Consider the following 72,089-nt stretch of genomic DNA (forward strand, 5'->3'; position numbering starts at 1 on the left):
CATAACTCATAGAGAATGAACTCCAACACTTAAGCCCTGAACTTAGATATTTAGATGAATTGTATGTTTTTAATCAGTTTCTCATATTCCAACTTTGCCCTGAGAGTCAGTTTTTTACTTAGTTCTTAACCCGTCCGCTGCGATTATCACGGACTTGGCTTTCACTGGTAGCCTGGTTACATAATATAGTCCCAGGTCCACCTTTACCCTCCTCCTCGCCTCACCCAGTGTCCTGTGGCTGAGAAGTGTGTATTTACCCACAGGGAGTGCTCGTGGGGGTAAGAAGCTCTCACATCATACCCTGGAGATGGACTGAGGGTGCTGGCCTGCTGCTGCCGATGATGCCATCAGGGGAGTCTGAACCCTTGTACCCCCTCAAGATAAGCCCAGATTGATTTTCCTGTTGGCGTGAAAGATTTGCATAGGCTATATATATATTAAAAAACAAAAAAATGAACTAAATCAATGATGATGATGCATGTGGATGTGCATCATGATCAGTGTGCATGAGTGAGCAGATGCAGCCCACTAGTGATGAGGGTGGCAGGGCGTACAGGTAACTCTCGATTTACGCGAGTATTGTGTCCTTGAAGAGGTCATTGCGTAGATCAAAAACAATTTAGTATATCAAACAAGAGGTAGGTTTGTACCTTTATTGCCTACTGTATCACTCTGACTCCTCTCCCTCGCGTGGTTCCTCCTCTGGCTGTCCTTCCCCTCGTGGTAGCTCAGCAGCGAGGGTGTTGTTGTTGTTGTTGTTGAGTAGCGTGGGTACTGTATTGTTGTTCAAGTGGCGCGGGAAGAACTGAGCTCAGCTGTGTGGCCGCGGCGCCATGTGAGTCCAGTTGCGTGAGACATCTGGTGGCCAATCCATAAAATATCGCGTATAAGTGAAAAAAAAGCGTGTAAATTAAACATTTATTTGGATTTTGGGCCATGCGTTATTTCAAGAATGCGTAAACCAAACTCGCATAAATTGAGAGTTACCTGTATAGCATATTATTTGCCCTTAATGGCCATCAGGAAGGGAAGATTGAAGCTGTGTTCATGGTGCAGCAGCTGTCTGGTGGCCTCCCAAATGAACACCACTGAGTGCCTGGATGTTTTCACTGTGTTAATACAGTTTCTCTAATGTCTGGTGGCCATACTGTTTTTAGCCAGAAGTGCTCCAGAATTTTTTTTATAAAGCTTGTCACTGATTTTTCATTTAGTTTAAAATTTACTGTTGAATTTTAAGCTGGCAATGTAGCTGTTCTTGTGTTATATTTCATTTTAATTGCCTTTTTTTGAGTTGTTTCAGTGATTATTTTTCATCCAGTGGACATCAGCAGACTTTGCTTTACTATGCTGTAGTGAAGAATACATTGTGATATGTATGATATTGTCTCTTTTCCTATTCAGCCTCAGTTGAAAAAATGTCATTTTGGCAGATTAACCCGGCAGTGTCGGCGGACCCATTTTTGGGCTCCCGCGAATCGGTCCGCTGAAACAGCGGACCCCGTATGAGGCTCGGCTCAAAATGCCTAATTCAAGCTAATTGTAGGCGGTTGCGGCATAGAGCAACCCACCATGCATGCCCTGGGTCATTGTGGTGGGTGATTGATCTTGAGGTGGGCTTATTTGTCATAGGTGGTGCTGTAAGGTCATGGCAGACTGAATTAGCTATCCACACAGTAATCACTTGTCAAATTATCTAAGGTAGACAACAAGCGACTCTCGGCTAGGTGCCGTGCGTCACGAGACTGTTTATTTTGTAACAAACACCACCCAACAAGAATGGAGTTTGAGTAAAAGTAAACATTTTAACGGCCTTATGGTTATGAGAGGAGCACTCTGATGTACGTTCCTTGCTCTTTTCTTAGTCTCAAAATGCAGTGTAATGTTGACGTTTCTCGGCCACTTCTCGGCTTTCCCGCAGCCCAAGCCCACGGGTTAACAATTACTGTTATTATTACTGCTCTTCAAGGCTTGCAGTGACCTGAGACCTAGAGTGACATAAGCACCAAAGTGTCTTCAAATGCTCAGTAATAACTGCATGGTGTCAGCATTCTGAGATGCAGGTTTTCCTACTTTGAAGACTTATTTATTTATTTATTTATTTATTTATATAATTTTACAGCAAAGGAGACAGCACAAGGGCACACAAAAAAGGAAACTAAAAAAGAAGCCCGCTACACGTATTTTTTTATTTTTACTCATTTTTCTTGCTTAGAAGGACCATTAAGAAATATGATCCCCGCTGCTACCGGGTTAAGGCCCTCCCCCACCCAGGCCCTCCTTGGCCCATTTCACCAAGGCATTTATCTCTCCTCATGTATAAATCCAGGATCAATTCATTTCCAAACTGCATACACTCACATTTGCACACAGCTCATGATCCACTGAAGCCTGTTTAGTGTAGTGTGGCGACTATGCCTGATGAACGAGCCCCCCATAACCCACTTAGCCAGGGGGGTAGCTCTTTGGCCGACTCGGTAGGGAGTGGCTCTCCTGTCATGCTGGTCGCGGGTTCAGTCCCAGGCAGCCGGGGAATACCCTCTCCTTGCCGTGATTAATTTCTCGTGTGTTTCGAGATACAGACATGTGGGGCCGAGAGAGTAATAGAAAAAGAGATAGAAAATCTCTTTATTAAATTAGGACCTCTTGGGAAATATACTAATTAAGTCCTTGATATTATTATCATTTCTATGAGAATTTTCCTTTTCACTTTTCTTGTTCATGCGTTTTTTTATTTAAACATTAACATTGGTAATGGCTTGCTCCATCATTTGTTTCTCACACGCCCGGTATCTCAGGGGTAGAGCGTCTGGCTCACAACCAGAAGGACCAGGGTTCTAATCCCTGGCTGGGTGAAGATAAGTTGGGTTTATCTTCTTTCACGTGTAGCCCCTGTTCACCCAGCAGTGAGTAGGTACGCAAGGAGTTGTGACCTCGTTGTGGCGGTGTGTTATGTATGAGTGGTCTCAGTCCACCCAAAGATCGGCACTATGAGCTCTGTGCTCTCCCGTAGGGGAACGGCTGGCTGTCTGACCCGCAGCAGACCAAGAGCTGATTACACTGGAGAGCACAGTGGTCACCCAGCAGACCCGCAGCAAACACCAGAAAATGAGAAAAATTGTCCCTCAATGCTTGAAGGACGGTTACTCTGGGCTGCTCCACGTGGCTGCTCCATCTGCCGGGGCCGACGATGCAAGTCTCCCTTTCAGGTTGGTGAGCCTCTGCCTGTCTTGCCCCCCTCATGAGAATGATGCAAAGAAAACAGTGCCCTTATATTGGCTCGGGTGTCTACAGCCATGTGATACCAGTGTTGTAAATATTTTCAGCTGAGAGGAAAAACGATGGTTCAAGCTACAACAACAAAAAAAGGTGACAAATAAACATTATATATATATCACTAGTTACATGGTGAAGATGATGTGCCAGCCACTGGAGTGCCCCCCACACATGCCTCCTCAGCTTGACTGGTGGTGGGCTTTGATCAAGGAGCCTCGAGTTAGTGAAAACATAAAGTAGGCCGCATACACCGTAGCATCATGCATATTTTAAAGTGTCTGATCTTACTAAACTCTCAGTGTTCTGTACTCATGATTTCCCCGTGACAACTCATCTTGGGTAGGCGGTGGCTGAGTGGTAGCATGCTGGGCCCACATTCACCGCGTGATGGACGACGCGGGTTCGAATCCCCACGCTACCACCTCGCATTTTTCAGTCACCGCCGAGTGGCTTAAAACTACCCACATGCTGTCCTGAAGACCACCCATCAACCCGGACTCTAGAGGAAACCGTCCAAGTGAATCAAGAACGAGTTCCGGGGGGCAGCATGAGCCAAGAGAAGATGGCGCCACTATAAACACTTGCCTGCGCCATGACGGGCTGGGGCCGACCACCATCCAGGCCCCGCAAGCAAGCCTGCCGGCGCCATAGACGTAGACATGTAAAAAAACAACAACTATGACCTCATTTGACATTGCCAAAGTTTCTCCGTAGAAAATGTCCTCACAAACTTGAATCATATATTACACAGATACCCAAAAAATTATCATTTGAATAAAAAGTCAAATTAGATTTAAAAAAAACGGATTTAAATCAAATAAATCTATTTTTTAATTTCTCCAAACCTGTAAGATGCACTGTGGGCATATCTGCATCATTATATACACGGTTACTTCAGGTCTTGAGGGAGCTCAGAGCCTGTATCCTTGGGATAAAGTCTTTTTTTTTTTTTTTTTTTTTTTATTATTTTTTTTTTTAATCACGTCTACGCCTATGTCGCCGGCAGGCTTGCTTGAGGGGCCTGGATGGTGGTCGGCCCCAGCCCGTCATGGCGCAGGCAAGTGTTTATAGTGGCGCCATCTTCTCTTGGCTCATGCTGCCCCCCGGAACTCGTTCTTGATTCACTTGGACGGTTTCCTCTAGAGTCCGGGTTGATGGGTGGTCTTCAGGACAGCATGTGGGTAGTTTTAAGCCACTCGGCGGTGACTGAAAAATCCCAGGTGGTAGCATACGTGGGGATTCGAGCCCGCGTCGTCCATCACGCTGTGAATGTGGGCCCAGCACGCTACCACTCAGCCACCGCCTACCCATGTAGTGCAAGAACTTTGATCTCTTCCTTCTCTTGCAGAATTCACCACAACCAAGTGTTACCAAGTGAGGCGAGGATGGCCCAGGGCACCACCACCACCATCGCCACAGTCACCTCCAGAAAGCAACACCGCATCAATTTTTTTTTTTTTTCACAGCTAAGGAATCGGCTCAAGGGCAACAAAAAAGGTGTGAAATAAAAAGCCCGCTAATCGCTGTTCCCACAAAGACAATAGTGAAAGGTGGCCAAAAGAGAGGTCAGTTTCCTTGGTTTGATCTCTCCTTATACAGTAATGTTTTGTTAGGTTATTTTTATTTAACCCGGTGGTAGCAGCGAGGATCATGTTTCTTAATGGTCCCTCTAAGCGAGAAAAATGAGAAAAAATCATCACTCACACAAACCATTTCATAATATATATCAAAGCATTTGTGATCAGATTATGTATCATCTATTTTTGGGGGCTTATATCATGGCACAAGTTTGGCCTGTTGCTGCTACACGGCAAAACCACAAATCTGGCCCGTCGCTGCAACCGGATTAAGTTGAGGGTATCATCAAACACATGATGGCCAGCGCTTTGCAGTATAAATCAACAAAGAATTATCTCACTTAGTTGTATAGAAAGTCTCATTAGTAAGGAAGCATATATGAATTTTCTGAGTCAAGACCTGTAGTAACTGTCTTGTTTTTGTTATGTTATGTTAGGCTAAGTTTAGGGTATCTTCAAACACATGATAGCCAGCACTTTACAGTATAAATCAACAAAGAATGACCTCACTTAGCTGTATAGAAAGTCTCATTAGTAAGGAAGCATATAAGAATTTTCTGAGTCAATCCATATAATAACTTTGGGGTTTTGATAGGTTATGTTAGGTTAAGTTTAGGGTATCTTCAAACACATGATAGCCAGCACTTTACAGTATAAATCAACAAAGAATGACCTCACTTTGCTGTATAGAAAGTCTCATTAGTAAGGAAGCATATATGAATTTTCTGAGTCAATCCATATAATAACTGGTTTGGGTTTTGATAGGTTATGTTAGGTTAAGTTTAGGGTATCTTCAAACACATGATAGCCAGCACTTTACAGTATAAATCAACAAAGAATGACCTCACTTAGTTGTATAGAAAGTCTCATTACTAAGGAAACAGATATGAATTTTCTGAGTCAAGACCTATAGTAACTGTTTGGAGTTTTGATAGTTTATGTTAGGTTAAGTTTAGGGTATCTTCAAACACATGATAGCCAGCACTTTACAGTATAAATCAACAAAGAATGAACTCACTTAGTTGTATAGAAAGTCTCATTAGTAAGGAAGCATATATGAATTTTCTGAGTCAATCCATATAGTAACTGTTTTGGGTTTTGATAGGTTATGTTAGGTTAAGTTTAGGGTATCTTGAAACATGATGGCCAGCACCTAATAATATAAATCAACAAAGAATGACCTCACTTAGTTGTATTGAAAGTGTGATTACTAAGGAAGCATATATGAATTTTCTGAGTCAGGACCTAGAGTAACTGTTTGGGGTTTTGATAGGTTATGTTAGGTTAAGTTCAGGGTATCTTCAAACTCCCTTCCTTGTCCATTCCCTTGAGGTCAGTTCCAGCAGTATTTATTTAGCCAGAGAGCTTGTAATATGGCCATAGATAAGTGCTTGCTTGTGCTTGTAAATTGTATGCCTTTCATTTTTTCTTCCTTCTTTTCTGTTTAATCTCTTTCCCCTCCTCCTCTTCCTTATCTCTTTTCCTCTTCCTCCTCCTCTCCCTTCCTTCCTCCTCCTCCTCCTCCTCCTCCTCCTCCTCCTCCTCCTGAGAGAGCCCGGGTTCGATTCCCGGGCAGAGCGGAAAAATTTGGGCGGCTTTTCTGATACCCTACGCCCCTGTCCACCCAGCAGTGAATGGGTACCAGGTATAAATCGGGGGTTGTGTCCCGTCTCCTGGGGTCTGTTCCCTTCTCCTATAATTCCTTCCCCTTCTGTCTCTCGCCGGCATATGACCACAGATGTTGTGTCCCGTATCCTGGGGTCTGTTCCCTTCTCCTATAATTCCTTCCCCTTCTGTCTCTCTCAGGCATATGACCACAGATGTTGTGTCCCGTCTCCTGGGGTCTGTTCCCTTCTCCTATAGTTCCTTCCCCTTCTGTCTCTCTCAGGCATATGACCACAGATGTTGTGTCCCGTCTCCTGGGGTCTGTTCCCTTCTCCTATAGTTCCTTCCCCTTCTTTCTCACTCAGGCATATGACCACAGATGTTGCGTCCCGTCTCCTGGGGTCTGTTCCCTTCTCCTATAGTTCCTTCCCCTTCTGTCTCACTCAGGCATATGACCACAGATGTTGTGTCCCGTCTCCTGGGGTCTGTTCCCTTCTCCTATAATTCCTTCCCCTTCTGTCTCTCTCAGGCATATGACCACAGATGTTGTGTCCCGTCTCCTGGGGTCTGTTCCCTTCTCCTTTAGTTCCTTCTCCTTCTGTCTCTCTCAGGCATATGACCACAGATGTTGTGTCCCGTCTCCTGGGGTCTGTTCCCTCCTCCTATAATTCCTTCCCCTTCTGTCTCTCTCCGGCACATGACCACAGATGTTGCGCTGCCACTAAACAAAACTTTCCAACTGTTCCCTTCTCCTATAATTCCTTCCCCTTCTGTCTCTCTCCGGCATATGACCACAGATGTTGCGCTGCCCACTAAACCAAACTTTCCAACTGTTCCCTTCTCCTATAATTCCTTCCCCTTCTGTCTCTGTCCGGCATATGACCACAGATGTTGTGCCGACTAAACCAAACTTTCCAACTGTTCCCTTCTCCTATAACTCCTTCCCCTTTCTCTCTCTCTCTCTCTCTCTCTCTCTCTCTCTCTCTCTCTCTCTCTCTCTCTCTCTCTCTCTCTCTCTCTCTCTCTCTCTCTCTCTCTCTCTCTCTCTCTCTCTCTCTCTCTCTCTCTCTCTCTCTCTCTCTCTCTCTCTCTCTCTCTCTCTCTCTCTCTCTCTCTCTCTCTCTCTCTCTCTCTCTCTCTCTCTCTCTCTCTCTCTCTCTCTCTCTCTCTCTCTCTCTCTCTCTCAAAACTATTACTCAACCTCATCCTTCTACTACTACTACTACTACTACTACTATTATTAGTACCACTACTACTACTGCTACTACTACTACTACTACTACTACTACTACTACTACTACTACTACTACTACTACTACTACCACTACTAGGAAAATTCAAATGAGGATCTTCTTTTTTCTCATACAAGTGCTACTTTTTCAGCTATAACTCAACGGCTACTCCACTTAGAGTAACCCCCTTTTACCCACACCTGGCCACACCCTTCCCCTAACACCACACCAAGGCACAAGCTTCTAACTTTTATACTTTTAGGAATATAGGGAAAAAAGTAATGATATATACCTAACACATATTTCATATCAAACCACTTTTTTTCTACAACTGCTACTTTTTTTAACTATAACTCAACTGCTACTCCACTTAGAGTAACCCCCTTTTACCCACACCTGACCACACCCTTGTCCTAACACCACACCAAGTTATAGTCTCCTAACTTGTAGACTTTTAGCAGGAGAAGCAAAAAAGTAGACATATATTACTAGGAAAATTCAAATCAGGATCTTCTTTTTTTCTCATACAAGTGGTACTTTTTCAACTATAACTCAATGGCTACTCCACTTAAGAGTAACCCCCTTTTACCCACACCTGGCCACACCCTTGTCCTAACACCACACCAAGTTATAGTCTCCTTAATTGTATAGTTTTAGCAGAGGCAGCAAAAAGGTCGACATATATCACTCAAAAATACTAAAATCCCACCAAATTTTTTCATCACTATCTCGAACATAAACCATTTGAACACCACCACTACTACTACACCCCCATTGACCACCCTTCACCCTCCTCCTCCTCCTCCTCTCTTTCTCTTCCTCCTCCTTTCCTCCTCCTTCCCTCCAGGACTTACCAGCCCTGCATCGTGCCATCTCCCAAATGGTGCCTTTCCTTTGTTTATTATAAATGTTAGGAAATGTTACACTCATTGAGGAATATACCATTACAAATGATATTATACAAATACAATACAGGAATAATACCAAACATATAAAAATAGACCTCCCCCCAAAATAGGCCACTACACAAGATGAACATGTGTTAGGCATTGCACTGAAGAACATAGGATACATTAGGCCATTCATTGCCTCCACACAAAAGATCAACTTATAAAAACATGTATTAGGCATTGCAGTAAAGAACATAGGATGCATTAGGCCATTCATTGCATCCACACAAAAGATCAACTTATAAAAACATGTGTTAGGCATTGCAGTAAAGAACATAGGATGCATTAGGCCATTCATTGCCTCCACACAAAAGAGCAACTTATAAAAACATGTGTTAGGCATTGCAGTAAAGAACATTGGATGCATTAGGCCATTCATTGCCTCCACACAAAAGAGCAACTTATAAAAAGAGAAACCAGTAAGACACTTGTTGTTGTTGGTACGGTGAATGTGGACCTCTGGTAACACAGTGAGCCCCTTCATGTGTGTGTGTGTGTGTGTGTGTGTGTGTGTGTGTGTGTGTGTGAGGTGATCCTTCATGGTCACAGCGTCACTGCCCTCAAAACTCCTGCCTTCTGGCTTTTTTAGAAGCAAAGCCGTCAATGACATGGTCGTGTGATGGCAGCTGTTTGCCAGTCTCCTGATTGATGCTGATTATTGCAAGTCCACTGAGGCCATCTTGTCCCATGGGTGGCAGGGCTTTATGAGCTTTAGCTCTGAAAAGCTCCTCTCTGTTGAGACCACGGGCACTGGGAGAGTGCCGGCAGTCTGTAGAGCAATCCACAGATTGGCGTAAAGTTCTTTTAGCTGATTTTTGTGGATGTTGGAGAGAAGCCACAGTGCAGCCAAGTCATCCGAAGGCACGGGCGACAAGTTGTTGACTTCAAGAGCCCGTGCCTTTCCATCAGTGTGGTTTTTATTCCCAGTGCTTAGAGTGGTACAGAGCTGCTAGTGGCATTGCTTGGACAACGCCTCACCAGCCAGTCTTATAAAGTTGAGCAGCAGCACTCCAAATTTGTCTCTGATTTCTGCCAGTGTTTGAAAGCTTTCCTTTAATGAGTCAATGGTGGTGTCCACAACCACGTTAAGGAATTCAGTTGGTAACCTCTTGATAGCCTGGGGCCTCGTAGGCAAAGTGTGTCTCTGTGCCTCTTAAGCACAGCATTCATCTGGTCACATACAGCAGTAAAGCTCTGTATCTTCTCACTGAGGTTGTTGTTGCCTTCATGAGGAGGTCAAGTGCTGCATCAGGCTGCCTTGTGGCAGGAGCTTGCTCCTTGCTTGGCCCCATTGTCATATGGCTGTCCTCTGCAGTTGTCAAAAGGAATATTCAGCTCCTCAGGCCTGTTCAAATCAAAGATGATAAACAAAGACCTGTGTTGTTTGGGAAGCCACAAGAAATCCTAGAAAGTGTTCCTTGATTTCCAGCGCTTCATCACTGTTGACAGTCCTTGTGACAACCAACATCTGGCTTGCGTCAGGAGTACCATGACTCAACAATACTTGGACCGTTTAATCTCAGCCACCACGGAGTCCAACATTTTCCTAGTGATTGAAGCAGTCAGCCCATTTTGTATCACATTTCCAAGGTAGCCGGAATGACTGGACTGCCCACGATGCTGCTTCATGGCAGGATCAAATTTGGCGAGCAGCTCCACTTCTTTTAAGGCATTTCCATTGTGTTGTTGGTACAGTGTGTTAGTAGACAATGCAAGATTTCTCTTTGCTAGAGATTGTACGATAGAGATCAGGCAGGTCAGGACATCCCTCCAGTGCCTCTTCTCTGCCTCTGTCCTTTGGCCTTGATCTATGGTTGTGTAGAGGCAGTTCCAAATCCTTCCATGTTGTCATGTGGCTGTGTTCTGGACTGCCTTCGTGACTTTTCAGAAGTGTGCCTATGTTTGTCCAGTAAGAAAGTCCCTCTGTCATTAATTTAACGTCCTTTCTGCAGCAAAGTACATGTTTTTTCTCAGTAGGTTAGCCAAGTCCACTTTCTCTTTTCCCCATTCACAGGAAATCAACACTTTGCTCTGTGAGCGTTTATCTTCTCCAGCTTTCTTCTTTTTTCTTTGCTGGGCACCAGAAGGGTGTATTATCCTTTTCCACGCCATGTCGCCGCCACTCCTCAGTCCACGCTGAGCCTGACACGGTGACGCTGCGCACAGCTTGCTGGAGGCAAAGCACTACATGTACGTTCTGGAGGCCTGATCCAAATTTCAGGAGAATATGGCAAAATACTTGAAAATATCTGAATTTCTGGATTAATAAAAAAAATTAAGTAAATCTATTGATACACAACACACATTTTAGTAATAATAATAAAAAAAAATAAGAAGAATGGCAGCTTGGGGGTCCCTATGCAACTGTTTGCACATAACAAGAAACATCCCTGAGTCTAGGCCATCTTGAGACACATGATAGCCAGCCCCTCATGGTATAAATCAACACAGAATGACCTCACTGTGTTGTATAGAAAGTCTCTTTAGTAAGGCAGCATATACGTATGAGTTTTATGAGTCAACAAGACCTGTAGTGAGTGTTTTGTGAGGACAAGTTTCTGGTACAGCCAGCACCTTATTAGTCTTTGACAGTCAGAGCTGTGTTTGGACGAGAAATAGAAGAACTGACAGCTGCAGTGCCTTCTGTAGAATAGATTGTAATGAAGAACCCAAACTTGGCAATAGATTTAACACATTGCAATTATCAGCTGTAGTGAACCTTCATACAATAGACTGATAGATACATAGATTGTTACATGGCTTATTCAACAACTTCATGGCTTGCAGTAATAGATACATCTGACATAGATATTATTATTAGTATTTTTTTATTTATTTATTTATTTATTTATTTATTTATTTTTCAGCATACAAGGACAATGAGGAAGAGGAGGAGGAGGATAAATAATTAGTGAGAAAAAAATATCAATGAAAAATAAGAGAAAATGAGAGAAAATGAAAGATAGTGATGAAAAAGACTGAATTAAATATTTACTACATATCTAGTACTACTGAAAAAAAGAGAGATACAGAATAAAGGGAGAAAGTGACTGGATTACTACTACTACTACTACTACTACTACTACTACTACTACTACTACTACTGCTACATCTGGTTATGGTAAGTGTCAACTGTTTTGTATTGTTATTATCATTATTATTGTTATTCTCTCTCTCTCTCTCTCTCTCTCTCTCTCTCTCTCTCTCTCTCTCTCTCTCTCTCTCTCTCTCTCTCTCTCTCTCTCTCTCTCTCTCTCTCATATTCTCAACTCGCCGATAATTCTCTTTATTTTGTGTCTTGATTTTGTTATAATGTTTCTGGTGACTGTTATTGTTGTTGTTGTTGTTGTTGGTGGTGGTGGTGGTGGTGGTGGTATATGTATGGCTATTATTTTTATTATTATTATTAGTGCTACTACCGGTGTTGCTGCTGCTACTACTACTACTACTTCTACTACTACTACTACTTCTATTACTACTAATAATAATGATATTACTACTACTACTGCTAATAATAATAATAATAATAATAATAATAATAATAATAATAATAATAATGATATTACTACTACTACTACTACTACTACTACTAAAACCATTCTATCAAAATCATGTAATTATTTGTGGCCTCAAATATTTATCTCTGTAATTCTATATTCTTGTTTCTGAAGCGTATAGTAACCGTACATTGCATTCCCTAGTCCTCCTCCTCCTAATCTCTCTCTTCCATTGTTGTGTTCGGGCAAAATTTTCAGGCTGTTCTGGGTCGTGAGGCAGGTCAGGTTGTGGACATGGTTCAGTGGCAGTTGCCAGGTCACTTGTAACGTCCAGGTCATGGCGGGGTGACGTGTCAGGTGACCCGGGAGAGAGTGTTGAGGGCGGCCGTGGGGCGGGAAGGCTTGCCGACTATATAGTATTTCCACGAGAAACTGGCGGGTAGGGCAGTGGCCCGCACCCTGCCACACACTCAACACCTCTCGCTCCCTCTCATGTGTCAGCTGTTTACTACCGTTAAATGAATTTAATTAATTAACTGGATAACCCAATAAGGTCATATAGTTTTAAGATTGTTTCATTTTTAGGATAATAACAAAGGTTTTGTATGAATTCCACGACACTTGACGTCATCACCGCCATCACCAGGGCCGTTTGCATCAACAATTACTACACCACTGTTGAACCTCCACTTTTTTGTAACTGACTTTGGCGGTGCCTCAGTATTTACCCGCAGGCATAGCAGGAGGCAAGCATGAAGGCCTTGTTGTCCTTCCCTCTGCATCTCTTCCATTCAATTCTGTTTTTGCGAGAGAATAAGAGGAGAACAGTTTAGGAAGAGAAGAGGAGGAGCAGGAATATTTAAGAATGGACAGACAAGAGGAAACGGAAAGAAATAGGAGACTGAAAGAGGCTGGGAAGGACGGGACACTTTCAAGAGGGACAGAAGGAGGCAAGGAAAGAAGAGGGAGGGAAAAGAGTAAAGGACACTACGAAGGGAGAGAGAGAAGAAGGCAGGGAGGGAGAGAGGAAGGAAGAAGGAGAGAGGAAGAAGAGAAAGGGAGGGAGAAGGGAAGGAGGCAGGAAAAGGGAGAGAGGGAGGAGGAGGAGGATTTCTGCCTAGTATTTTGTGGGGTCCTGCTTATATATAACTTGACCTCCTTTAAGAAGCGTGTATCAAGACACCTCTCCACCCGAAATTGACCTCTCTTTGGGTCCAGTGTTGTTTGTAAGCTTGTAAAAATGCACTTTTAAATGATTCCTCCGTTTTGACTCAAGTATTCGCTCGTGACGGGCTGTCTTTGTCTGATACTAAATTTTTATGAGGAGACTTACTGAATGATATAACTCTAAGGGTGCGGCCACACTGCACGCTGGGAGGGCAGAGGGTAGCGGGATGCCTAGCGGGTGGAGGCGAGCGATGCCGTGTCCACATCGGAAGAGGGAAAATCGCGTTGTTTAGGTTTTGGTGACGCCCACTCGGTGCAATGTCATTGTCAAAATTCTCAAGAAAATTCCTTTTTAAGTGAGACTGTCTCTGAAAATAGATGACCTGGGTGTCGGCAGATCTTGCTGGGTTCTAACAAGCAGCGAGAAAGACGCGGTGAATTCCACAATATGTGCTGCCAAGCTGGCGTGTACGACGATGAGTTTTTTGAATGACTCCCGGAACACTGGACTGTTTGCTGAATAAACTGGAAGTGCGGCTGACCAAAATGATAACCATCTGCAGAAAATGAGTTAGTGCCGAACAGTGACTGGTCACAACACTGAGGTTAGGAAATGTTTGAAGTAAATCACAGCCACTCATATACAGGGCGTACTGTACATCAAATTTATTAAAGAAAGTAAACAAACCTGTTAGTGCAATGTAACAGTACTGCTGAATAACACCTCAAAAATAACTAACAAAAAGAAAAATAGCACTTATTATATCTTCACTGCTCATGACTGAGCTGGTGGCGTCCCGCAAGCCACTGAGCGGTTTTAACCGACGTGTGGGTTCACATAGCTGGGAGGGCAGCGGGTAAGCTTGGAGGGAACCCACTACCCGCGTCCGGTATGGCCACTCGTGTTAGATAACATGTGTTTGTTCTTGCCGCTGACCCGCTACCATAGCTGGGCACGATAACAGAAAACCTTATAACCGATAACTGATAATGGAAAACCTTATTGGTGATAACCGATATTCGTTAACTGGAAACACAAATATAGGCGATAACCGATACCCGATATTAATCCACAATTCTGATACTAGCTAGCGATAAGTCCGACAGGCGAAAACAATACTATAGTATTGATATTTCAAATGAAAAACATAGATGAATTCAAATTTTCATTATCTGTATTTTATAAAACTTACAAAACCTGAAAACCACGCGCTGATACGTACCTATGGACGGTAATACTAGAAACGCCTCAACCGTGTTGTGTTATATGGCGTCCCCACCATCGATGCTTTTGTTTACAAACACTGGTCTCTCGTGAGCTGCGCATGTTCAGACCAGCAAGCGCAGACCTGTACAGTCTCACAAAGCTTTTTAACCGTAATTAAGAGTTGCTGGAAGGCTGAATCAGACATACAGTACCACTACCACCATCCCCGCTGTTTCTAGAACGACACTCTGTACGAGTTGTATTTATATATATTGTTACGCCACCCCCCCTACCACACCATCCATGGGCAGGCAAGCGGCGTAATCCCCACCAGAACAACCACAAGGGCACCAGTCACTCACAGCGGCCCACACCGAACACAGAGGGGAGGGGGGAACGAGGCAGGGCACAAAGGATACACGTTCAACACTAAGTTCTAGTTTAGTGACAGGTTCCTCACACAGTACAGCAACTTTCAAGGGCACAGAACAGTTAATCAGGCACAGTACAGGCCGGGGCACGGCAGACACGCACACCGGAAGCACACAGCTCGCGAGCGGAGCAGCTCAACACTCTCTCAGCCCAGACACGCGTCTTCTCAACTGCCCCTCAGCCACCCTTGCTCCCAACTGCCCACTCAGCACTTCCTGCCCGGCGGCCGGTGGCCCCGGGCTCCCCTCTGTCTCTCTTGTCCCAACAAGTAGAGTTGCACCATGCTGAGCTAACATTGCATCATGCTACAATTTCATCACATTACACATACAATCATTCACATACAGCACATTCGTAACAATATGTACAGAGTACAGAGTGTCGTTCTAGAAACAGCCAGGATAGTGATTCTGTATGTCTGATTCAGCCTTCCAGCAACTGCTCTTAATGTGTTAAAAAGCTTTGTGAGACTGTACAGGGCTACGCTTACTGGTCTGAGCATGCATAGTTCACGAGAGTTCGACGAGTTTGTAAATAAAAAAGCGCCAGCTTTTGACGATGGGACACCAAATAACACAACACCGGGTGACTTCAATACCATGGCATGCTCACAAAGGAATATGGAATATCAAATTTGAGGCAGTGAATAATCATTTTGGAGACAAAGTTAAATGATTTTTCTCTTTGATATATTGATTTTTGTGTCTAACAAAAAAAAAAAAGCTAGTGTTGACGTTGATGTTGATGATCTAAGTATGAAATCTCTTCACCGAAGATATTTCATACCCTGAAGTTTTTTCATACAACACCGGGCGCCCGGACCACGTGTAGGGAGGAGACAACATTTTTTTTTATCTGAGAGGTGAAAAAAAGTAGCGATTATCACTAGTTTGGTTACAAAAGTAACACAGAGACCGATATATATATATATATATATATATATATATATATATATATATATATATATATATATATATATATATATATATATATATATATATTTAAATAAGTAGTGGATGACCGATAACCCGATTTTGTTATCAGCGATAAAGTATCGCGATAACTTATCGCGATAACGCCCAGCTATGCCTGCTACCCTCCACCCTCCTGGCAAACCACCGCGTGCAGTGTGGCCGCACCCTTTAGGCCAGTATTGTTTGTAACAATTCACGTGATATTCTCAAGTGATTCATTGGGCTTAATTCAAGAAATTTGTTTCTGACAGGCTGAAAATCGCTTTATCTAATACCAAATATTCACAAAGTCTTGCAGAAATTATAAAACTCTTGAGCCAGTAAAAAGTTTGTAAGCTGGCAACAATTAATACACCACACCTTGGTTTTAGTTCAAGAAATTCACTCGATGGGATGAAAGATTCTTTATCTAATACGAAATACGCACGAGAAGTCTTTAGCAACATAGGAATAGGTTTGACGGACGTAGAATGACTCGTCAGCACTCTGAATGATTCTTTGGGTTATTAAATCCTGCAAACTATCCGTTAATACGAAGATAATATTTGGGTTATCAGAACAAACAAACTTGAGGCCTTTGGTGCAGCGCTGGCGTGCGGCGGGGCGGGGCCAACTAGTTGGCAGAATGTCTGCAACATGCTGCCGACTAGTCTCAAGATGAGTCTCAACGGTCAATTTTTGAAATGGCGCCATGTCTACGACAACCACGAATCTGCCGACCGATTGGCCGACAGTCTTGACGGTCTTGACGACAGTCTTCCAGATTATTTGTCAACTGGTTGGCCAAATAACTGGCCGACAGTTGCTAAGGAGTTGGCCGACTGTCTTGGTGGCAGCATTGCCATTCCATAAAATAGGGAGTCACTTTGTATTCGAGAATGAAATGTATCGTTCCGTTTTGAAGCAATACAGAACGCCATTTGTTCCATACGGTATTTTGTTATCTGAATGGTAAAGCAGATAAATCTCAGTATCTTAAAATTGTAGTGAGCGCATTTTTCGGTTAATCACAAAACCAGTCCGTAAAATTTGTCAAGGTTCGTCCTAAATTACGTGTAAAATACACGACGTAACGTCCCTCCCTCTTGCCTCCACCAGCAGCGTGCTGCGGCTGTCACTCATTGCATGCTCGAGAAATTTTAGGGTTGGCAGCCGTTCCTTTAAATATGGATCCATTCCGTATTGGAGTGAGATGTTGCATTCCACATTTTTCTGACCTCAGGGTGGCAACCCTAGTTTGTCATTCAGCACAAGAGAGAGGCAGCAGGAGTGCGTGCGTGCTGTGCGGCTCCCAAGTTTGTGCCAGCGAAACGTAACCACGCCCAGTTGTTATTGTGCTTGTGATTGCAAAATAAAAATATAAATTTCTTGATGGCGGCAGTGTTAGCCAATATTTCTGAGCCGACAGTCGTCACAAACGTCCTTCATTAGGTGAAGACTGTCGTCACGACAGCCCTCACCATTCTTAAGTAGTCGGCACAGACGACTGTGCTGACAGGAAACTATAAAAATTTGAAAAATGGCCCAGACAGTCGTCACGACTGTCACAACTGTCTCAAGACAAGCTAACGACTGCCCCCCAACCACTCTCAGACCTCAACCGGAAGTGACGGTTGGTCCAGACTCTTGCTGACTCTTGTCGTGAAAGTTTAGCATGGAATACTTTTTTTGCGCTAACCCTCACGACTCCACACCCTTCCTGACGTCCGCTCACCATTCGGCGACCATTTCTAGACCTCTTTCAAGACATGGCCGACCCTTCCACATCAACACCTAAGCCCTCGTGTACCCTAGAGTCCTGGGTAGTCGTGGCCCAGAGTCGGCACAGTGTGAATGGGGCTTTAGGTTCAGAGAAAGGGTCACACAGCCACCAGGGCCATAAAACTGCTCCTGGAAATCCCCACAACTCTTACAAAAGCCTTGTCAACTATGTGTACTTTGGTGACAAAATCTTTAGTAATAGTGTGTGGAGTGGGAGAGAAAGGCGACGAGAGTGAGGTGCCTGCTCCACACCCAGAAAAATGTCACGTCACACCTGTGTTATGTAAGCATTGTGGGAGTGAAAAAGTTAAAAATGTTGGGTTTGGGCCGGAATTAATGCACCCGCGCCTCAGCTCCCGCACTCCTCAAAACACACTAACGCCTCTGGATATGCTCAAGGCAGCCCATACTCGCCTATTATCAGCCTAAAGTCATCTTGAATTGTGCACAACAAAGTACAGAAGCTCAGTGTTACCCATAATTAGGACAACCATGATTCCTTTATTCTACTGTACGTACGCAAACCCTGAAAAAAACTGTGCCCACGTAAAGTAGTAAATACTGCACCTTTGCCTGTCCCAGCAAGTTGGTGGAAGATGGGCACCAACACACATTTGGCAGAAAAGTCTTTGGGGAATTTAGCGAAAGTGTCGCCACCCTGTCAAAAATTTCTGAGCCCTAATTTCACCTGACAATGTCCAAGGCGATACTTTTTGTATGTACGAGACCTGTTTTGTCAATCTTCCCAATAGATTAAGCCAAGAATAAAAAAAAAAAACTGCACTGATGGTAAGTTTTGATTTAAATGATTTGGCACTTCATGGGTTAAAGAGAGAGAGAGAGAGAGAGAGAGAGAGAGAGAGAGAGAGAGAGAGAGAGAGAGAGAGAGTAAAATTTTAATTTCATAATTTTTTATAGATAAAGAAATAGAGAGAGGAGGAGGAGGAGAGACATTTTATTTCCCAAGGCCAGTAAAGCTACATGTTAATATCTCTATGATCTTGCCTGTGACTTGAACTCTTTGATGGCAGGGCAGAGGGATTTTGTCTGCAGGCATGTGTCGTGCTGGTAAAGTTAAGTGCAACATATATATATTTTTTTTTGTATAGGAAAGACAAAAACAACAAAAAAGGTGAGTTGCGTTCTGGTCTGACAACAAGAAGTCAATTAGGGGAGGAGAGGCGTCTCCATGCTGAAAGAGTTCAAGTCGGAGGCAGGAGGAAATGCAGACCAAGGAAGGCTGCTCCAGAGTTTACCAGTGGAAGGGATGAAAGTGCTGGTTAACTCTTGCATGAGGGATTTGGAAACACAGGGATGAAAGAATGAAGGTGCTGGTTAACTCTTGCATAAGAGATTTGGAAACACAGGGATGAAAGAATGAAAGTGCTGGTTAACTCTTGCATGAGGGATTTGGAAACACAGGGATGAAAGAATGAAAGTGCTGGTTAACTCTTGCATGAGGGATTTGGAAACACAGGGATGAAAGAATGAAGATGCTGGTTAACTCTTGCATGAGGGATTTGGAAACACAGGGATGAAAGAATGAAGATGCTGGTTAACTCTTGCATGAGGGATTTGGAAACACAGGGATGAAAGAATGAAGGTGCTGGTTAACTCTTGCATAAGGGATTTGGAAACTCAGGGATGAAAGAATGAAGGTGCTGGTTAACTCTTGCATGAGGGATTTGGAAACACGGGGATGAAAGAATGAAGGTGCTGGTTAACTCTTGCATAAGGGATTAGGAAACACAGGGATGAAAGAATGAAAGTGCTGGTTAACTCTTGCATGAGGGATGTGGAAACACAGGGATGAAAGAATGAAAGTGCTGGTTAACTCTTGCATAAGGGATTAGGAAACACAGGGATGAAAGAATGAAGGTGCTGGTTAACTCTTGCATAAGGGATTAGGAAACACAGGGATGAAAGAATGAAGGTGCTGGTTAACTCTTGCATGAGGGATTTGGAAACAGGGATGAAAGAATGAAGGTGCTGGTTAACTCTTGCATAAGGGATTTGGAAACACAGGGATGAAAGAATGAAGGTGCTGGTTAACTCTTGCATAAGGGATTTGGAAACACTGGGATGAAAGAATGAAGATGCTGGTTAACTCTTGCATAAGGAATTCAGACCCCCCCCCCCCTCTCCCTCTCTCACACTCACACACACACACACACACACACACACACACACACACATATTGTCGGGTAATCAGTGGAATATTTTCCATGATCATGTATGTGTCCTTCCCTTCCCTCTCCTCCACAAATGTATTTCTTTATCACAACTATTATAAGGAAATACAATTCAGCAGACACACGTCATCTACACAACTCTGTATGTTTATGCAAACATCTCAAAACTATCAATTGATTTATGTTTCTTTATGTGCACCATTTAATTCTGCGTATTCTTATATAATATAATACACGATAATTTGTGGCTTAAATATTCTGTAGTGACGTAGTGTTACCAAGAGAGAGAGGAGAGAGAGAGAGGAGAGAGAGAGAGAGAGAGAGAGAGAGAGAGAGAGAGAGAGAGAGAGAGAGAGAGAGAGAGAGAGAGAGAGAGAGAGAGAGAGAGAGAGAGAGAGAGAGAGAGAGAGAGAGAGAGAGAGAGAGAGAGAGAGAGAGAGAGAGAGAGAGAGAGAGAGAGAGAAGAACAGTGTACCATCTTCCATTACCATCTTGAAATAACTAATAAAATAACTAATAAAATAAATAATAGAATGTGTATCCAGTGTTGTTTCTTTATCGGCAGGACAGTCTTATAGGTGGAAGATGAAAGTTGGGGGTGTGGGGGGATTGGGAAGTCTGGGAAATTGGGGAAAAGTTAAAAAGTATGAAGGGTGAGTGGATGTGTTGGCCTCAGTGGTGTTGTGATGTCCAGGCTTTGTACAGCTGTTACTATTGAGTCAACCTATTGATATATATATTATTCACTGGCAGGAGGGACCAACCAGAACAAGAGGAACAACAACAACAACAACAACACAAAGGAAGGAATTTTGGATTTAAGGTAAAGCTGATTAATTTTTTATTCCTTACTTTATTTATTTATTTGTTAATGTATTCCACAGTTATTACCATAGCTGGGCACGATAACAGAAAACCTTATTCCCGATAACTGATAACTGATAATGGAAAACCTAATTGGTGATAACCGATATTCATTAACTGGAGACACAAATATAGGCGATAACCGATACCCGATATAAATCCACAATTCCGATACTAGCTAGCGATAAGTCTGATAGGCGAAAACGATACTATATTGATATTTCAAATAAAAAACATAGATGAATTCAAATTTTCATTATCTGTATTTTAGAAAACTTACAAAACCTGAAAACCACACATTGACACGTACCTATGGACGGTAATAGTACTAGAAACGCCTCAACAGTGTTGTGTTATGTGGCGTCCCCGCCGTCAACACTTTTGTTTACAAGCATTGCTCTCGTGAACTGCGCATGCCTAGACCAGCAAGCATAGACCTGTACAGTCTCACAAAGCTTTTTAACCGTAATTAAGAGTTGCTGGAAGGCTGAATCAGACATACAGTACCACCATCCTCGCTGTTTCTAGAACGACACTCTGTACGAGTTGTATTTATATGTACAGAGTGTCGTTCTAGAAACAGCGAGGATGGTGGTACTGTATGTCTGATTCAGCCTTCCAGCAACTACTCTTAATGTGTTAAAAAGCTTTGTGAGACTGTACAGGGCTACACTTACTGGTCTGAACATGCGCAGTTCATGAGAGACCAGTGTTTGTAAACAAAAGCGCCAGCTGTTGACGATGGGACACCAAATAACACAATACCGGGTGCCTTCAATACCATGGCATGCTCACAAAGGAATATGAAATACCAAATTTGAGGCAGTGAATAATCATTTTTTAGGCAAAGTTAAATTATTTTTCTCTTTGATATATTGATTTTTGAGTAACATAAAAAATAACCTAGTGTTTTAATGTTGATGATCTAAGTATGAAATCTCTTCACCGAAGATATTTCATACCCTGAAGTTTTTTCATACAACACCGAGCGCCCGGGACACGTGTAGGGAGGAGACAACGCTTTTTTTTTGAGAGGTGGAAAAAAGTATCGATTATTGCTAGTTTGCTTACAAAAGTATCGAAGATACCGATATATATTTAAATAAGTAGCGGATGGCCGATAACCCGATTTTGTTATCAGCGATAAAGTATCGCGATAACGCCCAGCTGTGGTTATTATTACTACTACTACTACTACTACTATTATTACTACTATTACTATTACTACTACTATTACTACTTCTATTACTACTACTACTACTACTACTACTACTACTACTACTACTGCTACTTACTAGAAAGGGAGTTGAGGGGAGGAAGGAAGGAATCTAATGAATGATTTATTGTGTACAAATGCTGTGACTACCAACACAAGTCATCATATGTACACATTCATGTCATTTGGTATTTATATGTTTTTGCTGAGTTAGGAACAGTGGCTGTCTTCATTAGTGCTAAAAACCTATAGTATTTAATGCCGTAGAGGCACATAATCATATCAAGTGTTGTAAAAGCCTGCAAAATTTCCTGCCTTAGAAGCTGTGCACCGGAGGGGCCGGCAGCATCTCCCCCGTGTCATCTGGTACAGTGAACAGTCAAACCACGTCCACACTCGGCCTCACGACTCATGAGGCGACTCGTGCCCCGCCTCACCTTGTCCACACTGTGAGGCGGGGCACGAGTCGCCTCATTTTTATCCTTTCATTGTTTATTTTTTACCTGTCAGAGGCTGCTTCACGAGAGTGTTCCCCACTCCACGCTGTCCTCAAAGTCTTCAGACACGGCTGATGTTCCCCGTCTGAGGCAAGTCCACGACTGATGACTCCTGCCCCCAAAATGCCTTTTGACAGACTCTCCGGCAGTGGACTCATGCCCCTCCGTTTTCTATTGTTTTTGTGAGTCCGGGGGCACGAGTCAACTCATGAATCGTGCCCCCTTGTGTGGACGCAGCTTAAGGTGCCAGTAACCAATACTACATACGCATTTGTGGGCACAGTCGTGTTGCTCCTTCTGGTCGGACAAGGTGCGTGAGATGTCTTGGTAACAACGGCGTGTTTCCCTTCTCACCTCACTGCTGTCCCTCCATGCATGCTCACACCAGAGGGCAGAGTCACCATTTGACTCATCTCGGCCGTGTCGTATCACCGCTGTCTCCGCCGTGAACATCTGGCGCCACCGCTTGACTATCCCGACATAATCCATATAATCCCTACATCATTAACCCTGTCCCTGCATAGTCCACATAATCCCCACGTACATATCCACCACATCAATCCACCATTCGCCGTGGAGCCGGGACTGTGGCTACCAATTGAATTAGTGCTCCACTCCCTCCGACATGCCCGGGCGCTTCCCTCGTCCTCTCCCTTGTCTTCCTCCGCCCGGTGTGAGTGCCTGTCTCCTTCTTCACTGGAGGCACCAGAGGTGTTAACGGCGGCCCTTCTCGTCTTGTCGGGCGGGCTAGAGACTTGTTTCTCTTGACGCGTCTGACGTATACCACGGCATCACTTGTTGAGGACCCAGTTTCTACCCTGCTGGTCGCACGGCCAGTCTGCGGGTGCCTACACTTCTTCTTTTTCTTAGCGCGCCTTCTTCCTCAGCGCTTGAGGTCCCAGTATCCTCTCCACCTGTTGCCCAGCAGGTCTGTAGACCCCCATGGTCTGTCCTGGTGAGAAGACCCAACCTTTTTCTTGCGCGCCCAGTGCCTACGTCTTCATCTGGGGATTCAGCCTCTTCCCCGTCTGCCTCAAGGAGGTGCACTGAGCCGCCCTGATGGGAAGTGGCCTTTTCCTTGCGAGTTTCATCATTCGAGGCCCGAGTCCTTGACTTTTGTTTTTGTGCAATGTGCCCAAGATCACGTCCAATGTGTATTTCCTCACCAGTGGAGGACCCTGCGTCTCCTCCGTCTGCCTCGTGGTGGTGTGGTCCGCCCCGCCGTGAAGTGTTTTCCTCGCGCTCACAACGTGTTTCCTCATTGGCGGCCAGATGAGTGTTGTTGCTCGTCGTGGCTGGTGATCACGTTCATCCCTTGGCCACAGCTTCATGGCATCCTCTGCCATTGTTGTGACCCAGCGTGTTAACTCTCCAGTCCCAGCCACAGGGCTGACGACCCCGCAGGGTGTGTCGGCTCTGGTGCCGCTGCCACGCCAGGCGGCTCGGAGGTGTCGTCCGTTAGGTTTAGCGGCAGCGGAGCCGGGTAACCTTCCGAGGGTTGGAGGCTCCCCGGTGGACTGCGAGTATCGGTCGCTTCTGCCGAGTGCATGCCGCTAGACTCACCGTCGTGGGCACCGGTTGACTCAGCCAAATGTGCTCCGCCGGATTCATCACCCTCGCCCCGTTTGTGGGTGAGTGGGCTGGACGGCCCGTAAGAACCTGTTCTCTGAGGTGTTCAGGAACACTTACCCTTGATCCACGCAATATGCAGTCTTGTTCCACTCTGAGCTGTGACCACACTGCCACATAGGGTTTACATTCTTCACCTGTCAGTAATGAATCTAAAGTATAGTTGTACGCTGAAGTGTGACTGCCCAGCGTTGAGTCTTGCACCAGTAAAGTTGGCAGACCTGACTAATGCTGCCAGTGTGACAGCCCAGCGTTGAGTCTTGCACCAGTAAAGTTGGCAGACCTGACTAATGCTGCCAGTGTGACAGCCCAGTGTTGAGTCTTGCACCAGTAAAGTTGGCAGACCTGACTAATGCTGCCAGTGTGACAGCCCAGCGTTGAGTCTTGCACCAGTAAAGTTGGCAGACCTGACTAATGCTGCCAGTGTGACAGCCCAGCGTTGAGTCTTGCACCAGTAAAGTTGACAGACCTGACTAATGCTGCCAGTGTGACTGCCCAGCGTTGAGTCTTGCACCAGTAAAGTTGGCAGACCTGACTAATGCTGCCAGTGTGACTGCCCAGCGTTGAGTCTTGCACCAGTAAAGTTGGCAGACCTGACTTGGGACCAGCACTAGCTAGTAATGACTTGTGATCTGTGACTTGTTTGAATTCTTTCATGCCATAGAAGTACATGTGGAATTTTTTGACACCATACACAAGACCTTCCTTCTCAATTTGGGAGTAATTCCTTTCTGCCTTGTTAAGCAATCTTGATGCATATGCAGTTGGTTTTTCTGTACCATCGGGCATTCCTGAGCTAAAACTGCCCCTGCTCCTTCCCCTGTGAGGCGTCACAGACTAGTTGGTCTGCCAAATGCATTCTGAAATGTGTCAAGAAATTTGGTGAAGTTATTTCTGTTTTGATTTTCTCCAAGGACTTCTGACAGTCTTCCGTCCAGTTCCATTGTACATCTTTGTTGAGCAGCTGACACAAGGGTTCTGCAATGGTAGCTAAGTGAACCTTCCATAAAATGTTACAAGTCCCAAGAGTGAGGTAGTCCACTGAATATTTTGTCCATGGCCATATTGCAGGACTACACCATGGCAGTCTCTGGACGAAACAAACCTAAATGTGTGTTTATTGTGCTGTTGTGCAGTACTCCTGTGATTTGTCATCCATGGTTAATTGCTGAAAAGCTTGCATTTTCCCAGGGTTGTCTGTGGGGCTAGGCAGAGGATGTTGGGCTATTTGCAGAAGGGGATTTAATGTGACTTTGTAATCTCCACATCGGCAAATGCTGCCTGTAGAGTTTTACTACACTCTCCCCCCCCCACACACTTGACACATCCCGAGCAACTTCCGAAGGTTTCCCACCACACCAGCACAAACACTAGTGAACTGGAGCGTCTTCTCCCTGCGCCCGGAGGTGACATCTTTACCCGCCGGGCTTCTGGAGGTGACACCTTCAACTGGCCCAAGACACCGCCGGCTTGGGTCAGCCCACTGGATCCGGCTCCAGTTGTCAACAGTCAACCAGCCCCGAGTCTGTGTCAGCCCTGGTGTCAGCAGCCTCCCTAATGTCTTATCTCTGTCTCATTCACCCTTTGCCGCCCAATGTCTCCTCTCCAACCAATACCCGAGCCGGTAAGCCCTATTTCCTCCACACACCAGTCTCACGTTGGTAACCAAAATGGTGCTTATATTCCGTCTACTTTTCCACCACCCTGTGTGCCCCCAAAGCACACTGAAGTATATTGCACATGTCACGGTCCACACGCACTCCGAAGGCCATGTAACGCCACCGTGAACTGCTCACGGCACACACACGTATGAAAGTTCCATTCTCACGGCCACGACTCTTTTCATGGTTTACATGGCATGTATGAAAGCTTGATTTTCACAGCTATGACTCTGTGCACGGCACGGCTCACGCTGCGCTCAAAACGAAAGCTCAGTTTTCACAACTGTGACACACTGCCCAATCTCGTCAATCAAATCTTTCATTCACGTCAACCGACTTTGTTGGCTGTCCACTGCCTGCAACAGTGTGTACCCATCCTGCAACGGTGCCTACCTGTCCCGCTCCATTCTGCTGCCCCGTCCAAATCCAAATCTAACTTGGGTTTGCACAGTAAAGGAATTATATCTAATGTGAGCTGGGTCAAGGCGTGGCTAAGCAATAGGAAGCAAAGAGTGCAAATCAATGGTAAAAGATCTGACTGGGGATGTGTTACGAGTGGGGTCCCACAAGGTTCGGTATTAGGTCCACTTTTGTTTATTATTTATATCAATGACTTAGATACAGGAATTAGTAGTGATGTTAGTAAATTTGCAGATGATACCAAGATCGGTAGAGTAATTGAGTCGGATCAGGACACTAGTATTCTCCAAGGTGAACTCAACAGATTGTATGACTGGGCGGATAAATGGCAGATGGAGTTCAATGTAGGGAAGTGCAGTATTCTGAGTGTAGGTAGGAACAACCCCTCACATAACTATTGCTTAAATGACACTCTCATAAGTAGGTCTGGGTGCGAGAGGGATTTAGTGAGCTCTGATCTCCGTCCAAGGGCACAATGCATTCAAGCTAGAAATCGAGCTAATAGGGTACTGGGATTTATTTCAAGGAGCGAAAGCAACTATATTTAGCATTAGTTAGACCTCATCTTGACTATGCGGTTCAGTTCTGGTCACCTTACTATAGAATGGATATCAAAGTGTTAGAATCGGTGCAGAGGAGGATGACTAAGATGATTCAGGGGTTGAGAAACTTGCCATACGAGGGAAGACTCAAACAGTTAAACTTGCATTCTCTAGAAAGGCGAAGGGTGCGTGGAGACATGATCGAAGTTTATAAATGGATGAAGGGCTTTAATAAGGGAGACATTCATAAGGTTTTGTTGGTAAGAGAACCGGGTAGGACACGAAGTAATGGGTTTAAACTGGGTAAATTCAGATTCAACAGGGACATAGGCAAAAATTGGTTTACTAACAGGGTGGTGGATGAATGGAATAGGCTTAGCAGTCATGTGGTGAGTGCCAATACAATTGTCACATTCAAAAATAGACTAGATAAATTCATGGACAGCGATATTAGGTGGGGTTAGATACACGGGAGCTTAGGGTCAAAGGAGCTGCCTCGTACAGACCTACCGGCCTCTTGTAGACTCCTGCGTTTTTATGTTCTTATGTTCTTATGTGGGCGAAATGACTCCACCGAGTGGTCGAACTGACATGTGAGCGAAATGACCTTTTGGTGTGGGTGAAATGATCTTTTGGTGTGCGTGAACTGACATGTGGGTGAAATGACCTTTTGGTGTGGGTCAAATGACCTTTTGGTGTAGGTGAAATGACCTTTTGGTGTGGGTGAACTGACATGTGGGTGAAATGACCTTTTGGTGTGGGTGAACTGACATGTGGGTGAAATGACCTTTTGGTGTGGGTGAGCTGACATGTGGGTGAAATGACCTTTTGGTGTGGTCGAACTGACATGTGGGTGAAATGACCTTTTGGTGTGGGTGAAATGACCTTTTGGTGTGGGTGAACTGACTGTGGGTGAAATGACCGGATACCAATACAGCTACAGAATCACACCCAAAATAGCCACTTCCTCTCTGCCACCCCTAACTTTGACCTGCTGTGACGGCTGCCACACTGGGTCATGGTGTGAGGGAAGGTCAACTGCTTCTCTAACTGCCACTTGAGTTATGACCACCTGTAACTTACACAGGCTGAGTTATGTGCAAAAATGTGAAGTGTTACGACCATGAGAAACTACACCGGCATAATCTTCCTGACACCCCTGACTGCTGCCACACTGGGTCATGGTGTGAGGGAAGGTCAACTGCTGCCTTCTAACTGCCACTTGAGGTACAGGTGGTCATAACTCAAGTGGCAGTTGTAGTAGTTGACCTTCCCTCACACCATGACCCAGTGTGGCAGCACTTGACCTTCCCTCACACCATGACCCAGTGTGGCAGCACTTGACCTTCCCTCACACCATGACCCAGTGTGGCAGGAGTTACTAGGGGCAGGAAGATTTTTGTTACTACTGCTGGTGTATGTATTTACCTAGTTGTAGTTTTACAGGGCCTGGGCTTACGCTCGTGTGGTCCCGTCTCCGTATCTATAATTATCCAACTTTTCCTTGAAACTTTGCACACTCTTCGCCGATACTATTTCTTCACTTAATCTGTTCCAAACCTCTATATTTCTTTGTGGGAAGCTATATTTCTTTATGTCTCTTGAGCATCTTCCCCTCCTCAACTTTTTACTATGTCCTCTAGTATTCCTGCTGGAAGGTTCCTCTCTTAGTAGCAATTTTTCGTTATCTACTTCTTCCATTTTACTCAATAGCCTATATATTTGTATTAGGTCTCCTCTTTCTCTTCTTTGTTCTAGTGTTGGCAAGTCCATTTCCTTTAGTCTCTCTTCATATGTGTGTGTGTGTGTGTGTGTGTGTGTGTGTGTGTGTGTGTGTGTGTAGCTGACTAACCTAACACTTTCTACCGTCACACTTTCTACCATACTAATTCCACCACGGTCTCAATCACATTCTACCGGCAGGGCTCCACACCACCGCCAGTCTACCGGCTCCACCAAAGGACTGCTACCAGGTTCTCGGGTGCCCAGAAGCGCCTCGGAGAAGGAGATGAAGAAGGCGTACTAGTACCAGGGAGTGGCCGGAGGACGGCTGACCCACAAGGCTGACCTACAAGGCTGACCTACAAGAGGCTTGCTTGGATTTAAACCAATTGAAATCAGAGGAAAAAAATCATGATCATGACGATGATACAAAAACTATCACCAAAATGCCGTGGTTTACTAGCGGTGACTTGGTGGACGAGCATCCTGTTTTTTTTTATATATATTATTTTTAGTTTATTTATTTATTTTTTTATTTTATTTGTGGCCTCACCCGGGTGGGGGGACAGGCTCTATGGAGGCCGTCAGGGTCAAGCGTGTACGTCCCTTCAAGGAGGGAGCACAAACCCTTGCTGGCCCGTGATGGGGAGGGAGGATGCCGATAGACTGACTCTACAAGCTTACGTCAGCCTAAGCGATCAGTCGGTCTGTCAAGGAGGACTGGCGTGTCTCTGGAAGGCGTGAGCGTGGGCTCCCTTGGTTGGCTGCAGGACCAGAGTGCTCGGAGCAGAAAACAATAGGAAGAGAGCCTCAGGGCGGCCACCTTGATCTAAAGAAAAAACACAACCCCCAGTACAGAACCAATACATATTTTAAGGAATGGCTGGGAAAAAAAAAAAAGGCATCGTTTCAATTTTTTTGTTCCTAACGATGGCGCTGATGTTTTCATGCCGGGAAATTCTTGCCTATCCTGCAGTGATGCGTTAAAATGGTCTGGGGTGCAACAGTGACACAACAGTAACACAACAGTAACACAACAGTAAGGCATTTCCCAGTGAACCACAAAACCAGTACATAAACATTATGTTTGTCAAGGGTCGTCCTGCAGTACGTGTACAATATGCGTCGTAACGTTCCCCCCCTCCCTTCTGCCTTCACCATCAGGGGCCGTCAGTCACGCCGGGCCAGAGACATTTTAGGGTTGCCAGCTGTTCCTTAAAATATGTATTGGTTCTGTAGTGGAGGTTGTGTTCCTTACTTTTCTTAGCTCAAGGTGGCCGCCCTGAGGCTCTCTTCCCACTGTCTTTCACTCAGCACTCTCGTCCTGCGGCGAACACAGGGAACCTGCGCTCACTTGTACACAGAGACGTGCCAGTCCTGTCCAAAGACTGACTTGGTCGGCCAGCGGTCGTCAGCTGATGGTCGGTCTATCGGCATCCTCCCCTCCCCGCCATGAGCCATCACCGGCAAGGGTCTGTGGCCGCTCGTAAACCACGGCATTTTTTGAGATTTTTTGTTGCTCGTGAATCAAATCGTGTGTAAAGTAAGGCACTGGTAAGGCCAGGTATGACTGTGTCACCCAGCCCTGGGGGGGGGGGGGGTTAGCATGGGGTAATTACAGCTAACAGTTGTTTTTATTATACGCCAGAATCTCAATCTCTCTCTCATTCCTCCCGAGACTTGCCTCCATTATTTCCTTGCCTTACCTTGCAGCCCCTTTCTCCCGTCCTTCTTTCATTTCCATCTCTCTCTCTCTCTCTCTCTCTCTCTCTCTCTCTCTCTCTCTCTCTCTCTCTCTCTCTCCTCTACACCCTCTTCTCTCCCTTCTCTTGATAGTTTCCATTCATTTCCTTCCATTTATTTATGTTCTCAAGTCCCCCATTGATGAATTTTGTATTTCCAGATTTCTGTTGACGGGGAGGAGGAGGAACAAAGAAGAAGAGGAGGAGGAAGAACAAGAATATAACAAAAGGAACAGGAAGAATGAAAGAATAGAGAAACAACACACACACACACACACACACACACACACACACACGGAGAGGAACACGAAAAACACAATATTTTCTTTTGCTTTAATTTTTATTAGTTCATATTTTCACAACAGCTTTCAAGGTTCCACAGTGTAATCTGCACACACACACACACACACACACACACACACACACACACACACACACAAACCATGGTACTCAGCGCATTGCACTCTGGTATTTTCTGGCCGACAGCTGCGTCAAAGAACACAAACGGACGTCACAAAATAACAGTTTTAACGCAAACTTTGTCATTGGTTGTGTCGGTGCGAGAGTTTTTGAGGCTGGAGAATGATGAACGCAATGTGCTGAATACTGTCACTGCTGCTAACAGATGTATACCAACATACAGATTCACTCAGGATATACACATACAATATATATATAATATATATATATATATATATATATATATATATATATATATATATATATATATATATATATATATATATATCAACTATTGATTTCTTTTGCTCCCTGGACGTTTTACGGCATCGTTCTGGGAGAAAACTCTCCCAGTAAAATTTCATCAAAATTGGACAACATTTAGGGGTGGCGCAAGGCGATTGAATTTTCGGCTGTTTTGTCCCGGGAAGGAATGATGACACCATATTGTGATTGCATCATTCACTTCAGTTATTCTTATACAGTTGTAGCAGATCGGTGAGCCACCAGCCAATCACGACTGACTGCAGCCGCCTGGCACACTGCGTCACTGCGTGTGAGTCAACTTGATTGGCTGACTCACACACAGCGACACAGTGTGTCAGGCGGCTGTAGTCAGTGGTCACCCAGCTTTCAGACCAGCTGCAAGGTTCCCGTGGAGACGAAGCAAGCCATGGCTGTGGCGATGGAGGAAAATGACGATGAGGATGAGGGAGATGAGGACGTCCCCAAGAGGATTCATCTGAAGAAGGGGCCCGCTCCTCCGAAGCCACACGAAGAAGGACGAGCAGCTCCAGTCCTTGCTCGGTGTTGTGGCGGACCACAGCAAGAGGTTCTCGGTGGCTTCGAAGGCGTCCCTGACGACTCTGCTACAGTGAGTGCCTCGCAAACATGACACCCCCGTCTTGGAGCGGCTAACACCCAAACGGTGTCACCTTGTCTGGGGGGGACCCAGACGCGGCCAGGGTATAAACTTCACACGTCTTGCGCCACCACTAAATATTATTAAATCGAGATAAAACTTAACAGGCGAAAGTTTCTCTATAATAGGCACCTAAAACTGCCCGGGGAGAAAAGACATTCCTAATTTTTTTTTCACCCCCTACCTTGTGGACCACCCTAATATATATATATATATATATATATATATATATATATATATATATATATATATATATATATATATATCTATATATATATATATATATATATATATATCACAGGACCCATATGGTGTTGACATACCCCCCAGCCACATGAAGGAGTCCCCTCCCCTTCCCCAGTGTTCCTGTTTTTGTTCTATCAATAAAAAAGGTAATTACCAAGTGTGTATTATTTCAACTTAAATGAAGATGTGCAGGTCACTTTATGACCTGAGAGAGAGAGAGAGAGAGAGAGAGAGAGAGAGAGAGAGAGAGAGAGAGAGAGAGTAATAAATAAATGGAGAAATAAGTAACAAAATTAACTGAGAACTAAATGACAAAAAAAAACTAACTAAAGAAACTCGACTGTAAACTATAAGTGTATGTAAGTGTATAAGTGTCCTTGGTAGTAAAGGGTGTGGTCCATCACAGGACTGGCTGTCCCTGGACTGACTCCCTCTGCTCCTTCTTGGACTGTATGTAAGTGTATGTAAGTGTATAAGTGTCCTTGGTAGTAAAGTGTGTGGTCCATCACAGGACTGGCTGTCCCTGGACGGACTCCCTCTGCTCCTTCTTGGACTGTATGTAAGTAAGTGTATAAGTGTCCTTAGTAGTAAAGTGTGTGGTCCATCACAGGACTGGCTGGCCCTGGACTGACTCCCTCTGCTCCTTCTTGGACTGTATGTAAGTGTATGTAAGTGTATAAGTGTCCTTGGTAGTAAAGTGTGTGGTCCATCACAGGACTGGCTGGCCCCTTTGCTCCTTCTTGGACTGCTGCGGACTGTGCTGATTCTGGAGTCTTGCCTTGCTTCCCATAGCTGTCAACAAGAGACCCATCACTGTATAGCATGTTCTATAGAATATATCACATTAATGCCTGTTTGAGGAACACTGAATTACAGGAAGTGTATATCCTTTCAACACCTCTAAAGTGGAAGGCAGAGATGGTAGTGGCTCTAGAACACCTACTAAGAAACATGACACTGAATTACTACAGCGCATGAAAGAAAACATTATTGCAGGTAAGACATATCCACACACACACACAGACATAAGGAAGCTGGAAAGGTTAGAGAGGCCAGAATGGTACCCGGGGAAGGAATTGTCTACCACACCAGAACAGATTGAAGGAAATGAAGTTCATGACGCTGGAGGCAAGGAGGAGGAGGCGGAGAGGAGGCTTAGAGCTTTGTATAACTTAGCTGTAGTCGTGCAGATTTTCCTTCGGGGGTGGACTTGGCGTGAGTGGCGGTGTCTGCGCCACTCACTGGCTGTTGTTTGCTAGGTCTGAGCTGCGGCAATATCGCCTGCCATGACACAGTCTCTGCTGCCTCTTAAAATCAACACTTTTGGTATATAAATGTAGTTATTCTTATAATGGCTCTTCCCTCTGGCTATTTATCACCCACAAATATTATAAACATATTTCAGGAGTAATGGAAGCACTGAAGGAAATGACAAGGTTCTTGCCAATGTTTGCGTTAGGCAGCATCACCACACAGGACCAAACATATACCAAGAAATCTCACGCTGAATGAGTTACTTAATGAGTGACATTGTGTAGCCTGCCAATTTGTAGCAGTGAAAAGTAACTAAAAAAGTCTGGCACCAACAGTCGCTTCAGCCGCTGGACATTGTCCGCTTGCGTGCAGTCACGACTTAATTTTGTTATGAATGTTGTTTTGTATTTATTTACAATAGTTCAAAAGGCACACACTCATCAATGAAGATATTACTGCATTAGTTCTCATCGGTGCAATCTGTTGCCTACAGCACACACAGGGTTTGGGTAGGAATACAGTGCCAATTTTGTGCGCGTTGGAACAAGTTAAGAATTGTCCAGTGAGTGCCAAGCAATGGTGCCAAGTCCACCCTGAAGGCTCAGGCCGCCAGGAACCGCCTACAGTGAAGTGGACAGAGTGGACAGCAGCGACCTGGTTGTGTTGGCGGCGGCATCAGCGGCTGGGTCGTGCACGGACGAACATTTGTCCCGTAACAATTGGTTGTGTCATTTAATTGTTACGGCCATACTGTCATCTAATTGTAATGGGGAGAACTGCTGTAAGTCCGACCTGCTGGTAACATTGAGCTCTTTACGAAGGAAGGACGGAGAGAACAGTGATGACGGCATCCCCTCTGCCTAACGACGCTGACCCGAGGCGATTTAGAACTCAATGTGAATGCCGATGTTTTCCGTCCAGGTCCGGCACCAGTAATTACTACCCGGGAGACACGACCCGCTGAGGCTGACAACACCCCAGGTCACCGCCACCTGGAGCCGGTCAGTCAGGCAGGTCGTAGTAATTCCTCGCCACACACACATGTGAAGTAGATCCCAAGTTACTGTGACGGCCTTTAATCTTAAAAGCACAATGCAGAGGCGACAAGTTCAGTCCACCAAGTACAAGCCTTCCTGAGAACCTTTGAGACTGTAATCACTGACAAACTAAATACCAGTGAGGACGAAAAGCTTGGAACGTTGGGAAGCCAAATGAGACGGTGCCAACTTGTTGCCTCCTCCAGGGCAGGGTACAAGGCAGCGGCAGGGACACATCACATTCACGTGTAAACAACTGGCCCAAGCCGAAGGATGGTGACGCAGAGGAGTGTTCTGGCAGGATGTCGTAAAGTGCTGAAGAAGAAGAGTGGCTCGCCGGGAGATTGACCTCTCTAGCACACTGAAGATAATGAAGCTGACATTTTCCTTGCAAGAAAGATGGCGCTCCAAGATATCAGACCCCAGGAGACAGGACACAACCCTCGATTAATACCTGGTACCCATTCACTGCTGGGTGGACAGGGGCATAGGGTATCGGAAAAGCCACCCAAATTTTTCCACTCAGCCCGGGAATCGAACCTGGGCTCTCTGGGTTGTGAGCCGAGTGTGCTAACCACTGCACCACAAAGCCCCCAACTGACTGCAGAGGAAATTTAAGAGAGAACAGTCACTTACAAGAAATTAAACTATAATCAAGTGTTGCCTTACCATTTCCATCACTTCAGGGTCATCAAAGTCATACATGATGTGCTCCAGCATGTCTCTGTCGGCCACAAACCCACAAAGACAACCACTGCCGGGGTTTCCTGCTTCACACAGGGCAGGACGCCAATGATGCGCTGACCAATAGTAGACTTTTTAGCACTCTGGAAAACACATCAAAATGGTTACTTCTCCCAAACTGCTTACTAAAGTGCTGACTGTCACAAGTTACAATACAATAATACAGATATCTCTCTTTTGTCATTAATTCACAGCTTCCTTAGTTACTCTCCTCGGCCCTGTTCACACTGTGCCGAATCTGGGCCACGACAGCCCAGCAACTTTTAAGCCCCCTTCACACTGTACCAAATCAGCATCCGGCGATCGTTTCTAGACCTCTCTCCAACCATGTGCGACCCTTTCACATTAACATTTCACACCCAAGACCTCGTATACACCCGAGTCGCTGGGTTGTCGCGGCCCAGAATGTTGGAAAGTTTGGTTTAGTGGGCACAACATCTGTGGTCATGTGCTGGAGAGAGACAGAAGGGGAAGGAATTATAGGAGAAGGGAACAGTTGGAAAGTTTGGTTTAGTGGGTGCAACATCTGTGGTCATATGCCAGAGAGAGACAGAAGGGGAAGGAATTATAGGAGAAGGGAACAGACCCCAGGAGACGGGACACAACCCCCGATTAATACTTGGTACCCATTCACTGCTGGGTGGACAGGGGCGTAGGGTATCGGAAAAGCCGCCCAAATTTTTCCACTCCACCAGGGAATCAAAACCGGGCCTTCTCGGTTGTGAGCCGAGTGTGCTAACCACTGCACCACGAAGTCCCCTGGGACAAATGGATGCCCAGCCTTAATGTAAGTTCAGCTTTGAATATTACGTATGTTTTTAGTAAATATATCGGTGTACAATTAAAAACTTCCAAATATAATAGTAAAACTCTAATGAACAATTCATCCCTATTGTAAGTTCAACTCTGATTATTATAATTTTAGTAAATATATCGGTGTACAATTAAAAACTTTCAACTATACTAGTAAAACTAATGTACAATTCCGGCACAGGATTTTCAGGTTGAGCCGAGGCATGTTGAGCCTCTGCTTGAAGACCAACAGCCTGAGAGTCTTCAACAACACGCTGGCTGGTCACTGTCATGAACTCATCCAAAGAGTCCTCAGCAGCAGCAGGCCAGCCAGCACACTTCCTGTCCGGAGGTATTTCCTCGCCATGTCTGGAAAACATTACTATACAGAATAACGCCTTGGAGCCAGGCAAGTCACCACATGAAAGCACAAGATTTTGCATTTTTGATAAATGGGGAAAAAATTGTAGTTGCCAATGATCCCTCTACTGGGGCTGAGAAGTGAGCAGTGTGCGGCAGTCAGCCGTTTCTTTCCTGTACAGTACAAGTCAACAACCTGTATCAACAACAAGCCTTCAGATAACACTTCACACCTTTGCTTTTGCCCTTCATCACTTTTGTATTCATTATTTAAATTGATTTAACATATAAATACAAAGAATAAACAAAAAAATAACACACACACACACACACGCACAAAAAAAAATGTCCAAGCCTGTGCCTCAGAACAACAGTGGCCGCCTTAGCACACACACACTGTACAGTGTGAAGTGGCAAATATATATATAATATATATATATATATATATATATATATATATATATATATATATATATATATATATATATATATATATATATATATATATATATATATATATATATTGGGTAGGTGGTGGCCGAACTGGTAGCATACTGGACCCACATTCACCGCGTGATGGACGACGCGGGTTCGAATCCTCACGCTACCACTTGGATTTTTCAGTCACCACCAAGTGGCTTAAAACTACCCACATGCTGTCCTGAAGACCACCCATCAACCCGGACTCTAGAGGAAGCCGTCCAAACGAATCAAGAACGAGTTCCGGGGGGCAGCATGAGCCAATGCAAGATGGCGCCACTATAAACACTCGCCTGCGCCAGAACGGGCTGGGCCGACCATCAGGCCCTACCGGGAAGAAAGCCTTGGGCCGACCATCAGGCCCCACCTGGAAGAAAGCCTTGGGCCGACCATCAGGCCCCACCTGGAAGAAAGCCTTGGGCCGACCATCAGGCCCCACCTGGAAGAAAGCCTTGGGCCGACCATCAGGCCCCACCGGGAAGATGCCTACCGGCGCAATAGGCAGCAACGAAAAAAAAAAAAATATATATATATATATATATATATATATATATATATATATATATATATATATATATATATATATACCAATTGCTCTAGGTCGTTGAGGATAGCAAAGTTGTAGGCTTGTTCACCAGGGTGGTCAGTGAAAGAGGATGAAAGCCAATGCTGGTGGTGAACATTGAAATCTTCTAGGCTGGAGATTTCAGCAGAGGGAGAGTGGGTCAAGCTGTGCTCCACTTTAGAATTCAAATAGTCAAAGAATTTTACATAGTTGGTAGAGCTAGGTGAGAGATAAACAGCACACTTTCTCTTCCTCACAGAAACACAGGTCTCGGGGGCTGCTGACAGCAATCTCTACTCTGTTCCCTTTTATTATCTCTGTCCTAAATCTCAATCCAAAGCTGGATGTTGCGTCTACGTACGCAACGCCATCACTCTCGTGCCCACGACCTAGACTCTTCTGATTTTTCCACCATCTGGCGAAGACTGAATTCTCACTCTATTACTAAACATGTCTCTGCTGTTTTTCTCTCACCTAATTCTACCAACTATGTAAAATTCTTTGATATTTGAATTCCAAAGTGGAGCACATCTTGACTCACTCTTCCTTTGCTGAAATCTCCATTTTAGGAGATTTCAATGTTCACCACCAACTTTGGCTTTCATCCTCTTTCACTGACCAGCCTGGTGAACAAGCCTACAACTTTGCTATCCTCAACGACCGAGAGCAGTTGGTCCAGCACCCTACACGTATTCCCGACCGTCTTGGAGATCGGCCCAACATTCTAGACCTCTTCCTTACCTCAAACCCTTCTGCTTATTCTGTCAAACTGTTCTCTCCGGCTCCTCCGATCACAATCTTATTTCTGTATCCTGTCCTATCGCTCCTGTACACCCTCTGGACCCACCGAAGAGGCGATGCTTCTGGCATTTTGCTTCAGCTCGGTGGGACGACCTGAGGATGTACTTTTCCGATTTCCCGTGGACTGATTATTGCTTCCAGGATAGAGACCCCTCTGTGTGTGCTCAGCGCATCACAGAGGTGATTGTCTCTGGAATGGAGGCATACATTCCTTGTTCTTTCTCTACTCCTCACGCTAAAAAGCCTTGGTTTAATCACGCTTGTTCTCGTGCTGTCAATGATAGAGAGGTAGCTCACAAAAGGTACCAGAGCCTTCAAACTAATGCTAATTATGAACTTTACATTTCTGCCCGAAATCGTGCCAAATCTATTCTCCGACTAACCAAAAATTCTTTCATTAATAGAAAATGTCAAAACCTTGCTTTCTCTAACTCTTCCCGTGACTTCTGGCATCTAGCCAAAAACATCTCCTCCAACTTCACTTCTTCATCTTTCCCTCCACTCCTCAGTTCTGACGGCAACACTGCCGTCTCATCTATCTCTACGGCTGAACTCTTCTCTCAAACTTTTTCTAAAAACTCCACTCTGGACGATTCTGGGCATATTCCTCCTACTTATCCCCCCTCTGACTCCTTTATGCCTGTTATAAAGATTCTTCAAAATGATGTTTTCTATGCCCTCTCTGGCCTCAATCCTCAGAAGGCTTATGGACCTGATGGAGTGCCTCCTATTGTCCTTAAAAACTGTGCCTCCGTGCTGTCTCCCTGCCTGGTCAAACTCTTTCGACTCTGCCTGTCAACATCTACCTTTCCTTCTTGCTGGAAGTATGCCTTCATACAGCCTGTACCTAAGAAGGGTGACCGCTCCAATCCCTCAAACTACCGTCCTATAGCTTTACTTTCTTGTCTATCTAAAGCTTTTGAATCAATCCTTAACCGGAAGATTCAAAAGCACCTTTCCACTTCTGACCTTCTATCTGATCGCCAGTATGGGTTCCGCAAGGGGCGTTCTACTGGTGATCTCCTAGCCTTCTTAACTGACTCTTGGTAATCCTCTCTTAGCCGTTTCGGTGAAACTTTTGCTATTGCGCTGGACATATCAAAAGCTTTTGATAGGGTCTGGCACAAATCTTTGCTTTCCAAACTACCCTCCTACGATTTCTATCCTTCTCTCTGTACCTTTATCTCCAGTTTCCTTTCTGACCGTTCTATTTCTGCCGTGGTAGAGGGTCACTGTTCTTCCCCTAAATCTATTAACAGTGGTGTCCCACAGGGTTCTGTCCTATCTCCCACTCTTTTTCTGTTGTTCATTGATGATCTTTCCAAAACGAACTGTCCTATCCATTCCTACGCCGATGATTCCACTCTGCATTACTCAACTTCTTTTAATAGAAGACCCACCCTTCAGGAACTTAACGACTCAAGGCTGGAGGCTGCAGAACGCTTAGCCTCAGCCCTTACTATTATTTCCGATTGGGGCAAGAAGAACCTGGTGTCCTTCAACGCCTCAAAAACACAGTTTCTCCACCTATCCCCTCGACACAATCTTCCAAACAACTATCCCCTATTCTTTGACAACACCCAGCTATCACCTTCCTCAACACTAAACATCCTCGGTCTATCCTTAACTCAAAATCTCAACTGGAAACTTCATATCTCATCTCTTACTAAATCAGCTTCCTCGAGGTTGGGCGTTCTGTACCGTCTCCGCCAGTTCTTCTTCCCTGCACAGTTGCTGTCCATATACAGGGGCCTTGTCCGCCCTCGTATGGAGTATGCATCTCATGTGGGGGCTCCACACAGCTCTTCTGGACAGAGTGGAGGCTAAGGCTCTTCGTCTCATCAGCTCTCCTCCTCATACTGATAGTCTTCTACCTCTTAAATTCCGCCGCAATGTTGCCTCTCTTTCTATCTTCTATCGATATTTCCACGCTGACTGTTCTTCTGAACTTGCTAACTGCATGCCTCCCCCCCTCCCGCGGCCCCGCTGCACTCGACTTTCTACTCATGCTCATCCCTATACTGTTCAAACCCCTTATGCAAGAGTTAACCAGCATCTTCACTCTTTCATCCCTCACGCTGGTAAACTCTGGAACACTCTTCCTTCATCTGTATTTCCTCCTGCCTACGACTTGAACTCTTTCAAGAGGAGGGTATCAGGACACCTCTCCTCCCGTATTTGATCTTCCTTTCGGCCACCTCTTTTGTTTCTTTTTTAGGAGCAGCGTGTAGCGGGCTTTTTTTTATTATTGTTTTCTTTTTTGTGTGTGCCCTTGAGCTGCCTCCTTTGTTGTAAAAAAAAAGAAAAAAAAAAAAGATGTATTTAGTAATAGAATGACAATGAAGTCTTAGCCAGATGGTAGAAAATTCAGAAGAGTCAAAGTTGTGGGCACGAGAGCAAGTGATGTCGTTGCGCACGTAGGCGCAACATCCAGCTTTGGATTGAAATTTAGGATAGAAATAGTAGGAGGGAACAGAGTAGAGATTACTGTCAGTAGCCTCAGAAACCTGTGTTTCGGTAAGGAAGAGAAGGTGAGGTTTAGAGGAGGAGAGATGATGTTCCACCGAATGAAAATTAGAGCGAAGACCGCGAATGTTGCAGAAATTGAGAAGAAAGAGGTTCGAGGAGTTACCAAGACACCTCTCGGGTCGGCAGCCAGAAGGAGAGTCATCCCTGGGGGAGTTTGTGGTCCCCCCCCCCCCAGGCGGGGACTCCGAGGCTTGTTGTAGGTGCGCCATTTTGAAATTTGAATTTTGGGAAAAGGTGTATATGTTGTGTGAATGTAGTGTGGTGTGGATAACGAGAGGATCTGTCTTTAGAGAGCATGCTGAACTACTCTCCGGTGTTGGTGAGACAATAGGGAAACGGTTAGTGAGGACATGGGAAGGGTCTTTGGAGGGCTTCAGCTCCCTTCTTACCTCCCATATATACCTCACTGGGAGTGGCTTGCGCCCGTTCGGTAGGTGTCTTCCTACCTACTCCAGCCATAATGCAGGTCATATATAAATTACAAACCTAACCTTTACAAAAGAGTTAACATGTTAACACAGCTGAAGATAAAAATGAATTTATATAGGGCTTCTTTTACATGGGATTGAGGTAACACATTTGCAAAGATTGGCTGATTTAAAGAAATATATTAACAAATTCCCAAGTATTCAACAAGTGCCTCACTTAGCAAAGAGTAGTCGGCGGTTTTTTTCGCCGAATTTGCCGAACTCTCGACTGAAATGTGGATATCATAGTGGAGGGCAAGTCCATTCAGGCGCTCTTGGCCGACGGTAGGCTAATCCTCAGATAGGTTTTCAGCCTTTTCAATTCTGAGAAAGACCTCTCGGCTTCCGCGTTGGAGACTGGAAGCGTCAATAGAGTTTTCAAGAGAATGGCGAGATTGGGGAACATGCTGGTGCTGGCGTGTGCCTGGGCTTCTTTGATAGTTTGGAAGACCGGAGCAGATAATGCCCAGCGCCTTCACGAGTGTCAGGGATTCCATGTCGAGCTCGTAGAGCTTTGCCGCTTGAAGCACAGCCGCAACATCCGTTTTGGGGTCTTTGAAGAGTTGCTTGAGCTGAAGTGCGACAGGCACTGTGTCGTCACCGAACCAACTCTTCAACTCGGCCAAGACGTGGTCCACGATCGGAATGTACACCGCCCGGCGGTAGTACTCCTCAGCATTCTCGCTCGGAACATTTGATCGCTGGGTCTGTCGTCCACAGAGTCGTGGCACAGGGATGGTGTCATGCGATGACCCCACCTCGACCAAAACCTCTTCCGCTTTCATGAACACGATGTGGGAATAATTCTCCGCATCTGCTCTGAGCTTGGCCAAAATGGTCTCCATGCCACGAAATGTGGCATAGGCTGACACCAGGTCGCCATCTTTTCTCTGAAGAGTTCGGCTCGGCTCGAGAGTATGCGCCAATATACACTCCACTACAACCATTACAACGAAAAAGCGGGGAACACGTATGGCGATGAGAAGGAGCCCAGCGGTGGCGTCAAGCTGCATGTGAGGAATGAGGTCACAAAGATTTTTTCCTAGGCCTTTGAATGTTGCTCTATAATATTCAATATACGATTCCGTAACTTAAATACTGAAAATAAATAAACAAAATCATGAGTTCTCCAGAAATGCAACAGAAAGGTACCAGTTTTCGTTTTGACTCTCTCAGAAAGTGGACATTTTAGCAGATGGGGGGGGGGGGGGTCGTCCGACTCCCCCGGCCCCCCCCCTGGGTACGGCGTACTACGGCCCATAAGAGCGCAGGGCCCTGGGCACGTGCCCGTTGTGCCCTGGCCCTGCAGGAGAGTGAAAAGTTACATCAGACACCGAAAAAATTGAAAACTTGCCTGAGCATCCCGTCCACCTCCGCATAGTAAAGCCCAAGGAACCATAGAGGAGTTTTTTTTTTAAGTTTGCAGGACAGCGTCCAGGGCTATCTAGCGGCGGCCGGTTTCGCTCCCCAGCTCTCTAGCTTTTTAGGGGTATCTTAAATATATTTTATGTTTTCTAAATTCATGGGTATTTCAAATATTTAGTTATCCTAATATTTTTTTGGGGCCCGGGCCATCTGGCTCCCCCCCCCCCGTATCCGCGCCTGCATATGCCTACTAGTCCGTGGGCCACCCTCACAAAATAGCTCTAGAAAACAAGTTTCGTCGGGCATATGTCCGCATTGAAATTTTTCACTTGTAATAGGTTGCAGCAATGTTCTCAACACTTTATCCGTAGAGCTTAACCAAAAATACTTGCACATTAACATACAGTGAAAATTCATACATCGGCTTCTTGGTATGTATAAAATAGTATTCCCCACACGTTAAGTGATAGGAAAAGCAACTCTAAACACTTTTTCATCTATGGCAATTTGTGTTTAACGCCTTCGTTTTAATACAGGATGTTTAAATACGAAAATTGATCAATTTCCAGCCTTTGGTCCTGATCTGAAAATAACGGTAGAGACATCAGGATGGTTGCAAACTACTCTAAAATACAAGCCAAACAATTTATATTCAGACAACATTGGGCTAATGTTAACTATTTGACCTATAAAAACAGTCATAGTTATGCATGCTGTCATGAAAATACCATTTGCATCGTATTTTTGCTTAAACAAGTTGTACAGCCTAAACAGTTGCCATTAGACAAAGACTGTCTTAATGTAATTTGTTTGTCTTGTAAAGTAGAGTAATTTGCAACCATCCTGAAGTCTCTACCATGATATTCAGATCAGGAACAAAGGTTGGATTCCAGTTAATTACAGGATGTTTAAATAAGAAAAATTCATTGGAATCCAGTCATTGTTCCTAATCTGAATATCATGGTAGGGACTTCGGGATGGTTGCAAATTACTCTACTTTACAAGACAAACAAATTACATTAAGACAGTCTTTGTCTAATGGCAACTGTTTAGGCTGTACAACTTGTTTAAGCAAAAATACGATGCAAATGGTATTTTCATGACAGCATGCATAACTGACTGTTTTTATAGGTCAAATAGTTAACATTAGCCCAATGTTGTCTGAATATAAATTGTTTGTCTTGTATTTTAGAGTAATTTGCAACCATCCTGATGTCTCTACCTTTATTTTCAGATCAGGACCAAAGGCTGGATCAATTTTCGTATTTAAGCATCTTGTAACTTTAAAACGAAGGCGTTAAACACAAATTGCCATAGATGAAAAGTGCTTAGAGTTGCTTTTCCTATCACTTAACGTAGGGAATACTATTTTATACATACCAAGAAGCCTTTTTTTTATATTATTATTTCGTAAACGTGCACATATAACTGGTTAAGCTCCTTGAGACTAGCTTCTATGCAATATTACGAAAGTGTACGATATCTGATGGTGGCCCACGGACTAATAGGTAACATTACGTCAATGTGATCCTAAGAAAAGATTTACTACAAAAATTTATCCTGTATTATCTCCTTTTGACATTACAGTTGACAGTACAGAAACCCTGCCAATGTATTGCACATAATAATAAAGTCAACATACCTTGGATAAACATGCCCATTTGGCAACATACCATTCCAAATTATCTCACTCTTCACTGGTTTTCCAACTGGTCTTCTTACAACAGCCTCCAGTTTCCATGCTCTTGTAAGTCCATGTCCCTCCTCCTTGTCACATGTAAATACCTAGGCCTATACTAAATAGCAGAGTCGGTCCACTTTCTGGATGGTACACTACTGTTATTGTCATTATTTCTTCCATCTGTTCGAGAAATTATCTTGCATATATTCGAAAAATGGACATCTGCATACTGTATTTCTTATATATGCTTCATAAATGTATTCAAACTTAAGCTACTGCTGTGGCACCACTTCCAACTTCCCATGCACAGGATAATCAGCACCCAAACCTCCACTGCAGCAGCTATATAGCTACTGTAGGTGTATTCCAGTATCTCACCTCACTTTAGGGACCGTTTCTATTCAATTCATTTCGATACCTGCTCCTAGAAGCTCCCACCAGGGGATGGCCACGGCAGAGGAGCTTCCATCTCTCACTATCTTGACACTCCTTCTTGCCTGCTCAAGGTTTCTCAAGGATCCTTCACCTCTCTCTCTGACATACTCCTGCACCCTATCCCTCCATTTCACTGGCGGTTTTCCTCTAAAATTCTCTCCCTCTATCTCACTCATATAACCCTCCTGGTCATTTAACCCTCTTCCATTCACTCCATGTGGCCAAACCACTTCAAAGTCTGTCATTTCACTTCTTCTACCACTCCACACTTCTTCCCCACACCCACACGACACATTCCAAAAAGCTCATACACACTCTCATTATACACTTCATCCATTCTACTTACACCACATGCACTCATCAAATAATCCATTTCCACTGCCTGCACTCTGGACCTCTGACTTTCATTCCAGGCCCATGTTTCGCTTGCATATGTGAGGGTTGGTACTTTTACTGTATTTCTCAAGTCCCTCTTTACCGCCATGCTCACACTTCTACCCTTCATGATACGTTCCAAAGACCCTACCACCTTCCTTCCTTGCAGTGCCCTTTCTCTTGTCTCTCCTTCTGTACCACCATGCTTACACATAACTGATCCCAGGTACTTAAATTCATTAACCTCCTCCATTTCCTCATCATTCAAAGTTATTTTACATTCTTTTTCACATTCAATACCCACTCTATATGGGCATACAAAATCCACACCCTCACTTCTACTCCACTCACAAACCATCACTTTACTTTTGTTGACATTTACTTTCAATTTTCTCTTTTACATACACTATCAAAGACACTAACCAATTTTTGTAAGTCACTCGTTTTCTGCAATGAGCACTGTGTCATCAGCAAATAAAATAGAATTCAGCACCCACTTCCTTCCCTCATTGTACATTTTTACTCCAACTTCCCCAACTTTGCCCTTCACTTCTCTCATAACACCATCCATATAAATATTGAACAACCATGGAGACATTGCACACCCCTACCTCAAAAACAATTTTATCTCAAAATGTTCACTTGTTTCTTCATTAATTCTGACACATGCAGATGCCGCCTCATAGAATGACTATTGCACTAAACAGTTTTCCTCCCACATCATATACCTTAAGACTTCCCAACCGACTGTGTCATAAGCTTTATCCAAATCCATGAAGGCAGCGTATATTTTTTTTCTTTTTATTTTTTTTCTATTACCATCCTGAAGGAAAATATTTTTTCCAAACATCCTTTTCCCTTTCTGAAGCCACCTTGTTCTTCACTGATTTTCTCCTCTGTAAGTCGTTGAACCCTCTGTTATGACTTTTCCGTTTACCTTTCCGGGTACACTCAACAGACTTATACCTCTATAGATCCCACAGTCCCCTCTCCTGTCCTTCCCTTTGTAAACTGGAACAATGATGGCTTTTGTCTAGTCTGCTGGCCGTTCCTCTTAGTATCATATTGGTCTTCTCCATATTTAAGCAATCTTCTGTGCTCTACATTCCATCCCCATCATCTAGCTGTTGAATTTCTTCCTCCCCGCTCTCTGATGTTATTTCTTTGAACATGTTCAGGCAGTTACAGCAACCACAGAGACTAGTACAGTGGAGAGAGTTCTTTAAAGTACATCTCTGTACAGTGCAGCCAGTTTTACACTTGCACTGTACAAATTCAGTTACCTCTCTTGGCATAGCTGTCAAAGTCATCCACTTGATCTTAAGCTTGCCGTTCTCTAATAGCCAGCCATGATGTTCAGGTGTTGGAGCATTTATGCATTTCTGAAGACAACGTCGATATATTGCTGCTTGATAACATGCTCGCAAACAGTGACAATGAAGACTGTCTTGAGTAGGAGGGAGATAAACTGTACCACATATTTTCTTCTGATAGACTTGTAGCCTGACCTTATCAATGTTTTTTTCTGAGTGAAATCCATATAGATGGCATGTGAAGTGTTCAAAGTCATTTTGTAGCTCTTCCGATGGTAACCAATCCAAACCAAGTTTTGAGAAGGATGACCTGAATGCTGGATTTTTTCTGAACACAGTCAAGGCTGATGCTTTTCCCTTTCCTTTAAAAGAGCTGACACTATCACACCCAGTGAAGCAGTGGAATCCAAGAAGGGCATCACATATATCTCTACTGTAAACTGCTTTTACTTTATCAATATTGTACATAAAACCACTTTGACTGGAAGTTTGAATAAAAACACTGGCAGCAATGTTATAAGCACAGGCAATGGCAAGCACAAAAACATCTGTATCTGGGCTAAGGATAACTACTGGTGTGTTATGACAGGACTCAGTGGCATGTTTTGCATGTAGCAGCAGTCTGGTATCTGCCTCCTGGTGGTCACACTGAAGATCTGTTAGTGGATGTGTACTAAGTTTTCCACTGTCTTCCTTGATTATATGACAATCAGTACCATGTGCAAAAATAAGTGTTAAATTTCCTAACTGAAATTCCATGTCTTGCCACTGCTGAAGCAGATATTTAATGAATGCCTCTTTGTTCTTTCCTGAGGCTAGATGCTGATTCCAGTTCTTGGGGACTTTCTGCTTGGCGCTTCTAAGATGGAATGTCTGCACTCCAACACTCTTCATACGGCGGACCTGTTCAAGACTTTTTATTGAGATCTCTGGATATGAATCCCAAACAACATCTACTCTGTTGGCATTTACATGCTTAGCTTTATTTATAATGACTTTAAGGACATATGTGGCCAACTCTCCAAAGGTTTGCGGGATATTCTGTGGTTTTAGCTGCCTTAACACCACCATTCCATCCACTACGAAAGTACAAGAAGTGGGTATATCGCTAGTCATGATATCAGGTATATCCTTGGCAATGAGATGTACTAGATCAGATTTGCAGGTTTTTACCAACTGGCCATCTGGTTTTCCGAGAGCTTCAGGTATATTTGTGAGTGTGTGTTTCATTACACTTTCCAGATTCAGTGTTTTTACCTGAGATATTAGCAAGAGTCTCCTTAATACCATATTTTCATTTTCCACAGTTACCTTCTTATCATTGCTGGAATCATTCATCTTCCCTATACAAGTGCTAAAGGTTTTCAACTTTGCTTGCTTGATTGGTTCAAAAACAGATTTCTTCTTTTCTTCCAGTCTTTCCTCAACAAACTGCAGACATCTTTCTTTTCCAATCTGTAGGGCTCTCATCTGATCGTTTTTCATTTCTTCTGAGGCATGGAACCCTGAAGACACATTCACTAAATGTTGTACTCTTTCCCTGAATGGATTTATATGATCTGATATATACTCCTTCATGTTTTGCACAATTTCCTCATTCTTAATAGTTGTACCTGGTTCCAGTTCTCTCTTACATTTTCTTCATGCATAGAATGGCCTGCCATGGTTTCACAGTGACGAGTGAGAGCACCTCGGGCATGGCTTCCCATTATCCACCTCTTCACTGCATTTCTCTTCAGGGAAAAGCCAGTCCATCCAGATTTTGACTTAGAATCTTTGTTTATAGTTTGTTCTATGGCCTGATCACATGCCACTTTGGAAAAGCCATATGAGGATTGCCGCTGAACACTGAACTCTCCAGACTGTAGGTGATCATTAGAATATGGATGCGTTGTAGGGAGGTTAAGCATCTCTTGATGGTACACAGTTAAGTATCTGGCATAATTTAACCGGTCAAATGCAAAAAACCATGGAATCATCTCCCGAACAGATGCGATGTGCAGTGTCCAGTTTCCTCTCTGGTTGCCCGTATGAAGTTCAACATAACTTGCACCATTTCAAGATAAGATGACCAAAAGTTGCATGTTGGGTACAGTTCATTGAGTTTCAGGTTAAAATGGTTGTATTTTGAGAGGATCTTCTTCAGGGCATAGCCCTGCATTGCCTCGTCAAGTGCCTCTGGCCATCTGTTAATCCAATCCTCTCCCACTTTCCTGTGAATATAAGTACACCAATTACAAGTAAGCCTACTATAATTGGTCTAAATAAGGTGTCTCACAAATCTGTGAAAGTAACTATACTTGTTGTACAATCCTCTTTGTGTTATTGTATTTGGAGACTGTCCTTAACGAGAAGTGTCTTAACATCTGTCATCTTTCAATCTTCTTTCTGATCACCAGTATAGGTTCCGCAAGGGACGCTGCACTGGTAATCAACTTGTTTTCCTAACTGACTCTCGGTCATCCTCTCTTGGCCATTTCGGTGAAACTTTCGCTGCTGTCTTAGACCAGTGTTTCTTAAACTGGGGTACTGAAAGCAATTTTTGGGGTGCTGGGAAATACTGCATGCGTGACGGTAAAATATCGTTTCTAGCATGGGGTGATCAGTATTGAAGGATATATATATATATATATATATATATATATATATATATATATATATATATATATATATATATATATATATATATATATATACAGTAGCAGCTCTATATAACACACTAATTCAGCCCAGGAGCATTCTGGGAAATATAAATTTCTGCTAAATTGTGAATCCGTTATGGAACCTTAGATTTTGCTCTCTTTAGTTACCCTTCCGTTATATAGAGGATTTCTCTGCTAAATGCGAATGGAGTTTATTTGACTCAATTTAGCAATTTTTCTTGTAAGTTAGTTGAAAACATTCCATTTAACAGAAAATTCCAATAAATAGCTAGAGGTTTTCCGTTATTAACATTTTAGGTTCCTTAAATAGAGCTTCTGCTAAACAGAGATACATTTTATAAAGCTTCTGATATATATATATATATATATATATATATATATATATATATATATATATATATAGAGAGAGAGAGAGAGAGAGAGAGAGAGAGAGAGAGAGAGAGAGAGAGAGAGAGAGAGAGAGAGAGAGAGAGAGAGAGAGAGAGAGAGAGAGAGAGAGAGATTACTAAAATGTAAAGTGGGGTGCATACGCAGTGGCTGCGGTACTCATCTCCGTTCCATTAGCCCTTTGAGCCTGTGGTGGGTAAGAACCCACAGGGTTGGAATGACATCCAGGATTTCCACAGTTTACCTTCCATTTATCAACCAACCCGAAAGGCAGGGATGAACAGCTGGCTGGGCTGTGTGCCGACTGCCCAGGCCGTGATCAAACCTGGGCCTGCAGATTCATAGGCAGGCATGCTGACCACTGCACCACTGAGGCACATCACTTTACTTTATCCTTGTGGTCACAAGATGTTAGCCAAAGTTAGGGGATGCTGGACTGCCCAGACCTCACTACAGGGGGAATTGAGGTTGGAAAAGGTTAAGAAACACTGCCTTAGACATATCGAAAGCTTTCAATGGAGTCTGGCACAAGACTTTGCTCTCTAAGCTACCCTCTTACACTTTCTATCCTGCTCTCTGTTCTTTCCTTTCTAGTTTCCTCTCAGGCCATTCTATTGCTGCTGTAGTAGACGGTCTTTGTTCTACTCCTAAACCTATTAACAGTGGTGTTCCTCAGGGCTCTGTCCTATCACCCACTCTCTTCCTATTATTCATCAATGATCTTCTTTCCTAAAAAACTGTCCTATCCACTCCTATGCTGATGACACCACTCTGTACTATTCCACATCCTCTAACAGACACCCAAATCTACAGAAACTGCAGATATCAAGGAACGAAGCTACAGAACACTTAATCTCAGACCTTCCTATTATTTCTGATTTGAGCAGAAGAAACTTTAGCTTCCTCAAATGCCTAAAAAAAATCAACTTCTTCATCTATCAACTTGACAAAATCTTCCATGCAACTATCCCCTATTCTTCAACAACACACAGCTGTCTCTCTCATCCATACTAAACAGCCTTGGTCTATCCTTGCTTCCTCTAGGTTAGGCGTAATGTACCGTCTCCAGTAATTTTTCTCCTACCATCAATTGCTTACAATATAAAGGTGCCTTGTCTTCCCTTGTATGGAGTATGCATGCCATGTGTGGGGAGGTTCAACCACACAGCTCTTTTGGACAGAGTGGAGTCAAAGGCTTTTCATCTCATCAGATCCCATCCTCGTACTAGCGGTTTTTTACCTTTCATATCTAACCAATGTTGCTTCTCTCTCAATCTTCTATCGCTATTTTTACGCTAACTGCTCTTCTGAACGTGCTAACTGCATGTCTACCCTCCTCCCACGGCCTCGCTGTACACATCTTTCTTCACAAGCTCATTCCTATACTGTCCAAACCCCTTAAGCAAAAGTGAACCAGTACCGTCACTCTTTGTTCCCTCTCACTGGTATACTTTGGGAAAGCATTCATGTCCCTGTATTTCTTCCTGTCTATGACTTGAATGACTTCAAGAAGGGAGTAGCTAGCCAGACACCTCTACAACATACATTGATCTTCCTTTTTTACTTTGACTTTGAGGAACAGCGAGTACTGGGCTTTTTTTCTCTACCTTTTGTTTTTACCCCTTAGCTGCCTCCTTAGATATAAATAATGTGTAGATTATTTTCTTAGGTAGTTTATGGGGATAGTAAAACGCTTCGCTAATGTTTATATTAATGTTACTAGGATTTAAAAGGATTAAATCATCCCCAAAATCAAATCACTTTAAGGGAAATCCTTTCCAGTGAAGTGGTTTGCCCTGTTTCTACGTAACAAAGACCATATGGAAACTAGATGTCTGTGGTGGAGACTCGAATATCTGCCACTTGCACTCCACCATCAGGCGATGTACACACACCTTAGCCAAAAGAGCCACCATGGGCATAATGTTTCAAGCAGTGTTACTGAGACACGAACCTGATTTCATCTTGTTCTTCTGGAGGTAGTTCTTCTAGAAATGCTTCCCAACGTAGTCGCTCGAGAGCTTCAGCGAGAATCTTATGGGCCCTGACAGCACGGTTGTATTGATGGCCATTCATGACGCCACTCAATGAACCCCCAGCCACTGCCCCAGATTCCACCAAGATATCCTCCAAACCGGACTGTGCAAACCGCTTACCTGAAGAAATTTAATTCCAATGTAAATATCGGTACCAATAGTGTGTCAATGTTAATGAATGAGTGAATATACTTAAGTTATGTGTGTAGAATAGAGGATAAGCATGGGCTGTAAAGTTTACATGAAACTGATTAAAGTAGCTACATTAATATTATCCCATATTATATAATAGATCCCATATCCACATAAACTAAAACAGTATACATATAAGGTTTTGCATACCTAATGTAGACAGAAAAGCCATAACAGTGTGGAACTCTCCTAGACGAACCACTATTCTCTCTTGAAATTCTACATCAGCCCACAGTATTTGCTGCACCTTAGCATAGATTGCCTGATCCGCAACAATAACAACTTGTGGGATTTCAAGTTCATTTGCCAATTCCAAGCTTCTATGAAGAATAGTATTTATTGTGGCCATATCTGTTGCATTGCCATCTATTAATGGAAGGTATGTTATCTTACTAACTTGGGGTATGAAGTTTTGAAGTTCAGTATTAAACCCAGTCCAGTTTGGTAAGGGAAGGCTTTCTCTTGTGTCAAGTGTTTTCATTATGTAATAAATGTTATCTTTTAACTGACATGCTTGCCATTGCAACCTTTCATCAGGAGATTCAATTTTAGTATCAATAATTTCAGGATCCACTTTTCTACGCTTTTGATATGGTAATAAGTGACTGTCCTGTGACTCAAGAGCTCTTTTTCTACTTCTCCTACAATTTAGCTTTATGTTTGGTTGCATGTCTGAATTCTGGATTGCTATTACATTAACAAAATGAGTAGTGTTATGGCCTGAGAAAGTTTCCTCTTGAAAGTCAATGTTGTCCCACACCAATGTTGTGAATTTTTTGGTAATTAATGTGGTAGGAATGGAGCACTGAATTTCAGCAGATGCAATATCTGTGTCAATTCGTTGAACTGTAGTGTGGGACACACTGTGGCCAAGCCCATTCAAAATGTCGGTAATTCTTTTCGAACCTGTGATATGTCTGACCGACATGCCAAGCATAATGTGTTTTGGTGGAGCATGATCTTTATCTGCCAGTGCCAAAATATCTTGAGCTATAGAGAGAATTTTAATTTTCTTTTCATTAGTTACTTTAACATGGTCAGTGTCAAAATCATCAGTTACATCACATATCCAGGCTATAAAGTTGTACAGTTGAGGTGGTACAATTTCAAAAATTTTGTCTTCTGTCATATCACTTGAAGTCGGAGGCCAAGATGGTGAGAATTTAGAAGCATCATTAATTGAATTTTTTACACTAATTGCAGACAAAAATATATTCCTCCATTGTTCTTCACTTTTAGAGTTGTGTGTTTCAGGCCCACTAATGGCACCAGAACTTAAGGTTGCCTCTTCATCCGAACTCTCAGGTTCTGAATCACTTGATTCACTAGTTGTTTCAACATCATCTTGATCGACAACAATACTTTCACCTGTTTTGCGGGGAAAGTAAGCAATCTGGCTCTTTGATCTGCTTCTGTGCTTTGCAAAGACTATGTTAGGATACAAAGTGACAAGTCTAGACTTTAGGTTGGTTGTTTTATATGTTCTACTCAAGTTAGTTTTATCAACTTGCTTAACTTTTTGCTTAAACAGTTTTTTCAGTTTTTTCACACTCATGACTTGAGATCCTTTTAGCATCCTCTTCTCTATTACATCCTCTACAAACTCTTGAAAGGAATCCTCATAATGCCGGTATCCTGATGTTGATGGAGTAGCCATATTCTGCTGGGACTGGTAACCACCAGAACTTGAGGTCTTCCCAGCTTCATGCATTAACTGTCTATAGCAGGAGTTGTGGTACCTGAGCAAAATCACAAATATTAGCTACTTTATTTGTTGATAAGTCTTTCATAAAAAAAGAAGTCAATGCAGTGTTGAAAGCTATGCAAGGTCCTCTACTTAAAGCTACTTTATATTAGGGAAGGACTTATTTAAAGCTGGCTTACATTAGGGCATGACTCGGAAGTCATTTAGATGATATAGAAAGGGAAATTTCTAATAACTAAGAACAAGTGAATCACACTTCAAGATTAATAAATAGAGTATTTCAGGGCCTAAAGAATAGCTTCATTGAAATATAAGATTTATGTGCTATAATAAACTCGGTTTTACTTTCTACATTTAAAGTCTACCTGTCTACAGAGTAAAATTTAACAGATGAGCAAAAGCTCATGTACATATAAATGATACAGTACCTCTTGATGTTCATAACCTTGCAGCGACAACTTGGGCGTAACATCATCGTGGTTCAACAGGACACACACACACACACACATATATATATATATATATATATATATATATATATATATATATATATATATATATATATAGATATATATATATATATATATATATACTTAACCCTTAAAGGACGCAGAAAATAATCGTTGTGTCTGCCAGAACGCAAAAACATGCTGATTTTCGTGCTTGTATTTTAAAAAATTAATTTAGCAAATGTTTTAGTTTCTGAATGGCTCTCTGACGGTATATTCAGAATTTTTATTACTATTCCCATACTTCGCCTGCTTAGAAATCAAGTAAAAAAAAAAATTTATTCTTATAGCCTGACCAAAAATATGAAAAGTTGTAGATATCAAGCAAACAGAAATGCTGAATAACTTAAAAAAGGAGAGCAAAATTTCAAAGAAAATGGGACCGTCCGCAGGCGGCACGGGCGTCATTTATATATATATATATATATATATATATATATATATATATATATATATATATATATATATATATATATATATATATATATATATATATATATATATATATATATATATATATATATATATATATATATATATATATATATTTTCAGCTGCTATAGGATGAAAACATGGGTTAATAAAATACAAATATTACTAACAAAATAAAGAAATGTTAGTGACTAAGACGAAAACAAATACCAACTTTCTAAGTACTGACAGAAATGGCAACAGTGTTAAGTATGTGTATTCTAAAGCAAAGTATAGACAAACAATACAAACATATAGACAATATATACTCTACAGTAGGCCAGAGTTATTGAATAATTTTGATAACATATTATATCTTACTTGGCTTCCACTGCCAGTAAGTCCTTCTTGTACTGGATTTTCTGCAGTATGTCATGCCTTTGTAACTTTGCTGCTGCCTCGTAGAACTTTTCAGCATTCGGGCCACCCTATAAAAATGCAATCATATTGAAATTAACGTTCCCTTACTTTATCATTACTTTAGTCAAGTTTCTCCTTCCTTATTCTTCATATTCAATGAATGAAAGATGCAAATCTCCTAGGATGTAGGCCTAGGTCAAGGTCTTATTCAAACCTAAGCTTCTTAACATTTAATCGTAGCTTAACTTTCTGGAGAAATTTTACTTTACACACAAATGCACATGCAGTAATGTGAAAATAATCAATCAAAGGGAGCATATGGGGGCACATTGTGTCACCTACAATCAGGGTTGGTTGATTACTGATCTAAATCATGGTTTTATCCACAAGATTTCAAAATCATATATATATATATATATATATATATATATATATATATATATATATATATATATATATATATATATATATATATATATATATATATATATATATATATATATATATATATATATATATATATATATATATATATATATATATATATATATATATATATATATATATATATATATATATATATATATATATATATATATATATATATATATATATATATATATATATATATATATATATATATATATATATATATATATATATATATATATATATATATATATATGTAGTTCTAGGCATGTACTACAGTAATGGGAGATAATTTGTAGTTTATGTACACTGTTTCTCTTGCTTTCTTTGACTTATTCAGTATTGTTTCCACTGGCGCTTTGTTGATACTGTTCTTTATATGCATTTAATATGGGAATGAAACCTAACGGATAGTCTCTTTGGTGTGTTACCTACGGATTATTAATGGGCAACTGATCTCAAGTTCAAGATCAAACATCCTTACACGTAAAACTATATAAATTTACACAAAATGACACATTGAGGAGCATTGTACAGATTCTGATGATCATGCTGAACAGGATGAAATTGCCAACTGAGAAAACGGCCCTAAAGTAAATAAATACCAGTTTCGCTTGTCAGCTGTCACCCAATTTGCTTGTTTTGTAAAATAATACAAATTTTCTTACCTGCGTTAGTTTCTCCTTTGTTCGTAGGCAAGTAGATTTCGACGTCTTCCACTTGAGCTTCTTGCAGACAATGCATTGTGGAGGTAAAATGCCAGAGGTTCTTCTGTCACAACCAGAATAGGAGGCAGCAATTTGTTGACGATGCTCTCGGTGTGACGATGCTGAATTGGACTCTTCACCTTCTTTCACCTTGTTTTTAGCCTGAACTAATCTCCTTTTATTCACAAACCTATTGAAACACTTGTCGTGAAAGTAGGAGGCAGGCTTAGAAGAGTGGGTCAACAGTCGAAGAGCAATCACTTCCTCCTCTGTACCAGTTCCACACCACTCTTCACACACTTTCAACACTGTTTCCCATCTTACATCACTCAACTGTTTCAATTCACCACAAGTGTCATCGTTTTGCAATGAATAAGGCACTGAGGATGAGGAGGTTCCATTTTCGAATTCCGAAGTCCAGCTTATTCACCCTGGTGAAGTCCTGTGAGGTGCTCACAGACGTTGTAGCTGGCCCGTCTTCCTCAGGAAGGCACAGGTGAGTGTCTTGGTTGACTCCCGCCGCCGCCAGCAAGGTGGGCAGGTGCCTGATGCACATTCGGTCTCATGTCAAGTACAACAAATGTAAAAATAAACATACAAGTAATTTGTTCTAACAAATTCCCAAAGTCGCAAGGCCATTTCAAAATTATATGGATTATATTTACTAACATTACGGTCTTCTGTCTTCTTAAAAAACGAGAATAGTCCCGTGAGTCGAAATATTCATCAGAACGAACAGGCAAGGCGTTTGTTTACAGTTAATATTAAAACCTTATTAGAATAGGTACGTAAATATTTTTTTGTATAAATAAAACTACATATATATGACATACTTTATTTGTGCTTTTTTATTCAATTCAATATTCATTAAAGCATTAAAAAAATTAAAAAATATTGAATTTAATTTAGTCAGCCATAAAAGTACATTTTCTTTGGCGCTTTTAAGCATTAGAGGATACCACAAGTTTTTGTGGAATACTATCCTATTCATATAAAAAAATAGATTTTAATATGCTATTATTTCGTAAACGTGCAAGTAAAACTAGTTAAGCTCCTCGAAACTAGCTTCTATGTAATAAAACCTATTATATCCTGAAGAAAACGAGCGCTGCGGAATGATGCCCGACGAAAGTGTAAGATATTCCAGGGTGGCCCACGGACTATTACTACTGATTTCTAGGTCACATGTTTTCTTTGCTTGAGGCGGAACTACATTCTTGGCACGCCTTAATTTTCTACATAACCAGTAGCCAATACTTCCTGTCAACAACCATTGGCTAGCTCATTATGATGTATTGCTTACTTCTGCTGCTATTCGTGATTCACACTTAAGACACTCCCACAGTGACTTCGCTGTTCAGTTATTCGCTTATAGCATGTCGTCACACTGCACGTGACATGTTAGAGTCATCTGAATGGTTATCCACACATTCTGACCACGCCTACTGGGTATCTGTTTTCTGTATCTAGGTCTGGGTATTTTCCGTAACCCGCCTTGTAAGTGCTAGTCTTATCATATGTTTACGGCTTTGTATATCTGACTAATTGCTTTCCTTCCCTCTCCTATCATATTTACAATTCTTGTCTCCATATCTCCACCCGGTATTTGCCTCTGATTGGGGTCACTATTAATTAACTGTGGTGCTATGGTCATCCTCTGTTTGTTCTTCTGGGTCCCGACACCTCAGGCTAAATCCCTGTCTGCCGCACAGGCTAACTCCCAGCCTGCCTCACAGGCTAACTCCCAGCCTGCCTCACAGGCTAACTCCCAGCCTGCCTCACAGGCTGACTCCCAGCCTGCCTCACAGGCTGACTCCCACCCTGCCTCACAGGCTGACTCCCAGCCTGCCTCATAGGCTAACTCCCAGCTTGCCTCACAGGCTAACTCCCAGCTTGCCTCACAGGCCAACTCCCAGCCTGCCCCACATAACGCTTCTCTTCCTGCTTCACAGGATGACAGCAGGTTCCAACCTGTAAGGAATGGAGCCAAACCGAAGCAGGCAACGAAATAATTACTGACCCCCACTACCTTCAGGATGTTTCAGATACTGAGACCCCATGTAGGATGAGTTTGAGACTCGCCTATTTGGGAACTCCATGATGCGTGGCCAGCTGGTTGAGTTTTGTGGTCGTTCATCAAACGGCCACTTAAAACATTACTGTTATCTAGGTGCCAGACTTGGGCCAACTCTGCACATCTAGTATCTGAACTGTCATTTCCCGGGTACGAAAGCTTCCAAAAAAATCGATTGCACAAGAAAGGAGGAGGAGTAATTTGCTACGTAAAAAGTACGCTCCCTGCCATAAAAATAGACAAACAGGACGCAGAGAGTTACGACTCCGTCTATGTGGAAATAACCGCGAATAATAAGAAACTAACACTTGCGACCGTATACAGGCCTCCAAAACAGCAGGCAGCCGACGACACTGCCTTGTACGAAGAGCTTCACTCTTTAACACAAAGCAAAGAAGCAATAATAATTGGGGACTTTAATTGGCCTAACATTGACTGGGGAATGATGACTGGAGATCAAGAGGGTAACAGGCTTATAAAAATGGTGGAGGATTCGTTCCTCACTCAAGTTGTAACTCAACCGACAAGAGAAAACAATCTGCTGGATCTGGTATTAGTAAGCGACCCCGACCTCATTCGCGACTGTGAAGTTGGTGAAAAAATTAATGGTTGCGATCACCACTTAATCCGTTTCAATGTCGACATAAGTCACAAACTCGTAGACAATCCGTCAGTGATACCAGACTACAAAAAAGCAAATTTCAACCTAGCCCGTGAGCTGCTTCCCCCTGCGACCTGGGACCAACTTCACCTAACCGACAATATAATCGACAACGTGTGGAACAACTTCAAAGATAAGCTTTTGCAGGTAGAGAAGGCTACAGTGCCTACGAAACCCAGGCGATCAAATGGTACCGTGGATCCACCGTGGATGACCACATAAATAAAAAGGGCGGTAAACTTAAAAAAAAGGAATTATAACCTGATGAAAGAAAATGACACGGCCGAAGCCCGTACTCAGTACCACACCAGCCTCGGAGCTTGTCGCACCCTTATTCGAAGTAGTAAACGCAACTACGAAAAGCAAATAACGCATGACATCAAAACAAACTCAAAAAAAATTCTTCACATACATCAGATCGAAAAAATAAGTAAAATCCAATATTGATCCCCTGACAGATGAGACTGGATCTGTAACTCAGGACAGTAAACAGATGGCCAGAATCCTCAACAGTAACTTCGCATCCGTATTCACAGTCGAGGACATTGAAACCATTCCCGAGAGCCCTGACCCGCCGAGTGAGATCACGCCTCTGGAAATTGACACAATATGCGACCAAGAAGTTAAAAATTATTTGGACACGAAAAAGTCAACGGGACCCGACGGTTTGTCACCACGGTTATTAAAAGAGCTTAAACAACAAATACTTCAGCCACTCACTAGCATATTCAACCAGTCTGTTAAATTGAACAAGGTCCCGGAAGACTGGAAGATGGCGAACGTAACACCGATTATCAAAAAAAGGAGACAAAAGTGTTGCATTAAACTACAGGCCCATAGGTTTGACATCAGTGGCAGGAAAAATACTCGAAAAGATTATTAGAGACAAACTTGTCAAGTTTCTAGAAGACAATAATGTAATCTCCGACACCCAGCATGGCTTCAGAAACAAGCGCTCATGCCTAACAAATTCATTAGACTTCTTCCAAGGTATATATAATATCTGGGATGCCCACATCCCCAGTGATGTTATATACCTGGACATTCAGAAAGCCTTCGACAAGGTACCGCACGAGCGACTCCTTAAGAAACTGCACTCGGCGGGCATTGGGCCCAAACTGATCGCGTGGATAAGAGATTGGCTCATCGGCAGAAAACAACGAGTACTACTAAACGGACAGCCTTCCGATTGGCTTCCAGTCACTAGTGGAGTGCCTCAAGGGTCAGTGCTGGGACCCATTTTCTTCATCATATATATCAACGACCTCGAATCAGGATTGAAATCAACAATATCAAAATTTGCTGATGACACCAAGGTGGGTGGAATGGCCCTCACAAAGACCGACTGCGAAATCATTCAGAAAGACCTCAATCACATTATCGAATGGTCAGAAAAAAGGCAAATGTCCTTTAATGTTGACAAATGCAAAGTCGTGCACATTGGGTCCAGAAATAGTAACCACATATATCATGAATGGGAAACCTCTGCAAGCGATGCAAGAAGAAAAGGATCTTGGAGTCACTATCAGCAGTTACCTGAAACACGCGAATCACTGTAAAAAAAGCCTACAACAAAGCCAACACTATGCTCGGGTTCATAGCGAGGAACCTCGAGTGTAAAACGCCAGACGTGACGGTAGCCTTGTATAATTCCATGGTAAGACCGCACCTCGAGTATGCAGTACAATTCTGGTCTCCTAATTACAGAAAGGACATTGGTTTATTGGAAAGGATTCAACGACGCGCCACAAAGATGATTCCAACCTTAAGGGCTCAACCGTACGAGGAACGACTCAAGCGACTCAATCTCTTTACATTGGAGAAAAGGCGCCTGCGAGGGGATATGATTCAAGTCTTCAAGTATCTGAAAAACTTCAATAACGTCGATTACTCCAAATTCTTTGAACTGCAAACCAACCTAAGAACTAGAAATAACGGCTAATCCATTCAGTCGAGTCGATGTAACACAGACATCGGAAGGAGTTTATTTTCAAACCGAGTCATTCGTCACTGGAACAATCTTCCTTCAGAAGTAATAAATGCGAATACCATGAACTCCTTCAAATATAGAATCGACCGCCACTTCGCTGCGTCAGGAGTGAACTGAATATTGAGGTACAGTTGACGATAGAGAGTAGTGTCACGGTTTTCAGAATGTTTAGCCTGGTGGCGGTATCTGGCAACAATATCACGGTGACGCATTCACTGGCGATGTTAGTGACGCGTTTCAGTGTGTACCGTGTGTGTGTGACCGTGAAATTATAATATTGTATAATATTATATTATATTATAATATAATGTAGTTAGAAATATACCAGATTACATGAATTCAATTTAGAAATGCGATAATGAATGTCTTCTACATGATGATGATGATGACGAGGTAAAACATCACGAACAGTCTGAAACACTTTTTCTTATTAAACTTTGAAAATACCGTGTGCAATGCTGTCCTTCACAGAGGCAGGCAGTGACTAATGCTCCTTACCATCAAACAGCAAATAGGCTAGAGGGTCTGTTTAACTCGCAGCCTTAATTCCCGTCACTATAAAGCCTCAAAGACAATTCAGATCATCAAAAATCTAAAATTATTTCTCCGTGAAGATTACGTAATATCTAAGTATAAATACGTGTGTGTGTGTGTGTGTGTGTGTGTGTCGCTGACTAGCTGACCCCTTGTCGCTGACGGACATGTCTCCCATCCCCACCCAGCCTCTTTCTCTCTCTCTCTCTCTCTCTCTCTAATTTTTTTAGGTATTAAAAATTATAAGTTTCCACATCCACTGACGTGACAGCTCAACTGCAGTGCCTGCGGACATAAGGGCTTTAATAGAATACCGCTGCTCCAGCCATCAATGCCCGCGATCGACGGCGCCATCATGTGAATGTTTATAGCCTATTATTACGTATAATTTTTTTTATAAAGAACAAGATCTCGGCTGTCAGGAATATTTTGTTTTTGGTTTAAAGGCATAACAATCTCCCCTAATAATTGCAGTATATTTTTAAATATATCATAGTTTGATAAATAACTTAGCGTTGCTCTTAACTCAATTTGAACGAAACTAAATGCTCGTGTCAAAATGTAGCGACAGAACCTAAAGAAAAAATATTTATCAAGCGTTAGCGACGGGCACTTTTGATAAATATCTATCTTAAAATTATGTAGAGTGCATCTGTGACCACCAATCACCACAACAGTGCGATTTCGATAGGATGTAATAATTTTCATGTCGCGTGGAGGGGTTGCCAGATGTCGCTTTGTGAACGAAACTTACTGGACAGTGTGTCACTACTCTCTATAGCCGACTGTACATATTTTCAGACAGATTGCAGCAAGACCTCAACCTATATTCATATAATTCTCCCCCACAACCTAGATTACAAGTAGTATAAGTCAACAATAGAGTACAGCAACAGTTAATGTCCGCATGACAGGTGGAGTGAGGTGTGGGTGCAGTAAGGTGACAGGTTACTGGTGCCGTGCCTAGTACCGCCGGTAAAACGAGGATCAAGCCTCTACCTGTGCCCCTGAAACTACACCTCACCCACCGTGAGTATTGGGGGGGATTCTGGGGCTGCCCTGTGTAGGCCACTCGTCCTCTCCCAGTCTCCGTGTATTTCTATGTTCTTGTATCTGTTCCTCAATATCGAGGTGCTTTTCATCTGCTATTCAATGTCGAGGTGCTTTCATCTGCTCCCCAGGCCCCAAGTGGCTGTCGAGCAGATTAAATCACCAAAGCGGGCAACCACGTAATGAGCCAATAGGCTTTCTGTTGCCTGCATTTCCATGTTTCCATGTTTCCATGTTTTCTCTTCCATCCACCCTCTCCCCTCTTCCCGCCCACCCTCCTCCTCCGCCTCCTCCTCTCCCTCTCCATCGTTTCCGGGTATGCGGGTGAAGTGTTTTCACCTCAGGGTACTAGACGTCCCTGCCCTGCATAGTCTGAGGTCACCCATGGACAAGGTTTAATACCTGATATGTCTCCCGTGCCAGGGTCACGGTGAAACCTCTGGGCAGCAGCAGTGGTGGATTGGACTGCAGGCAGAGGATCTCTTTATGAGACAATGGCTAGAGTTCTAGGGTCCTAGTCAGCTGGTCCAGCTGACTAGGCCTGCGGTGTAGAGGAGTGTGGCGACCTCTACACTAAAAAGCCTCCCTGGGAACCAGTTGCCGGTGTGAGCTCCCCGTCCCTCCCAGCATAACAGCTGGTTCTTGTTTTCTCCTGAAAGATATGTCTTCCGTGGGCCATTAGAGGTTGTACCTCCCGGCTTCAAGGTGGAGTTTCTGAGGGTTTTTCTTATACTCCAGGAGTATTTCAGTTTTTTTGGTCTCTCAGGAATGGTGTCTGGTACTCTCTGGAGTTGATGGAGAACACCTGGTGACAGGTGCCACTGGCCAGGCCTCGAAAGGGTCGCAGAGTTGGGTTAGACGTTTCGGAAAGTGGGAACGAATTGCTGGTTCCTCTCCTCCCTTGCCAGCTCTGCTCTGAGTGACTACGCCGGCCCCGTTCTATGGGACAAAACTTCGAGGACAATAGCTGAAAAGCGCCGGGTTGTGAAAGTCTCTCTCGTGACCGAGGCTTAGGACAAGCGATTGGTCTTTGAGGCGTTTTCAAGACCCTGTGGGAGCGAACTCCCAGTGTTGAAGGCATGTAACACAGCAGTATCTAATTTCCATGCACATTTTTTTTCCAACTCAATTTATGGTCACACTTTAAGTTATTTCGAAAGCGCTTTTAATATTTGCCCAAACTGTTAACTCGCTTAAATTTCTAACAATGCCTTCGAACCTTATGTGTGACGTCTGTCCCGGACGATTTGCAGCTCAGTTCTTCCAGCTGAGTAAAACTTGACGCCTCTGAGTTCAAAGATTACAACTTTAGAAGGCTGTGACTGAATGGAAAGTCAAATATAATAATCTTAAAAAGAAATTCGAAGCCCTTCATGAATTTGTTTCAAATAATGTGGCAGTGACTCCATCATCGATGGTGGAGAGGCCCTCCACCGAGACTGTGCCCTTTCCAGACGAATCTCCTGTATCACGGGAGGACGTGTTACCTGCCTCACAGGTTGACTCCCAGCCTGCTTCACAGGCTAACCCCCAGCCTTCCTCACAGGACACCTTCCAGCCTGCCCCACTTAACGCTTCTCTTCTTGCATCACAGGATGTCGGGTTCCAACCTGTAAGGAATGGAGCCAAACCGAAGCAGGCAACCAAAAATTTACTGACCCCCACTACCTTCAATAGGTTCCAGGTGCTGGCAGACACCATGGAGGATGAGTTTGAGACTCGCCTAGTTGGAGACTCCATGGTGCGTGGCCAGCTGGTCGAGTTCTGTGGTCGTTCATCAAACGGCCACAGATAACGTTACTGCTATCCAGGTGCCAGACTGGACGACATCACCGCAGCGTGCGATGATGTCACGAGAAATGCCGACCGAAACATCCTCTTTGTCATTCACGCGGGGACGAATGACGTAAAGACAACCCGTTCTGAGGAACTGCTTGAGATATACCGCCGCATGATCAAGCAGTATAAACATAAAACGGGTGTCAGTAACATCATAATCTCGGGAATCCTCCCGAGGGTCGGTGCCGAATCTAGCTTTTACAGTAAAGCATTCAGCACAAACAACAGACTTCATTCCCTTTGCTCACAAGAAAACGTCCATTTCGCTAACTTGTGGAACAATTTTTACTACGATTCAGACTTGTTCCTTCCTGATGGCATCCACTTAAACCCTGTTGGAGCAGCCCGTTTCGGGAGGCTGCTCTGTGACCACCTACTTTCTTCTTCACAACCCTGATCCCTATATCATTCCAGTCCTCTCTCAGGTGTTCTCTCATTTTCCACCTCTCTAACTCTTTCCCCCAGGTGGACTTATTTCCATTTCCTTGCGTTATTTTATGTGTCCATCTTTCCTCGGTACTCTTTTCAATTTTATTTAAGAAACCCAACTTACCCTTTATAATTCTTCCCTTAAACGGGCTCCATCCCATATCCCCCCTGATCGCCTTTACTGATGCGCTCCTAGGAGCTCCTAATCCCCACCTGCCTACCGTGTTCTGAACCTTTTCCAGCTGTGTAATGTCCCCTTCTCTGTAGTGCGTTATTTCTGGTACATAGAGGCAATATGGTAGAGCTACTTCTTTCCACAGACTTCGCCCTACGTCATATTTATTTACTACTCTATTGCCTCCTTTTAGTATCATCCCTGACATCCTCCTTGCCTTCCCTTCATTCATTTTCCTCAGTTTCTCACCTCCTATGCCTTCCTTGCTAACCTCGACCAGGCACGAACCTGTAGGAAACTCGCCTGTTTATAGTGTAGCTCTACTCGCTATAGACACTATGATGAGGAGGCCGAAGCATTGATTCTGGTAAAAAAAATATGATATTTGTATAACTGGTAGAAAGACTGAGACAAGACAGGCAGGACAGTAGGTAGGAAGACACCAACCGAAATGAGCGTAAGCCACTCCCATTGAGGTATATATGGGAAGCGAGGAGGGTGCTGAAGCCCGCCAAAGACCCTTTCCATGTCCTCACTTTCCGTTTCCCTATAGTATCATCAACACCAGAGAGTAGTTCAGCATACTCTCTAAAGACAGATCCTCTCTCTTTCCACACCACACTACGTTCACACAACATACACACCTTTTCCCAAAATTTAAAATTCAAATTGGCACAATTACGCTATGCCTCGGAGTCTCCGCCTTGGGGGTGGCACATAATCCCCCAGAAAGGACTCCCCTTCTGTCTTGATAACTCCTCGAACCTCTTTCTTCTCAGTTTCTGCAACATTCGCGGTCTTCGCTCTAATTTTGATTCTGTGGAACACCATCACTCCTCCTCTTAACTTCACCTTTTCTTCCTCACCGAAACACAGGTTTCTGAGGTTACTGACAGCAATCTCTACTCTGTTCCCTTCTACTATCTCTATTCTAAATTTCAATCCAGGTGGATGTTACGCCTACGTGCGCAATGACATCACTTGCTCTCATGCCCACGACCTTGACTCTTCAGAATTTTCCACCATCTGGCTAAGACTTCATTATCACTCTCTGACTAAATACATCTGTCTGTTTATCTCTCACCTAACTCTACTAACTATGTAAAATTATTTGACTACTTGAACTCTAAAGTGGAGCACATCTTGACCCACTCTCCTTCGATCAAATCTCCATTCTAGGAGATAACAATGTTCACCACCAGCTTTGGATTTCATCCTCTTTCACTGACCAGCCTAGTAAACAAGCCTACAACTTTGCTTTCCTCAACAATCTAGAGCAGTTGGTTCAGCACCCTACACGTATTTCCGACCGTCTTGGAGACAGGCCAGACATACTAGACATCTTCCTTACCTCTAACCCTTCTACTCACTCCGTCAAACTGTTCTCTCCGTCGGGCTCCTCCGATCACAACCTTATTTCTGTATCCTGTCCTATCGCTCCTGTGCACCCTATGGACCCACCGAAGAGGCGATGCTTCTGGCATTTTGCTTAATTTCGTTGGGACGACCTGTGAATGTACTTTTCCGATTTACCGTGGAATAATTACTGCTTCCAGGAGAGAGACCCCCCTGTGTGTGCCTAGCGCATCACTGGTGATTGTCTCTGGAATGGAGGCATACATTCCACGTACTTTCTCTACTCCTCATGCTAAAAAGCCTTGGTTTAATAACGCTTGTTCTCGTGCTATCAAAGATAGAGAGGCAGCTCACAAACGGTACCAAGGCCTTCGCACTCCTGCTAACCATGATCTTTATAATTCTGCCCGGAACCGTGCCAAATCTGTTCTTCGAGTTACCAAAACCTCTTTCATGAATAGAAAATGTCAAAACCTTGCTTTTTCTAATTCATCCGGGACTTCTGGCACCTAGCCAAAACATCTCCAATTTCACTTCTTCATCTTTCCCTCCTCTCCTTAATAACCCTGACGGCAGCACCGCCGTCTCATCTATCTCTAAGGCTGAACTCTTCTCTTAAACTCGCTGCAAAACTCCACTCACGACGATTCTGAACATATTCCTCCTATACATTCCCCATTTGCCTGTTATTAAGATTCTTAAGAACGATGTTTTCTATGCCCTCTTTAGCCTCAACTCTCAGAAGGCTTATGGACCTGATGGAGTGCCTCCTATTGTTATTAAAAAATGTGCTTCCGTGCTGACACCCTGCCTGGTCAAACTCTTTCGTCTCTGCCAATCAACATCTACCTTTCCTTCCTGCTGGAAGTACCCCTTCATACAACCTGTGCCTAAGAAGGGTAACCGTTCCAATCTCTCAGATTACCGCCCTATATCTTTACTTTCCTGTCTATCTAAAGCTTTTGAATCAATCCTTAATTAAGATTCAAAAGCATTTTTCCACTATTGACCTTCTATCTGATTACCAGTATAGTTTCCGCAAGGGGCGTTCTACTGGCGATCTTGTTTTCTTAACTGACCTAGCCGTTTCGGTGAAACTTTATCAGTTGTGCTGGACATATCGAAAGCTTTCGATAGAGTCTGGCACAGGCGATTGCTTTCTGAACTGCCCTCTTTCTGATTCTATTCTTCTCTGTTCCTTTATCTCCGGTTTCCTTTCCGGCCGTTCTATCTCTGCGGTGGTAGACGGTCACTGTTCTTCCCCTAAACCTATCAACAGTGGTGTTCCACAGGGCTCTGTCCTATCACCCACTCTCTTCCTGTTATTCATCAATGATCTTCTTTCCATAACAAACTGTCCTATCCACTCATACGCCGACGACTCCACTCTGCATTATTCAACTTCTTTCAATAAAAGACCATCACAACAGGTAGTACATGACTCCAGACTGGAGGCTGCAGAAATTTTAGCCTCAAACCTTGCTATCATTTCCGATTGGGGTAGAAGGAACCTTGTATCTTTCAATACCTCAAAAACTCTATTTCTCCACCTATCAACTCGACACAATCTTCCAAACACCTATCCCCAATTCTTCGACAATACTCAGCTATCACCTTCTTCAACACTAAATGTCTATCATTAACTCAAAATCTTAACTGGAAACTTCACATCTCCTCTCTCACTAAAACAGCTTCCTTGAGGTTGGGCGTTCTGTATCGTCCCCGTCAGTTCTTTCCCCCCGCACAGTTGCTATTAGTCCAGTCGATATGTCAAAAAGATGTTCACTTCCGGAAGAAAGCATGAAAATTTGAATGTAGGGGTTTTTGAGTATGCTGAATCCATTTCTAACCGGATCCAAGCTGGCAAACCAAGGGATCCCGCTCAAAATCAGGAAATCCAAGATGGCCGCCCTGCGTATTGCCGATTTTGATACTTCGTTGTAACTTTGCTGTTATTTGACATAGAAACATGATCTTGGTGCCGATTTATAGGTTTTTCAGGTCAAGGAATTCAATGAGATGCCTTATAATACCATAAAATGTGGTTGGAACAAAATCCAAGATGTAATAAAGTCTTTTTTATTCATATCAAAACTATGAGTAGGAAGATTAAGTTAGTTTTAACCAATTTCGATGATCCATTGAGACTAATATTGTTCACACTCATAATTCACAAAGAATATTTTACTGACATAATACTAAATTAGATGAAATGAGTTTGAAATGCATTACAAAAGTTAAAAAAAAAAAAAAAGGAACTTAATCTAGGACACTGTTCGCTTTGTCTGCACATTGTCCACCACAAAAACACAGCTGTGTACACGGGAGGCTTGCTTTAGCACACTGGCATCTTCCTGTGCACCGTTTTTTACATGCACACGTAATAAGTTCTCTGCAGCCCTTTGATGCCTCTGGCAGGGTACTCCATAAGGGCACCCAGATTCGCTCACTGTCAAGTTTCCACCCCCACTCGGAAGGACTTGGAAGTGTTGGATTGGCCTCTAATGTCTGACCCCAGACATATCCTGCTTGGTAAGCGGCACGCTTTACATGTTGCAGAAGTGCTGCACGTGACGGTGGGATGTTCTCCAAGTTCCAATTACAGTAAGAGAAGAGATGCTTCCTGGCTTCATTCACATCAGTGAGTTGTGACGTGCGAGAGTACAGCAGAACCACATATCTTTCGAGTTCCTTCAGGTCAGCATCTGTAACTTCATCAGGAGTAGTTGACAGCCGTTGAAATACTTCAGTGATTTCTGGAAGTGATTTCCATACTTCCCAAGCAGTCTTCTTACCGACGGAGCTCAATGAAGACACCGTGTCACACCCTGAAAAGGCGTGCATGAATGGGAGGCCTCTGCAGTAATCATTGCCAAGCTCACTGGCAATGGCATGTGCTCCAATATAGCGAAAGTGTGCACCATGACCAAAAGCTAACCAAATTTCACAGTCTTCCATTTGCTTGTAGTCACAATGGCTAGAACTAAGACGTCCGTGTCAGTAGCGTGCACCATGATCCTCTTCATGCCACTTCTGTAGGCATGGAAGCAGTGAAGCATCATTCGGTAGTCTGCTTCTTCATGTGAACATGGTTGAAGCCCAGAAGCATCAAGTGTTGCAGAAGAGGCAACACTCTGACCTTTCGTTGTGACCAGCATCTTTCCTCTCACTATTGATTCAGATTCGATAACAGTGGCTAGAAATCTGAAGAGCTCCGTCTTGTTCCTGTCAACACGCAAGAAGCTTTTCCAGTTATGTGGAAGTCGTGTTTTATCGGAAACCCGAAGAGCTTCTCCAGTACCTCGGCCCTCTCTGGTGTGTGCTTTGAGACTGTCGGCCTTATAGGCATCCCACACAACATCTACTCGTGCAACATGTACAAGCTGCCTCTTGAGATATGGAAGAAAAACACACTCTGCATAGTCTTTGAATGTTTTCACGCTTGTTGTGGCAGTCTTCGGATCCAATGTGAACGAGAGCAGCCCCGTCAAAGATCTTCACATCCACATCAGGTGTGTACTGTGGGCGTTGGGCTAGTGGCTCCAAGCACTTCAGCAAATCAGCTTTTTCTCCGAGTCGCATCATGTTATTTTCAGCCAGAGACGGTGGCCAAGAGTGGTTCTCATGCTGGAAGAAGACGTCCATGTCTCCATTTCGTGCTTGGCAAGAGATGTACATTCTAGAAAATAGTTGCAGGTCACTCTTCATGTTTGACAATTTGGACTTCATCTTTGAGGGCACTTTCCGCTCTCCATACTTGAACAATTGAAGATTGTTCTTTGGAACAGTTTCATAGAGTGGCTTCTCCATTTTCACAAGCCGCAATTCAACAAATGTTTTGTATTGATTCTTTCCTATTTCCTCTGCTTCTGAGATGTTTTTGACGACTTCGTCGGCCATGATGACCTTTGTGTCCAGTGTGAGGAGATCGTTGCTCGTTTCTGTGAAGGGATTACCAAGCTCATTCATAACATCTATCACGCTTTGTACATTTGAGGCAAATCTCTTTTGTGTGGTTAATGTTTGTTCATGATGTCGGTTGTCATGGGTTTCCTTCTGAGATAGGGTCACTTCAACATCATGTATGATCCTGGCCATCTCAGGACCAGCAATCAACCATCGCTTGAGAGCTGATTCGTTTTCAGTGATGCCAATTATCCCACCATCTCCTTTCAGCACAGCATTAAGCTGCTCATGCACATGGTCATGTGCCATCATGGAGAAGCAATGGGTGGTCTTTGGGTTACAAACTTACCTTCTCTGAATTCTTGGTAAACAGTTGGGCATTCATGTTGTAGCTGCATCAAATCTCGCACGTGAACTGGTAACCACTTGGCATAGTGGAAGTGATCCATGGCAAACATCCAAGGCACTATTCTCCCCAGGGTGCTAATGTATAGCTCAAAGTTTCCTTCGCGCTGTGATTGCATGAACTGAAGGAAGAGAACTTCAAGGTTGAAGGTTTTGCTCCAGTATCGAAACTGGGGATGCTGAGTCTCCATGAGTGTGCACCAGTCATTGAATGGCATCGCTGGATTTGCTTCTGACTCAACTTCCACCTTGTAAGAATTGTATGCTTGGTTACGCAAGCAAAAAAGTGCAGCTGTTACTTGATGAGCCCACTGAGAACGGGCTGTGAATGAAAGAAATAATAAGATTAATAGCACATGTTCTGAAAACGAAATAAAACATTAGAATAATCATAAACAGCTACCTTGCATTTTGTTCCAACCACATTTTATGGTATTTTAAGGCATCTCATTGAATTCCTTGACCTTAAAAACCTATAAATCGGCACCAAGATCATGTTTCTATGTCAAATAGCAGCAAAGTTACAACGAAATATCAAAATCGGCAATACGCAGGGCGGCCATCTTGGATTTCTGGATTTTAAGCGGGATCCCTTGGTTTGCCAGCTTGGATCCGGTTAGAAATGGATTCAGCATACTCAAAACCCCCCACATACAAATTTTCATGCTTTCTTCCGAAAGTGAACATCTTGGCCTCATTTTGCTACATATCTACTGCACTATATCCATATACAGGGGCCTTGTCGGCTCTCGTATGGAGTATGCATCTCACGTGTGGGTGGGATCCACTCACACAGCTCTTCTGGACAGAGTGGATACTAAGGGCCGCTTTCACAGTCACGTTTGTTTGTGTTGATCCGCTACCAACAAGAAATCCGATTTCACAGTCGTCTTTCCCGGCGCTGTTTGTTTGCATCAGTACCAAAGATTTGAACCTCTGGTAACGGAGCTCTGGTAGCCGCGGGGGCTCCCCAGTGGAGCTTACCAATGACATTAATTAGTAAATAATACAAATTCTTGCTCTCAAATGGTTATATTATTTATTTGAATAGATGTGAAAAAAAATTAAACAATACAACAACGCGTTGCACGGCTTCAAAGGTAGTATAAGAAAAAAAAAATAGAAGAATTTGAATGACATGAACTCACTTCACGTGCTGACCAGTAAACGTCCTGCTGATAATTTCAATTTGATTGATTGATGGTTTATTGTTGCAAAATACACAATAAAGGAGAAGGGAGGACTTTAATACTTGTCACCATTATTCACCTGTTATGCCTTCTTTGTCAGACTCGTATTATTCTAGTTAGCCTAATACGTATGCATATATATATATATATATATATATATATATATATATATATATATATATATATATATATATATATATATATATATATATATAACAAAATCAGCCCTATTAAGTAAATAATATATGTGAAGTCTGATAAATAAGTGTCAATAATAAATAAATGTAACTGATATAGGTGAAAAGTGTCTTGCTGACATATGCTAATATAAGAAAACTTTATTTAATGCTTCTCATCATTATTTCACCTTTTCCGCCTAGGAAATATTAGGCTATCAGCAGATTTGAGCATTCTTTCATCATTCTTTCATCATATCTATTCTTCACAATTACTCTTTATATTTATTCTTCACGTTTACTTTTTGTACGTTTATTTTTCATATTACTCCTTCATAATCCTCCGCTCAGCTGATGTAATGTTGACATTTCCCGCCGCTCCGGCATACCAACACTGCCGAATCACGCGCCTTCGTTTTGTCATGATCGTCTCCACGCTGGTAGTCGCCGATACCACGAAAACAGCGACTGTGAAAGCAGATCGAGGCGATGGTAATGCCTGTTACCAGGATGGTAGGGCCTTTGGTTAGGGTGCGTATCATACGACTGTGAAAGCGGCCCTTAGGCTCTTCGTCTCATCAGCTTTCATCTTCTTATGGATAGTCTTTTACTTCTTAAATTCCGTTGCGATGTTGCCTCTCTTTCTATCTTTTATCGATATTCTCACGCTGACTGCTCTTCTGAATTTGCTAACTGCATGCCTTCCCCCCTCCTGCGGCCTCGCCCCACACGACTTTCTGATCAAGCTCATCCCTATACTGTCCAAACTCCTTATGCAAGCATCTTCACTCTTTCATCCCTCACGCTGGTAAACTCTGGAACGATCTTCCCTAATCTGTATTTCCTCCTGCCTACGACTT

At 43.3% G+C, this 72,089-nt stretch overlaps 3 long non-coding RNA genes across 3 annotated transcripts; 1 reads left to right on the forward strand and 2 right to left on the reverse strand.

Moving 5' to 3' along the window:
• The first annotated feature begins 51 nt into the window (after positions 1 to 51).
• Positions 52 to 30,216, forward strand: LOC126994341 (uncharacterized). The gene is made up of 4 exons (XR_007749012.1): positions 52 to 4,838; positions 11,505 to 11,758; positions 20,621 to 20,690; positions 28,620 to 30,216. It is a non-coding gene; the product is annotated as an uncharacterized LOC126994341 (long non-coding RNA).
• Positions 30,168 to 31,797, reverse strand: LOC126994342 (uncharacterized). The gene is made up of 2 exons (XR_007749013.1): positions 30,579 to 31,797; positions 30,168 to 30,548 (listed from the first exon to the last, which is right to left on the reverse strand). It is a non-coding gene; the product is annotated as an uncharacterized LOC126994342 (long non-coding RNA).
• A 183-nt stretch (positions 31,798 to 31,980) lies between these two features.
• Positions 31,981 to 34,820, reverse strand: LOC126994340 (uncharacterized). The gene is made up of 2 exons (XR_007749011.1): positions 34,748 to 34,820; positions 31,981 to 32,579 (listed from the first exon to the last, which is right to left on the reverse strand). It is a non-coding gene; the product is annotated as an uncharacterized LOC126994340 (long non-coding RNA).
• Positions 34,821 to 72,089: the final 37,269 nt, after the last annotated feature.

Source organism: Eriocheir sinensis, unplaced genomic scaffold (assembly GCF_024679095.1).
Source record: "Eriocheir sinensis breed Jianghai 21 unplaced genomic scaffold, ASM2467909v1 Scaffold777, whole genome shotgun sequence".
NCBI lineage: Eukaryota > Metazoa > Arthropoda > Malacostraca > Decapoda > Varunidae > Eriocheir > Eriocheir sinensis.